The sequence below is a fragment of the Euphorbia lathyris genome, chromosome 3, assembly GCF_963576675.1.
Source record: "Euphorbia lathyris chromosome 3, ddEupLath1.1, whole genome shotgun sequence".
NCBI classification, from domain to species: Eukaryota; Viridiplantae; Streptophyta; class Magnoliopsida; order Malpighiales; family Euphorbiaceae; genus Euphorbia; species Euphorbia lathyris.
In genome coordinates this window covers 7,516,622-7,588,710 of record NC_088912.1, presented here as the reverse complement: position 1 = coordinate 7,588,710, position 72,089 = coordinate 7,516,622, and the positions used below count along the sequence as shown (strand labels likewise).

At 35.0% G+C, this 72,089-nt stretch overlaps 1 protein-coding gene across 5 annotated transcripts; it reads right to left on the bottom strand.

The window, feature by feature from the left end:
* Positions 1 to 27,740: 27,740 nt before the first annotated feature.
* Positions 27,741 to 39,815, bottom strand: LOC136223424 (serine/threonine-protein kinase Nek5). Of its 5 annotated transcripts, none has more exons than XR_010685963.1 (16): positions 39,193 to 39,815; positions 39,033 to 39,099; positions 38,867 to 38,932; positions 38,725 to 38,771; positions 38,589 to 38,634; positions 38,403 to 38,483; positions 38,260 to 38,302; positions 38,124 to 38,173; positions 37,248 to 37,329; positions 37,121 to 37,170; positions 36,431 to 36,504; positions 35,353 to 35,404; positions 34,624 to 35,268; positions 33,055 to 34,543; positions 31,372 to 31,425; positions 27,741 to 28,098 (listed from the first exon to the last, which is right to left on the bottom strand). XR_010685963.1 is itself a non-coding variant. In XM_066011390.1 (15 exons), the coding sequence occupies exons 1-14, from the start codon at positions 39,288 to 39,290 to the stop codon at positions 33,071 to 33,073; spliced, it is 2,874 nt and encodes a 957-aa protein (XP_065867462.1). In that variant the 5' UTR covers positions 39,291 to 39,815; the 3' UTR covers positions 30,210 to 31,425; positions 33,055 to 33,070. The 5 variants fall into 5 exon arrangements, 3 of the variants coding, with proteins under 3 accessions (XP_065867462.1, XP_065867461.1, XP_065867464.1); XR_010685964.1 differs by having other exon boundaries at positions 27,741 to 28,095; XM_066011390.1 differs by lacking the exon at positions 27,741 to 28,098 and having other exon boundaries at positions 30,210 to 31,425.
* Between the last annotated feature and the right edge of the window lie 32,274 nt (positions 39,816 to 72,089).

Here is a 72,089-nt window from a genome sequence, read left to right as displayed (position 1 = left end):
GTTCACGAACTCTTTGTGATCTACGAATGGGTGGCACTTGAGTCTCATCTAATGGGACTGCTTCGGGTTCCTCAACCGCCTCTGTTGTTTCAGTCGGTGTTTCTTGTTCTTGAACTTCATCAAGTTCAATCATGCTTCCTTTTTCTGTTTCTTTGAGAAACTCTTTCTCCAAGAAGGTTGCGTGCTTGGATACTATTACTTTCTGATCATCTGGGTGATAGAAGTAATACCCCACAGTTTCCTTAGGGTATCCAATGAAGAAACACTTATCAGATTTAGAATCTAGTTTGTCTGACGCTATGCGTTTGACAAATTCTGAACAACCCCATACTCTCATGAATGAGAATGTGGGTTTCCTACCAACGAATAATTCATATGGAGTGGAACTAGCGGATTTAATTGGTACTCGATTTAGGGTGAAGAGGGCAGTTTCTAAGGCATAGCCCCAGAATGTCTTTGGAAGTAATGCTATGCTCATCATGGATCGTACCATATCTAGTAAGGTACGGTTCCTCCTCTCGGATACACCATTGTGTTGTGGTGTATAGGGAGGTGTCCATTGTGAGCATATCCCACATTTAGTTAGATAATTCAGAAAATCATCTGAAAGATATTCGCCACCTCGATCGGATCGAAGTATCTTTATTTTCTTTCCTAATTGATTTTCTACTTCATTCTTGAAGCATTTGAATTTCTCAAAGGCTTCGGACTTGTGCTTCATCAAGTAGATATAACCATATCGGGTATGGTCGTCTATGAAGCTTATGAAGTATTTGAATCCTCCTCTTGCTTGGACTAACATAGGACCGCATACATCGGAATGTATTAATTCTAGAGTGTCTGATACACGCTCACCTTTATTGCTAAAGGGTGTCTTTGTCATTTTACCTTTTAAACATGCTTCGTATGTTTCCAATGATTCAGGATCAATTGAATTTATAAGCCCATCTTGATGTAGCTTAAGCATGCGTCTTTTGTTTATATGGCCTAAACGACAATGCCACAAGTAAGTTGAATTATCTAGCTTATGTCTTTTGGTATCAATTGCGAAAACAGAAATTTTGTCATCTAACACATAAATCCCATTTTGTGATATTCCTGAAAAATAGAAAATCCCATCTCTATAAAAATCGCAATGTTTGTCTTTTATTGAAATATGAAAACCGTCGTCAACAAGACGGCTAATAGAAATAATGTTACGAGACATTTCTGGAACATACAAACAGTTCCCTAATTCTATTACAAGTCCAGATGGCAAACTTAAAGCATAATCTCTAATGGCGAGGGCGGCAACTCTTGCTCCATTTCCTACTCGCAAGTTTATGCTTCCTTTCTTCAATTCCTTAGTCCGATTTAGTTCCTGCATATTTGTACAAATATGAGATCCACATTCGGTATCAAGTACCCAAGATTCAGACTGCGAAACTGTATTTATTTCAATATAAAACATACCAGATGTTGAAGCACCGCCCTTTCCCTTCTTGAGGGAGGCTAGGTACTCCTTGCAGTTCCTTCTCCAATGCCCGTCTTTACCACAGAAGTGGCACTCTCCTTTAGGCTTCTTCACTTCCTTTCACTTAGCTCTAGTGGGCATGGCTCCTTTGCCTTTCTTGGGATATTTAGGATTGGGAAAATTCCCCTTCCTCTTCTTTGATCCCTCTATGACAAGAGCCGGTATTGCCTTGTCTTTCTTCATATAGGGCTCAACTAACTTGAGCATATTTGCAAGCTCTTCAATAGAGGTTTGCAAGTCATTCATCTGGTAGTTCATGATGAACTGTGAATAACTCTTTGGGAGGGATTGAAGAATTAAGTCTATGCTTAGTTCGTTATCCATCGTGAATCCAATACTAGAAAGCTTGGTAATATAGCCAATCATCTTGACACAATGTGTCATCACAGATGTGCCCTCTTGCATCCTGCAACGATATAGCAACTTGGATATCTCGTAGCGTTCGCACCTAGTCTGTTTCCCAAACAGCTCCTTTAGGTGCATGATGATTGAATAGGCATCCATTTCCTCATGTTGCCTTTGCAATTCCGGTGTCATCGATGCAAGTATGATGCATCCCGCATGATCGTCATCAGCTTTGTGCTCCTAGTAAGCATCAATTTCTTCGATGGGAGCATCATCAGCTGGGATAGGGGGTATCATTGTATCAAGTACATACCCTATCTTATCGAACTTCAAAACGATTTTGAGGTTACGAAACCAGTCGGTGAAGTTTGAACCATTCAACTTGTTATCGGTAAGAATGTTTTGCAGATTGGTTTTAGTCATGATTTTAAGAGTGTTATAATATAACCTGAGAGTAAGAAAGAGTAAACGTACGTTATTCATTTTCTTTAAAGTACATCAATCTAAAATTATAGGCCTTTTATTTATTTTAGATTGCTCCCACTATTTTGCCAAATTAATAGCCCTCCATATTAATTCGAAGAATTTCACAAATCCTTTAGTGAGCTAGGATCCTAACTCTTGAGATTTCACCTTGAGTTTACTCAACAAGCTAGTCTCATTTGTTAGGTAGATTCATGTAATCAATCACATCTTTGATGTGATTCCTAGGTTATTGGGTTACTAACCACATTAGTAACTAATATGCTATTCATATTAATCCCAACCATATTGCCCATTAGTTTATGACAACATGAGTTTGCTTATCCAATTATCATAATCTAATTTAAGTATTACCCCATATTCATGAAAAATGATTTTCGATAATTCAGGTGTTACCATAAGACCCCGAGCCTGAGTTTGCTCAACAACCCAAACGCCCCCAGTACTGCCGGCTGAATTATAATATTAGAGAGGGGCAACCGATTTAATAACTTGCTTATTTACTTAACTTTTAATTAGTGAGGGATTTTTATTTTAAGTCCCATAATCTAACTTAGTCTTGATTTGCTTTAGCATACATCAGACACATACATTGGCGTTATGGACATATCATCTAAATTATTCCGTCGAGCCAGAGACAGAATAAAAGGCCAAACCTAGGGAAATACTAACTATTACATATTTCTCTTTAGGTCCTCCGTCTTCTCCATGGCGCCTTGAAATTACATATTAATTTCTATTCTACTAAAGAAAACTTCAATTAAATTGAAGGGAATTAGATGAGAGGAGAAATTACAATAGATAGTAGAAAGACAGGACTCGCAGGCCCTATTTTAAAAATACCAAAAGACTAAAAGAGGGTCCAAATATGTCCATAACTCCAAACATGCATAGACTCAATTAAATAAATTTAATTGGTTGATTACATAAACACTTTATGTAATATTTAGGTTAATCACATTAACACATCAAATTAACTTTCATCCAATTTTACTTCTAACAGTTTCGTATCTTCTATATTAACCTTTTAGATTAATACCTATACAAAACTTTAATTATGCATGTCCCAATTATTTTGATTTCAATTCATTTAATACTTTTGATTTACAAATAAAATTTTCATTCGATAATCAAAACATAAAACTATTAATTTCTGAAACATATATATATATATATATATATATATATATATATATATATATGTTGGAAATTAGGCTAAGGTATAGCAGCGGAAATATAAACATTTTAACCTATTTCCATTTAACCACAAGATCCGTTAACCGTTATTTCATATAAAGAAGGATAAGAAGAAATACCTTTTAGAAGTTCTATCTACCGTTGCAAACGAAGTGCCCACAACTTCAAAAGAGATAGAAACTGTCTACCAATCTGCCCCTATCCGAAACAGACCTTCTAGACCTCCGAACGACAATCCCTTTGGTGGAAACGTGTATGAATATGTCTAGAAGCTCCTGTCCAAAAATCACGACGATCCGACGGTTCAATCTCCGGGAATCCGTGAAATCGTGAACTGGCCTGATGTAGGAGTAGTAAAACGAATTTCTCCCTTTTGTTTGTTTTTCTTCTTCGAGTTCCCAAACACGAAATAAAACACGGGAAGATTAATTTAGTATCAACCGTTGAATAGCAACCAAAGTAGATTGCCTCTAATTAATCAACATAAGATCAAGGATAAAAGAAATAGATGAAATCAATTGATCAAACGAAGCCGTAGAGGAATCTCGTCCTCGAACTAGGGGTGTCGAATTTTCTCTCTCTTGGACTAGGTGAATTTCGAAAATCACAAGTAGGGTATGGCTTCATTGGATTTCGAAAATCTTAAGGGAAGGGGTATTTATAATCTCTTGTATCTAATCCCTAGTTAGATAGAATTAGGTTACTGAATAGGAATTCCATTCGGAATAGAATTTCTAATTATTATCTCACTATATATCTAATATATTAAGGATAATAATAATAACCTTATTGTATAATAATAGGAGTATATTAATCTAATTAAAACTCCTAACTTAATTATCTCTTAATTAATTTAATTCATATTCCTAATCTAATTAGGATTAACAAAATCAAATTAATTATTCATGTATCTCACTACATGAATTTCGACCCTCTTATGTCCATGGGGCTTATTGGGCTCAATTGGGCTTCTATCAATTATTAACATCTATCTCTCTTTTAGGTTCCAAGTCTTATGTGTGATCCATTAGGTTCTTATTGCTTCTAGCCGTATGCAACGTTATTAAATTAATTTTCAAAGAATTATATTTAATCTTTGCATAACGGAATGATGTACAGAGTATGTGATTAACAAGTCCGTAATCATTCCCCCAGAGCTATAAGAAGACAGGTTGATTCTGTCGTTAACCTTTCCGTATTAGTTACAGTATAATTCGATCCTTTATCAACTACATCCTTGAACTGAATCTTATGACTATGGGTGATGTCAAGTCACATATAGCGAGACGTTCGTTTTACTTGTACAGGCCGAGTCAACTCAAAAAGATAAGTTAAGTGAAATCTGTATTTCTTACTCTTAAGCTATCACCTTGCAAGGATTTAGAGTCGAGTCTTCAACAAGCGATCCATGGATGTATCTCCCATTTATCGGGAGTGATAAATGCTCAATCCAATATATAACGACTCCGCAATTACTTCCTGTGATACCCAACATCTACTGTTCACACCCCAGAGTCATCTCTGTTAAGGATCGTGTTACACCAGAGTCAAAGCATCACATTCCGTAATCCAGAATACCAATTAATATTCCTTTGAGTCTGAGGATTAGTTATACCTATTAATACCAATGAGATGAACAGGTGACAAGGATGAATCTACCCATCCTGTTATCTCAAATCGGATCCCCAATCCTAATGAACAACGTTTCATCGGATCTATGTAACTGTCCAGATATCTGTATATATGAAGCTTGTGAGATCAGCTTTCTGTCGGACAGAAGACATTGTTACATACAAGTCTCAACAGTGATATGTCAATCCCAAACATATCACTTGACTTGGGGTGGTTTTAAGTTTATTAGTTTACTATAAAGTTTTGTCTCACTTCATGCTTGTATGAACACTTTATAATCACTTTAAATAAACTTACGGATTTCCTTTTATTAGACTTTATTTAGTGCTTAAAAGGGATTGCCTTTATATAGTTATAAAACATATATCTCATTAAACAAATGATATAAAGAACAATTCATTTACATTAAGTTTGTATCCTAGAACAATTTTCTATAGGACACTAAACCCCAACATACTCCCACTTGGACTAAAGCCAATTGTTTCTAAAACTTATCCCAGTAGAAATTAAATGACGATCATGTATTCTCTGGGTTAAAGGCTTTGTCAACGGATCTGCAACGTTGTCCTCTGTAGGTACTCTTTCTATTCTCACATCTCCTCTAGCCACAATCTCTCTAATGATGTGGTATCGCTTAAGGTAATGCTTGGATGCATTATGAGACCGTGGTTCCTTTGCTTGCGCAATGGCTCCATTGTTATCACAGTACAGTGTAATGGGATTGACAATGTCAGGCACCACACCTAGTTCTGTAATGAACTTTCTAATCCAAACCACTTCCTTTGCTGCTTCCGCAGCTGCGATATACTCTGACTCGGTCGTAGAGAAAGCTACGCTTCCCTGCTTAGAACTCTTCCAACTGACCGCGCCCCCATTCAAGATAAACAGGTATCCTGATTGGGATTTATAATCATTCTCATCTGTGAGATGACTTGCGTCTGAAAATCCTTCTATTTTCAGATCACCTTCTCCGTACACTAGGAACATATCTTTAGTTCTTCTCAAGTACTTAAGAATGTTCTTGACGGAAATCTAATGCTCGTCTCCCGGATTCCCTTGGTAACGACTCATTATAAATAACACGAACGCTACGTCAGGTCTAGTGCATAGCATAGCATACATAATCGAACCGATTGCACTGGCGTACGGGACTACAGCCATGCGTCGTTTATCATCATCGGTTTTAGGACATTGATGATTGTTTAACTTTACTCCATGTAACATGGGTAAGTTACCTCGTTTCGATTCAAGCATGCTAAACCGATTTAGCACCTTTTCAATGTATGTAGCCTGTGAAAGACCAAGCAGTCTTCTCGATCTATCTCTATAGATCTTTATACCAAGTATATAAGCTGCTTCACCAAGGTCTTTCATTGAGAAGTTACTAGATAACCATACTTTCACTGACTGTAAGAGAGCAACGTCATTTCCCATTAATAATATATCGTCCACATATAGTATGAGAAATGCTATAGAGCTCCCACTTGCTTTCTTGTAAATGCAAGCTTCTTCGCAATTTTGTTCAAAACCAAATTGTTTTATGGTTTCGTCAAAACGCTTATTCCAGCTTCTTGATGCTTGGTTGAGTCCATAAATGGATCTCTGAAGTTTGCAAACTTTATTTGCATCCTTTGATATGAAACCTTCAGGCTGCATCATATATACATCCTCAAGCAGGTTTCCGTTTAGGAAAGCTGTTTTCACATCCATTTGCCAAATCTCATAATCGATATGAGCGGCAATTGCAAGCATGATTCTGATTGATTTGGACATAGCCACAGGAGAGAAAGTTTCGTCATAATCAATTCCTTGCTTCTGACGATATCCTTTTGCTACTAACCTAGCTTTGTAGGTGCTAACCTTTCCATCCATGTCTGTCTTCTTTTTGAAGATCCACCTGCACCCAATGGGTATTATCCCTTCGGGTGGATCAACCAAAGTCCACACTTGGTTAGTATACATGGAATCCATTTCAGAATCCATAGCCTCAAGCCATGCTTTAGAATCTGGACTAGTAAGAGCCTCTTCATAGTTTTCAGGTTCGTCGTCTAACACGGGAACCTCATTATCATCTCCCACTAGAAAACCATATCTAACTGGGAGTTCACGAACTCTTTGTGATCTACGAATAGGTAGCACTGGAGTCTCATCTAATGGGACTCCTTTGGGTACCTCAACCGCCTCTGTTGTTTCAGTCGGTGTTTCTTCTTCTTGAACTTCGTCAAGTTCAATCATGCTTCCCTTTTGTGTTTCTTCGAGAAACTCTTTCTCTAAGAAGGTTGTGTGCTTGGATACGATTACTTTCTGATCATCTTGATGATAGAAGTAATATCCCATAGTTTCCTTAGGGTATCCAATGAAGAAACATTTATCAGATTTCGAATCTAGTTTGTCGGACGCAATGCGTTTGACAAAGGCTGAACAACCCCATATTCTCATAAATGAAAACACGGGTTTCCTACCAACGAACAATTCATATGGTGTGGAACTAGCGGATTTAGTTGGTACTCGATTTAGGGTAAAGAGGGCAGTTTCTAAGGCATAGCCCTAGAACGTCTTTGGAAGTAAGGCCATGCTCATCATGGATCGTACCATATCTAATAGGGTACGGTTTCTCCTCTCGGACACACCATTGTGTTGTGGTGTATAGGGAGGTGTCCATTGTGAGCATATCCCACATTCAGTTAGATAATTCAGAAAATCAGCTGAAAGATATTCGCCACCTCGATCAGATCGAAGCGTCTTTATTTTCTTTCCTAATTGATTTTCTACTTCATTCTTGAAGCATTTGAATTTCTCAAAAGCTTCTGACTTGTGCTTCATAAAGTAGATGTAACCATATCGGGTATGGTCATCTATGAAGCTTATGAAGAATCTGAATCCTCCTCTTGCTTGGACTGATATAGGACCACATACATCTGAATGAATGAGTCCTAGAGTGTATGATACACGCTCACCTTTATTGCTAAAGGGTGTCTTTATCATTTTACCTTTTAAACATGATTCGCATGTTTCCAATGATTCGGGATCGATTGGATCTATAAGCCCATCTGAATGTAGCTTTAGCATGCGTCTCTTGTTTATGTGGCCTAAACGACAATGCCATAAGTAAGTTGAATTATCTAGCTTATGTCTTTTGGTATCAATTGCAAAAGCAGGAATTTTGTTATCTAACACATAAATCCCATTTTGTGAAATTCCTGAAAAATAAAAGATCGAATCTTTATAAAAATTGCAACTCTTGTCTTTTATTGAAATATGAAAACCGTCGTCCACAAGACAGCTAATAGAAATAATGTTGCGAGACATTTGAGGAACGTATAAACAATTCCTTAATTCTATTACAAGCCCAGAGGGGAAATTTAAAACATAATCTCCAATTGCGAGGGCGGCAACTCTTGCTCCATTTCCTACTCGCAAGTTTATGCTTTCTTTCTTTAGTTCCCTAGTCTAGCTCCTGCATATTTGTACAAATATGAGATCCACATCCGGTATCTAATACCCAAGATTCAGACAGTGAAACTGTATTTATTTCAATATAAAACATACCAGATGTTGAAGTACCGTCATTTTCCTTCTTGTGGAAGGTCAGGTACTCCACGCAGTTTCTCTTCCAATGCCCCAAGTCACCACAATAGTAGCACTTTCCTTTGGGCCTCTTTAATTCCTTTCCCTTCGTTTCGGTGAGCTCAGCCCCCTTGCCTTTATCAAGATGGTTTGGATTGGGAGAGATCCCTTTCCTTTTTCCCGATCCTTCAATAGCAAGGGCCAGTATCTCCTCGTTTTCTTTTATAATGGGCTCGACTGACTCGAGCATATGAGCAAGCTCTACAAGAGAGGTTTGCAAGCCACTCATTTGGTAGTTCATGATGAACTGTGAGTAACTCTCGAGGAGGGACTGAAGAAGTAAGTTTTCACTTAGTTCATGGTCCATCGCATCTCCAATACTAGAAAACTTGGTGATAAGGTTGATCATCTTTGCACAATGTGCCATTACAGATGTGCCCACCTGCATCTTGCTTTTATATAACCCCTTGGTTATTTCGAAGCGCTCGCATTGAGTTTCATTCACAAATAACTCTTTTAGGTGCTTGACCATGGAATAGGCATCCATATCTGAATGTAGTTGCCTTTTTACTTCCGGTGTCAAAGATGCAAATATGATGTCTCCCGTTTGATCGTCATCAGATTTATGTTTCAAGTAAGCATAAAATTCTTAATAGGGAGCATCATCCGTTGGGTAAGGGGGTATCGGTGTATCAAGTACATACCCTTTCCTCTCGAACTTCAAAACAATTTTGAGGTTGCGATACCAGTCGGTGAAGTTTGAACCATTCAATTTGTTATCGGTAATAATGTTTCGCAGATCGGTGTTAGTCATGATTATAAGAGTGGGTTTAATTTAAACCTGAGAGTGAGAAAGAGTAAACGTATATCATTCATTTGCTTAAAGTATATCAATCTAAAATTATAGGCCTTTTAGTTTATTTTAGATTGCTCCCACTATTTTGCCAAATTAATAGCCCTCCATATTAATTCGAAGAATTTCACAAATCCTTTAGTGAGCTAGGATCCTAACTCCTGAGATTTCGCTTTGAGTTTACTCAACAAGCTAGTCTCATTCATTAGGTAGATTCATGTAATCAATCACATCTTTAATGTGATTCCTAGGTTATTGGGTTACTAACCACATTAGTAACTAATATGCTATTCATATTAATCCCAACCGTCTTGCCCATTAGTTTATGACAACATGAGTTTACTCATCTAATTATCATAATCTAATTTAAGTATTACCCCGTATTCATGAAAAATGATTTTCGATAATTCAGGTGTTACCGAAAGGACCCCGAGCTTGAGTTTACTCAACAACCCAAAGGCCCTCAGCACTGCCGGCTGAATTATAATATTAGGGAGGGGCAACCGATTTTAATAACTTGTTTATTTACTTAACTTTTTAATGAGGGATTTTATTTTAGGTCTCATAATCTAACTTAGTCTTGATTTGCTTTAGCATACATCAGACACATATATTCACATACATTGGCGTTATGGACATATCATCTAAATTATTCCGTCGAGCCAGAGACGGAATAAAAGGGCAAACCTAAGGAAATACTAACTATTACATATTTCTCTTTAGGTCCTCCGTCTTCTCCATGGCGCCTTGAAATTACATATTAATTTCTATACTACTAAAGAAAACTTCAATTGAATTGAAGGGAATCAGATGAGAGGAGAAATTACAATAGATAATAGAAAGGCAGGACTCGCAGGCCCTATTTCAAAAATACCAAAAGACTAAAGAGGGTCCAAATATGTCCATAACTCCAAACATGCATAGACACAATTAAATAAATTTAATTGGTTAATTACATAACTATCTTATGTAATATTTATGTTAATCACATTAACATATCAAATTAACTTTCATCCAATTTTACTTCTAATAGTTTCGTATCTTTTATATTAATCTTTAAATTAATATAACTATACAAAACTTTAATTATGCACGTCCCAAGTATTTTGATTTTAATTCATTTAACATTTTGATTTACAAATTGGTAAAACAAACTTTTTAAACAAATTTTCATTCGATAATCAAAACAGAAAACTATCAATTTCTGAAACATATATATTTAAATATAAAAACGATTATATATATATATATATCAGTTCTAAAATGGTTTTAAAACGATTTTCAAAAAATAGGAAAAACTACTATAGATTTCCGTTTTATCTTTAGAATTAATAAAACTGATTTTATCAATCTAACTATAAAACTAATAGATTTTGTTATAATGATTATCAACCAAAATAATTAGGAACATACGTATAATCTGTTTTAATTAACAATTAATTAAAACTTATTTATCTTTAGAATCAATTAATCAAAACAAGTTGTTAATTAATCCTAACTATAAATATTTATTCAATCCTATTGAAAAACTTCTAAATTTTCATATATGAAATAACAGATTTAACGATGGCTCTGATACCACTGTTGGAAATTAGGCTAAGGTATAGCAGCGAAAATATAAAAATTTTAATCTATTTCCATTTAACCACAAGATCCGTTAACCGTTATTTCATATAAAAAAGGATAAGAAGAAATACCTTTTAGAAGTTCTATCTACCGTTGCAAACGAAGTGCCCACAACTTCAAAAGAGATAGAAACTGTCTACCAATCTGCCCCTATCCGAAACAGACCTTCTAGACCTCCGAACGACAATCCCTTCGGTGGAAACGTGTATGAATATGTCTAGAAGCTCTTGTCCAAAAATCACGACGATCCGACGGTTCAATCTCCGGGAATCCGCGAAATCGTGAACTGACCTGATGTAGGAGTAGTAAAACGAATTTCTCCCTTTTGTTTGTTTTTCTTCTTCGAGTTCCCAAACACGAAATAAAACACGAGAAGATTAATTTAGTATCAACCGTTGAATAGCAACCAAAGTAGATTGCATCTAATTAATCAACATAAGATCAAGGATAAAAGAAATAGATGAAATCAATTGATCAAACGAAGCCGTAGAGAAATCTCGTCCTCGAACTAGGGGTGTCGAATTTTCTCTCTCTTGGACTAGGTGAATTTCAAAAATCACAAGTAGGGTATGGCTTCCTTGGATTTCGAAAATCTCAAGGGAAGGGGTATTTATAATCTCTTGTATCTAATCCCTAGTTAGATAGAATTAGGTTACTGAATAGGAATTTCATTCGGAATAGAATTTCTAATTATTATCTCACTATATATCTAATATATTAAGGATAATAATAATAACCTTATTGGATAATAATAGGAGTATATTAATCTAATTAAAACTCCGAACTTAATTATCTCTTAATTAATTTAATTCATATTCCTAATCTAATTAGGATTAACAAAATCAAATTAATTATTCATGTATATCACTACATGAATTTCGACCCCCTTATGTCCATGGGCCTTATTGGACTCAATTGGGCTTCTATCAATTATTAACATCTATCTCTCTTTTAGGTTCCAAGTCTTATGTGTGATCCATTCGGTTCTTATTGCTTCTAGCCGTATGCAACGTTATTAAATTAATTTTCAAAGAATTATATTTAATCTTTGCATAACGGAATGATGTACAGAGTATGTGATTAGCAAGTCCGTAATCATTCCCCAGAGCTATAAGAAGACAGGTTGATTCTGTCGTTAACCTTTCCGTATTAGTTACGGTATAATTCGATCCTTTATCAACTACATCCTTGAACTGAATCTTATGACTATGGGTGATGTCAAGTCACATATAGCGAGACGTTCGTTTTACTTGTACAGGCCGAGTCAACTCAAAAAGATAAGTTAAGTGAAATCTGTATTTCTTACTCTTAAGCTATCACCTTGCAAGGATTTAGAGTTGAGTCTTCCACAAGCGATCCATGGATGTATCTCCCATTTATCGGGAGTGATAAATGCTCAATCCAATATATAACGACTCCGCAATTACTTCCTATGATACCCAACGTCTACTGTTCACACCCCAGAGTCATCTCTGTTAAGGATCGTGTTACACCAGAGTCAAAGCATCACATTCCGTAATCCAGAATACCAATTAATATTCCTTTGAGTCTGAGGATTAGTTATACCTATTAATACCAATGAGATGAACAGGTGACAAGGATGAATCTACCCATCCTGTTATCTCAAATCGGATCCCCAATCCTAATGAACAACGTTTCATCGGATCTATGTAACTGTCCAGATATCTGTATATATGAAGCTTGTGAGATCAGCTTTCTGTCAGACAGAAGACATTGTTACATACAAGTCTCAACAGTGATATGTCAATCCCAAACATATCACTTGACTTGGGGTAGTTTTAAGTTTATCAGTTTACTATAAAGTTTTGTCTCACTTCATGCTTGTATGAACACTTTATCATCACTTTAAATAAACTTACGGATTTCCTTTTATTAGACTTTATTTAGTGCTTAAAAGGGATTGCCTTTATATAGTTATAAAACATATATCTCATTAAACAAATGATATAAAGAACAATTCATTTACATTAAGTTTGTATCCTAGAACAATTGTCTATAGGACACTAAACCCCAACAATATATACAAATATATTTAAAAACTGATTTTAAAATGATTTAAAAATAAGTGGGTCTCGGACCGGGCCCGAGGACGCGGCTGCTGCCGTATGGCAGCAGCCCTAATGCGTCTGGCCTACCGCTGCCTTGCGGCAGCGGCGGCCAGCCGCCGCGAGGCAGCAACTGTGCGACAGCAGCTGGGTTGCGCCGTGAGGCGCGACCCGAGCTGCTGTCCAAATTTTTTTTTTTAAATTATATATATATATATATATATCAGTTTTAAAACGATTTTCAGAAAATAAGAAAACCTATTATAGATTTTCCGTTTTATCTTTAGAATCAATAAAATTGACTTTTATCAATCTAACTATAAAACTAATAGATTTTGTTATAATGATTATCAACCGAAATAATTAGGAACATATGCATAAACTATTTTAATTAACAATTAATTAAAACTTATTTATCTTTAGAACTAATTAATCAAAACAGTTTTGTTAATTAACCTAACTATAAATATTTATTCAACCTGATTGAAAAACTTCTAAATTTTCATATATGAAATAACGGATTTAACACAGGCTCGGATACCATTGAAGGGAAAATAGGCTAACGTTTGGCAGCGGAAATATAAAAATTTTAACCTATTTCCATTAACCCAAGATCCGTTAATAGTTATTTCATATAAAGAGTGATAGAAATAAATACCTTTTAGAAGTTCTATCTACCGTTGCAAACGAAGTACCCACAACTCTTACTTCGAGTTCCCAAGCACACAACAAAACAATTGAAGATCAAGTTAGAATCAACCGTATATAATAACCAAAGTAGATTGTATCTAATTAATCAACAAAAGATCAAGGATAAAGAGAAAAAGATGTAATCAATTGAACGGAAGGAAACAGTGGATAATCTCGTCCTTATGGTGTGGGTCGAAAATTCTCTCTCCCGGTTTGCTCTGTCAATTTCGAAAATTCACATATAGGGGGTATTTATATTCTCTTGTATCTAAACCCTAGTTAGATAGATTTAGGTTACTGAATAAGAATTTAATTCGGAATATAATTCTTATTTATTATCTATAATTATATCTTAAATATAAAGATAATAATAGTAACCTTATAGGATAATAATAGGAGCAATTTAATCTAATTAAAACTCCTAACTTATTTATCCTTTAATTAATTTAATTCACAATTATAATCTAATTAGAATTATTTAAAATCAAATTAAATGTTTATGTATTTTATATACATAAAATCGCCCCACCCTATATACTGGGCCTTAGTGGACTCAGTTGGGCTTCCATCAATTAATTAACATCCGTTTCTCTTTTGGGTTCCAAGTCTTATGTGTGACCCATTAGGTTCTTATTGCTTCTAGCCGTATGCAACTATTAAATTAATTTTCACAGAATTATATTTAATCTTTGCATAACGGAATGAGTACGCAAAATGTGATTGGCAAATCCGAAACATTTCCCCGGAGCTATAAGAAGACAGGTTGATTCTGTCGTTTACCTTTCCGTATTAGTTACAGTATAACTCGATCCTTTATCAACTACATCCTTGAACTGAATCTTATGACTATGGATAATGTCAAGTCACATATAGCGAGACGTTCGTTTTACTTGTACAGGCCGAGTCAACTCCAATTAGATAGGTTAAGTGAAATCTGTATTTCAAGTCTTAAGCTATCACCTTGCAAGGATTTAGAGTCGAGTCTTCCACAAGCGATCCATGGACGTATCTCCCATTCATCGGGAGTGATAAATGCTCAATCCAATGTATAACTATCCTGTAATTACTTCCTGTGATACCCAAAGTCTACCGTTCACACCCTAGAGTCATCTCTGTTATGGATCGTGTTACAACAGGATCAAAGCGTCACATTCCGTAATCCAGAATTACTAATTAACATTCCTTTGAGTCTGAGGATTACTTATACCTATTAATACCAATGAGATGAACAGGTGACAAGGATGAATCTACCCATCCTGTTATCTCAAGTCGGGTCCCCAATCCTAATGAACTCCTTTTCATTGGATCCACGTAACTGTCCAGATATCTGTATATATGAAGCTTGTGAGATCAGCTTTCTGTCTTGACAGAAGACATTGTTACATGCAAGTCTCAGCAGTGATATGTCAATCCTAAACATATTACTTGACTTGGGGTGGTTTTAAGTTTATTAGTTTATTATAAAGTTTCGTCTCACTTCATGCTTGTATGAACACTTTATAATCACTTTAAACAAACTTATGGATTTCCTTTTATTAGACTTTATTTAGTTCTTAAAAAGGGATTACCTTTATACATTTATGAAAACATATCTCATTAAAACAAATGATATAAAGAACACTTCATTTACATTAAGTTTGTATCCTAGAACAATTATCTATAGGACACTAAACCCCAACAAGTAGAATCACACATGCAACTTTTTTTATTTTGACGAAAAGAATAATCAATAAATGGAATCAATCAATTGTTTACATCCGATTCAGCTAAAGGTCTCACAAATAGAGGAGTTGAATCCCAATATGTTGGGCTTTGCCAAGAAAAAGAAGAACTAGCTAGGAGATCCGCAACACGGTTTGCTTGCCGGGGGATATAGGCTACTGAAACATCAATACAATCCAACGCAAATGCCCGACAATGCCGGATAATATCCCCAAACTCGGATATGTCCTCAACTTGCCTGTTAAACGCATCAGTGAGAACCATTATTAACCTTTACATTAAATGACTATCACATGATCATCTACTCATATTTAGGACAAACAATCTAGATCTTCTATAAATACAAGATGTATATTACTAAAAAGGTATTCATTCATCCTTATTTACTCACTTAAGTTTACATACTACTCAGTATCTATTCATTTACTGATATAGACATCGGAATGGGGCTACCGATTCCTGACCCATTTTCTACCACTTTTCTGTCTTATCCCAAGCACTATAATAACCTAATAAGCTTAGTTCAAATTTTCCTACATTAAATATGACGTGGTTGAACCCTGAAAATCCATGTGTCAACCTCCAACTACACAAAAGCAAGGTCAAATTGGGGTCGTTTGTATGGTTAACCTGCTTTGATACCTAAGTCAGTTTGTAGAAAGGACTAGAGGATGATGAGAATCAGTAAATAAAGCTATAATGTAAGTTTAATGAAAAAATGAACAAATATGTTTTATCGAGTTGAGCTTACTCTATTTATTATACTGACATTGAGTTGTAGAAGACAGCTACAAATTGTGGAACGAGGTGGGCCACATGCCTCCTTTTGATAGGAGGGAGTGAGCCCAAATATCAGGGCCTGATATCCCTCAAGTCCACTTGGCCCGTGATTCCGGGGATTGAGTGCGATTATAGCAACAGTTGGATCATTAACTAGGTCTCTGATGCTTCTTGAGCCAAACTTTTAGTATCCGGTCGTTTTGTTGTATTTAGTTGAGAAGACAATGCATAGTCTATCTTTTGAAAGTAGGTTCAAGCTCCTGCAGTACCACGTGGTAAAGTTATATTTGTCTGATATCAATATATATATTAGTAGTGTTCACATAGTCACTGAATAACCAAATTCATCATTAGATCTAGGCTTATTAGAATCATGTGGTAGAAATTTAAAGCATTCTAAGACTTAAATTCTAATAAGCATAGACCTAACAGCAAATGACCAAATTCATTTAGTCATTTAAGGTCTATATGAACACTAATATATACATATAGTCTAGCCCCAATATGTATAAGTTGAATGAAAGGATTGAAGGATTCATTATTATGGATTATGTATGTCGTAAACCACTTTTGAGAACATGAAGGACTGCTTCACTGGAGATCAATTTTACATTAATGTATATTATTTTTTTTCACGATATAAAATCTAACTATATTTCTCTTGACAATTTTTTTTATTCAATCCCATTTTGTACGTTTTTTAGCCAAAATTTTCTAAGCAGATATATTTGGGATCCATCTTGCATTTCCAACCCGCAATCTGCTAAAGACAAAAGGTCGAAACCACTTTTAATACGAAAGATTCCCAAGAAATCAAGCCCTCCTGACTCCCCTTACTATCACCCTATAATTCCATCATGCAATTTGCACCCCCAACAAATGAAGAAACAAATGCTCGATCTTTATGAAATCGACAATTTTTTTTTTCCAATTCAAACTAAAATGACATATTTTTCAACTGAGATGGCACCGCTAAGGATCTCAAGATCGATAAAGATTGGGTCTGCCACTAGAATTTAGATGTGTTTACAATTAAAATCTATTGAACGTATGAAAATCTAGAGTCTGTTTGTTTTACCTATTGTTTGTCGTTGTTGTTTGGAAAATGCTGTTTTTTCAAAAAAGCAGAGATTCCCTGTTTTTTTAAAATTCTACTTTTCATATATAAAAGGCAAACAGTAGCACCGTAACCAAACACCTAAAACTCTCTCTTTTGAAGTAAAGAGGCAAACAAGAGTATGAAAAGTAGCAACCAAACACCCTATTAATCTAATAAATTTAAAATTCGTTTAGTTTACTTACTGTTTGATGTTGCAATTTGTTGTTACGGTTTACTGTTGGAAAATACTTCTTTTCCAAAAAAAATATCCGCTTTTAAAAAGCAGGCAAACCTAATGTGTTTAGTCAAACATATAAAACTCTTCATTTTAAAATGGAAAAATTAGGTAACCAAACACTCTTTAACTTCAGCTACGAAAATTTTCCAAGTACTCCGAAAGTAATACACCCGGCGAATGAATTTATATATATTAAGGAAACAAATTTAAAAGGAAAGAACCAAAATGCCTAAAAAGATGACCAAAACATAAAGGTAATCCCAAAACAATGAAGTCCATTCCGTTACTAATCTCTTCCACCTCCCACTCACATCGCAACTGCTCCGGCCAAATTCCACCGATCTATTCTCCACCTTCACATCTTTACACACTACTTTTACAGAATCTCTCTTCACCGGCCATGTCCATCCTCTATATTCCGCCATAGCTCTCACCTCCATCCTCAACCCACACGACGACGCATTACTACAATTATTCACAGACTGAATCGTAATGTTACCGAAAACTAAATTTAACCTTCGTTTCTCTCTTCCTTTCTGCTCCAGCGGTTGAATCGTAGAATTAGAGCCAATAATCACAGGTGAATTCGTTGATCGGAGATGAGAAGATGCTCGGATTTGATCGTAGTAGAAGCCGCTCCGATCGAGATTGTTGATAATCAAATTCACATTCCAATCGGCTTTGATTGTGTCATTGTCGAGATTTCGGATGGTTAGAGAGGATGAGTCGATGTTGAAATCAGGGAGTTGAGGCTGAATTAGGATTAGTAATCTGGTTATGGCGGGGGTAATGCAGATTACTGAGGCTAATACTGTCATGAATAGAATTCCGATGAGGCAATCGCAAGCTTTTTCTCTTGCTGAGTAAGGTTTTCCGGCGGCGGCGGTGGTGGGGAGAGACATGGTGAAAATGGATATTTAGTGGAGTAAATGGGGTTGTTGAAGGGAGATAATTAATTTGTGTATTCTCACGTTTCTCATACGTATACAATACGTGTAGATGAAAGAGTGATTTCAGTTTTTTTTACGTTTTGGAATTTTTTTTTTTTTTGTTTTTCTATTAATTCTAGGCTTAGTACATCATTTATTCCGAACTTGTTCAAAAAGCTTAATTGGTCTCCTAAACTTTCAAAATGTCGTGATAGTCTCTTTAACTTGCATAAAATGTTTAATTAGCTCCATGAACTTGTGTAAAATATAATCAATTGATCGTTGCAAAAAAAAGTAAGTTAAATGCAAAAGATGTATTGCACGTGTCTTAAGAAAAGTAAAACGACAGAGATCGGGATATACGGTTCTAATATTAAAGAAGATAAATTTTATAATTGAGCAAGTAATAACTTCATTTTTAATCTATTTTTGAATTATGTAATAAAATTCTAAGATGAGTGGAATACATCTTCCGCATTTAACTTACTTTTTTTTTTTGGCAACCGAGTGATCAATTGATTATATTTTGCGCAAGTTCAGGGAGCTAACTGAACATTTAATGCAAGTTGAGGGGACTATCGAAATACTTTAAAAGTTCAGGGACCAATCAAGCTCCCTGGACACGTTCAGATGGCAAATGATATATTAAGCCTTAATTCTATATAGTTGAAATATTTTATAATTAATATCTATAAACTAATATATTTTCCTTATTAAATCCTTAAAGTTTTTTTTTTATATAGTTTGTTCGATTTCTTGGTTCAAGCCTCGTAAGGTACTCTTTAGATGGATCATCTCCCAATTAAAGTTTTATATGTACACTATGACTCGAACATGAAAGTTGAAAATCGTAGTATTATATTTAAGTTATAAAATTTACATCATAGTTTGGGTTTCAAAAAGATTAGAAAATATCTCGTGGGTGCTGGTTGCAGAATGATTGTTTGAATCTTTCGTTCAAGTGTTGGATATGAATAACCACACATTTGAGAAGACCTTTAGCCTTAAGTATAACTGTTGGCCGGAATTGCGAAAGCAATAACTCCTACAATTTTTTTATTAAAAAAATGTAAGAAAATGTTAGAGATAATGATTAAATTTGATCCTAATGTTTTTTCAGTAAATGAAAATTTGGTTCCAATGTACGAAACGTTTTTTAGCAAGATCAATTGTACCATTATCTAATAGAAAATTTGAACAAATTGGTTTGACTGTTGTGTCGGATCTTCCAAACAAGTTTTTCAATAAAATGAAACAGTTTCGCGAATTATTTTTTTTTTATTATTTGTAACTATATCAATAACACATGCCTCATTTCGAATACTTTGATAAAAATAATGTGATTAATTCATACCTGACAGACTTAGTTATTAACATTTTAACATATTTTTTTATAATCGTGTATAATAAAATTTTCAGACATAATTAATATTTGAACGGTCGGACAGTTAAATAAAAATCAACTAATTGAAAATATTATAAATATATTTATATTTGTAAAACTTTTATTTATAGAAAAAGCTTTATATTCTCTCAACATAGAAAAACAAATTTAGAATTCAATCATATATATCAACATCATGATTTGATGCTTCTGGTTACCATTCTAAAGATGGATTTTGAGTCATTCCATAATAGTCAAGCTAATTTCTTGGTCTTAATTTTCTATGGAAACATGATGTTATAAACTTTTGGTAAATTACATCCATAGCCATTAAATTTTACTTATTTTCACAGTACGATCACTAAATTTGAAAATGTAACACAAAAGCTGTTCAACTTTACATTTTTCTAACATTATGACCACTATACTTCAATCAATATCTCAAAATGACTATTGACAATCTCAAAATAAAAAATTTCAAGAATTAGTGGTATTTGTAGCAACTTTAATTCTTCAAAATTTTCGTTTTGAGGTCATTTAAGTGTTGTTTTGTTAAGGGAGGGAAAGTGAATTTTTAGTGGGAGAAAACTCCAGAAATTGTGATTTTGGAAAATAAAAATTGTGGTTTCATGATAAACGTCGTTCTAAACAACTTTAATTCTTAAACATGAGGTCGTTAATGGTTAATTTGAGACGTTAGGTAAAATTTAGTGGCCATAATGTTAGGAATTGTGAAGTTCAGTATTTTTTATTTTACATTTTAAAGGTTAGTGGTCATACCGTGAAAATGAGTAAAATTTAGTGATTATGATTGTAATTTTCCCTATAAACTCATGGTAGTGGTGATGAGTTATTATATTAAGCATGCGGTCTTCCATGTCACCTGGAAGACCCTCAGTTCATATTTGGACATGTATTGTGACTCCACTGAATAAATTAAATAGTGGGGTCTCTTATAATATGTGTGAGTTCATATTATAAATGATAAAATATGTATGGAATGTCCTCCATTTGATATGTAGAACCGTGTGCTTCTAATAATTTTCTAGTATTGAGATGAAAAACTATACTTTTATCTCTATTAGGATACAAATATATGCTTAACGTTGACCATTGTTAAAGACAATCAAAAATAATTTTATATTTAACGTCTAAAATAATGTAATTTTACTCATGTTGGCAGCTTAAAATAATTTTACCTCTAACATTGATATATCAAGTCAATTTCAGTCATCTTTAAATGACAACGATATTTTATTCTCGTATTTTACATCAGTTGCATATTAGTGGTTCTGTTTTTATTTTATTTTTGCATTTTTTCTAATTTTATAATAGAATTGGAGATTAAATTTTTAACTTGATGAAATATTTGAATTTTTATTTTTTATTCAACTCGTATAGAAAACAATATAATTATTAAAAAAAAAATCTACTTATATACATATGTTTTGTGATCTTAAAATGGTGCACATATGCAATGTAAATGATAAAATTCATGACTAGAAAGACAATTTAATGAATTATTTTTCAAATTTACGTAACTTGTCAACGTTAAGGATAAGTTTGTTAGCTGTCAACATTAAGAGTAAAATTACATCATTTTAGATGTTAGAAGTAAAATTATTATGACTGTCGTTAGAGAGATTTTTGTACCTTATTCATTTTTATTTATAGATTCTTATCCAAAACCCAGAATGAGTTTTTTTAGTACAAGCAGCTTGTCTCATCTAGAAATTCCAATCTCTTTTGAGTATTTAAGTGGATATATATTAGTTAATTTTTCTACATTTTTAAATCTGATCAAAGACATTATATTTACTGTTTGGAGTAAAATAATAAAAATGAACTACTAAAAGAACCAAACATACATTAGAGTTGTTACAATGTATGATTATACTAATCAGACTACTTTTATTAATTGGAAATTTAAAAAACTAGCCGAAGGAGAGGTTCATTTATATTTATGGACTCATTTAGATATATGCTACCAAACTAAATTGTTGGCCTTCCGGAATACCCATAACACCCCAATTTCTGTCAAAACCCTTTTCTAACTCATTCATATTTCACCTTTAGCGAAGTGTGCAGACCTTTTCTGGCGAGGTGTTTATGTTTGATTAGAGTTAGTGTCAATGGGTATAATGATGATTTTTGAACTCATTTGGATTGTATATGTGTAATTTATTGGTTTAGAACTTCACATATTGGCTACAACGTTGTTATGCGATAGTTCACATTTTATAATTTTACTTCGCAATTGCAAAAGTGTGAAGCGGTAAACCCATTTGTAATTTGGTAAATGAGAAGTCCTCTGATGATATGCGAACCACTTTTTCAGCAAAATGGGATTCGCATATATCCAAATGTAGAGACTATGATGATATGTGAAGCACTTTTCAGCAAAATGGGATTCACATATAACCAAATACGGAACCCAAAACATGGATTACGATTCACATTTAGTTTTTGATTCGCATATTAAGGTAAAACATGAATATTTTTCCTTCGCAATTAGCTAAATGTGATGCTATAAGGTGAAATGTGAATATGTTATGTTTTGTAAAAAATGCAAATACATCGTTAGAAATGCAAAGTGTTTTCATTTTTATAGAGTCTAGTTGCCAAGGTAAAATAGGATAATAGTATAAAATTCAAGTATCCGCGGAGTTTGGGTTCAAAATGCACAATAACAGTAAGAGGTAATATTGAAATAATGATTAACCTGCAAAGTAAATTGACGTCCTCACAGATAAAGGCTTTCAAAAGAAGATGTTTTCGACATCTTATGGATTTGGATAATATCTCCTTCTTCGGTGTCATTGTTCATATGTTGTTAACTATGGAGATTGAGCATGTTAGATCTTTTTTTAGAGAGATATGGTTTTATATTGGAAAGTTTGAATTGAGATTTGGTGATTGGGAGTTCAGACTTATATCTGGCTTACGATTTGGTGGTTTAGAAGAGATGACGAAGAGGATCAAAAAGCTAAATAGAAGGGAAATAATCAAGAAGTAGTTCATGTTGGTCTCTTGTGAGATAAAATCTAGTTCCAAATTGGAGGGTGAATGGAACTATTAATAATTTTACTTAAGGCTTTATAAAATGGTCTCACAATTAATTTAATAGCACAAGGCTACTCAGAATCAGAGGCAAACTCTGTTTGCTGTATTTAACATAAACAAGGCTTACTTTTACTTCTGAACCTTAAACACTAGGACACGCAACTAGGGTATGCCTCTATGTGACTTGATTAAATATACTATGAGTACAATAGTCAGAAACGCAAGTTATATAATTTTAAGTACGGAAGCAAGCAATATAAATATATCAAAAGGAAAGGGTTAGAGAAATTGTTACGCAGTGATTTATACTGGTTCAGGCTCCTGCCTACATCCAGTCCCCAGAGTACCTTCATATGAGTTTTAATCCACTAGTGAACTCTTTCCAACAGGTAAAGCACAAACCCTTACAATAGATACAGAGGCTCTGTAAAGTACCTTCATTTACACTGAACACTCAGCTATCTATCTTCCTCTCTTACTGTCTACTTATGACCGAAGCAAACAGAAGAGCTTCTGAACTTTTCTAAGCTATTGATAGTTTTTGTTCCAACTCAAAACACAATGAATGAACTTAGAACAATTACACAAATGAATACAATGAGTGTGTATAGAATTTTGTTTTGCTTTTGGAACTTCAATAATGATTCCCTCTTGAATTCAGCATTGATGATCAAGTCCAAATGAAGTAATTGATAGGGCTTTTATAATGACACTTTGAGTCTGATTATTTTGAATTTCAAAATAACCGTTGGAGGGAAACGGCTCTTCTATCCCTTTCATCCTCAGTAGCCAGTGTCCTTAGCCAATGGTTGTTCTTCTCTTTTTCATCCTGTCTTCGGAATGCCAGGCTTTTGAATCTTGACAGAGGCAGACTGTTGTCTAACCAAATGAGGCAAAGATTCCAAGTTGACCAGGGGACAAGCCGTCTGGAGCTTCTACTTCTTTCCTTATTTGGTGATGCATTGTCAGTTGAACAGAGTCAACATTTGATCTTGTCTCTTGTGCTTTGATATTTTGTCTTTCGGAATGATTCTTTACTTAGGCATGGCTTTGTGGATCCTTCTTGTTGTTGGGCTGAAGCTGATCCTTGGACCTTTGATCCATTCTTAAGGCCTTTGCTTATTTCTTTCATACTTACATTTTAATTAAACATACACTTAAACAAACACAATAGTCCAAATAAATCAACATTTCATTTTAATGTGTTATTAATTATAGGAATATTAATCTCATTAACTATTTTTGTCATAATAAAAATTAGTGTGGAAATTGTGTTTCTACAGTGCAAAGGGGTAGATCCCATAACTTACCGTGACCTATTTGAAGTGTTCAGAGATATTGATTGGAGCATGAAGAATGACAGTGAAACCATTAGTATTGCAATATGTTTTTTCATACATCGTTGTTTCATCACCATCGAGAAATCTCGGTTGGTGAATATAGCTTTGCTAGTCCTTGTTGATTATCCAACATTGTTTGATGTGTTCCTATGGGGATAGGTGGCTTGGTATGAGATGCACAAGGCCATGCCGAGAGCTATCTCCAAAAGATGTAAAGTCATTGAGTCTAAAGAAAAGAACGCTCTTGATAAATATCAACTAAGAGGGTTAGCACATGTAGTCGATATATGAATTGTATATATTATTTACGTAGGAATTGTAAAAATATAGTTTACTTGTGTGTATCCCTTGTACATGTTTGTCTATTTTAGCTTTGGAAGGGGACAGAGAGATACTACGTGAAGAAACTAAATTGTATTTCGCCACACGTGCTTAGATGGAAAACGGCTAAAGTCTTGACATTTCCTCAAGTGAATGATATGATTAAGGTGAGCAAGTTTAAATAGTCATAATAAATTTTGAAATCATACTAATTATCATCTATCGATTTGTGATTTATAGGATGCTACTCCTCCACAACCTAAACTTGTTGGTGGAAGATGTCGAGACGAATACAACTTGGTATAAGTTTCTCCTTAACCACATCGAGGGTCATGAGTTTGATTATGACAAATTATTTGAGGCATTTTTTGTTGTTCGGTATAAGGCTAATGAGCAAGATATTGTGGACTATAAGAGAAAAGAGCAAGATGGTAGGAATGATGATGCTAAAAATCAAAAGAGCGGGTATGATGTAATAAGGAGCACGTTGGTGGGGATAATGTATCCCATGACTATGATGATACTCCTCGGGCATCTCCTGATGCGATTTCTGAGATCCAAAGGTTGTTACTTGAGCACGAAAGGTGCAAAGGGAAATTTGTGGTGATGCATACCAAAGTGTCGGAGTTGGATACCAAATTGTCTACTCGGTTTGATGAATTAGGCGCTCGAGTTTCCAAATTAGAGAGAGATGCGTGCACCTTACAAGATTCCAATCTAGGTTATAATGTGTAGAAATTGTCTAATGAATGTGGAGTCTTTGAATGTATTTTTGCACATTATTTGTCTGAATGCCGTGAGTTTGACTTCCCCGGAGCTGACGGTATTTATTTTAGAAATCCTATAGCTATAGAGTTGTTTCATAGAACCCTTTTGGATTATTAATATTATATATACATTTTTAGTTATTATGATGTATATAATGTTATGACTTTATATTGTGTTTTATACATTAAATCCATATTTTACATTGTGAAATTGGAGTGATTGATGTTCTGAAATTGTGACAAATTATAGTGGTTTATGTTGCGAAACTTGATTGAAATTGACAGAAATTGCATGAAATTTCACATTATTCGCATTTTGGCAGAGACAATTCGCATATGATCAAAATGTGAGTCGCGATTTTATATACTACTTAGCAACTTACATGAAGTGCGAAGTAATTTTCGTATTTTGGCACATAGATTCACATTTGATATTACCATCTTTGCAAACCACAATATACAAAGTAGCCAAATATATACCTTTTAAGAAAGCTCTGTCAACACATATAACATGTCGAATATGTTCTTTAAAATCTTTAAGTGAAGGACTCAAAGCCATGAAGAAATACTTAAAGTGATCATCATCATCGATTTCAATATGAGTAACTGTACCTTAATTAGTACTCTTCAATGTCTCGCAGTAGTCTGGTAACAACATGTATGACTCTTCCGGTCTACCATATTGAGCTTATAATGCCCAACTTCTTGCTCTCCATGCTTGCACATAAGAGAGGTTAATTGTGTGTTCTTTCCCAAAATCGAAAATAATTTCATTAGACCGATAAACTCTATCATCCTGATCAAACTTATTTGCTGGAAGTGTGCTTGCAACATGTTTTCCCGCTTGTCTGTGATGTGGTAGAATTTGATCTCTATGACAAATGTGTTGGTACATCCTATCCATTCTTCGAAGCCTGAACATCTCGGAATTCTGTATCACAATGGTTCTAGCCCGCCACTTACATACATCATCATTTCTACATTTAACTTTAAGCAAAGACTTGTTGGATTTGTAGATCTTCCATTCATATTTCTTGAATTGTATGTCTCCCAAGTACATCTTGCAATTCTCGTTTGTTTAAGAATATATCATGAATATTTGAACCGGTTACCCATGTTAATGCTTTAGATACAATAGGAATCACATGTGCATCATGGATCTCTGGAAGCCACTCAAATGGATCAGTCCTCCTTCTTTTTCTGTCTTCATCATCTGCCTTATATATACTTGATGGGACATGTTAGCTCGTGCCTTTGTTTCGGGAACAACTTTATTAATTGGTTGTGTTTCAGGTACAAATCCATCATCATCATGTTTGGCGTTATAAATACCCAATATATCTTCATGTTCATTTGATCAACAATTGGATCACTACTTGATTGATCCGACACATGGTTTGGACGTGTATTGTCTTGCGAGGGGGTTGCTCGTCTCAACATTCTTGATAACACCCGCCATGAAACATGGAGGACTAAACTGAAGATATTCCCTCGCGAAGAGGGCCTGAAGGAAAAAGGCAAGATCAAAGCCCGCCTCCAAGGCGTATATGGCGTACAGATGGAGATACAGTGTCATTTCATAAAGTCCTTCTTACGATCATCCATACAGCACATAAGGGGAAATACAGTGTCGTCTCATGAGTCTCACTTATGATCCGCCTCACAGCTCATAGTTGGAAATACGGTGTCGTGCCATGGATTCCTACAAAGATCCGTCCTCTGAGAAAATGAGGGGATCCGCCTCATATGGCGATCCGCCTTTGTAAAGAGACAAGTGACTATACGGCGTAACTCACTAGCATTAAACCAATATTAATGATATCTCAAAACCTGTAAGAGTTCGGAGGTTAGAGGATGGAGTTAGACTACATTAAAAGAGTATTACTCTTCATTAAAAGGGCATTAAGAGAAGGTTATTACGGTTATCACTTAAACTTATATAAATACCCTTGTAACATGACAACGAAGGTACACTTACACACTCTTCTTAACCTTGCTTTGTCATTACCGTTTATTCTCTTAAGAAGTTTACTGACTTAGGCATCGGAGTGCCCCCGGTCGATCCCAACGGTGCCTCACAGGGACGCTTTACGGTGTTGTTAAATCTACTGAATATCAATTCTCATCCTTACAACCTCATGGAATTTGTGCATCTATTGTTCATGGTATCAGTTCAACATATAATGACATCACATAGGTCGGATTCTTCAAGCAATATTCTAGGAAGCACCATACATCATTACGATCTATAATAGATACTTTGTTTGGATCGTCTTTTGCTTGCATGGACATTCGTAGGTCAAATGAGGTTGAATCAACACCTATATAAGTGTAAATTCTTTCTTTTAACTTATCCAACTTGATTTTTTAATACCCAGAGCAACTTTGATTCACTATCAACGTATGTCATGGTACTTGCAACTTTTTTCCATTGGCCATTCCACGAAATCAAACAAATAACAATCTCTGTGGACATACTTCTACTGAAATAAGCAAAATTCATTGTCAAATTCTTATAAGAATCATATCATATTAAACACAGACATAGAAAAGGTAGTTCGAAATTGAGTGAAATTGTTTTAAAAATCAGCTTCGCATTTTGGTTTGTCAGTTCGCATTCACACTTTTATATACTGGATTGCATTTTGGCAGATTTAGTTCGCATTTTGTAAATTATGAAGGACTATATAGATAATTTATTCATAATTGGATCGCATTTTATACTAAATGCGAATGATAAAAGATATTCGCAGTTTAGCAATTTGGTTTTGAAATAGCAATTTGTGAACATTCGAACCCTAGATTAAGTGTATCTAACCGCGTATAACACTTACGTATAACTAACCTAACATTACAATTTATTACACTGTATTTAAAAAAACTTATATTATGTTGGAAATCAATGAGAGCTTGATTTTATTCTTGAAAGTGGTTTGAAGATGAAAACTTGAAAGTGATGTGGAGATTAGGATTGTATGTTGTGCTGTATTGTTTGTGATATATATACTAAGGGTATTTTTAAAAAATATATAATGAAAGAGTCTAATTTAGTAGCATATAGCTAAATAGGTCTATAAATATAAATAGACATGTTTATCGTCTCAGTAAATTTCCTTTATTAATATCACATTTACATTACGAGGTAAAACATGCAACTTCTTCCCCAATTTAAAAGGGTAAATTACATAGGTACTGAACTTTACCTATTCTAATATTGTGGCTATTGAATTTTAATTCTTAACAGTATAGCCATTGAACTTTACATTTTTTAACACCGGTGGCCACTCAACGCCTCAAAACGACCGTTGGCGGCCTCAAAATAAAAAAAAAATCAAAAATTTAATGATATTCTAAGGAATTTCATTCTTGAAAATTTTCGTTTTGAGATCATTTAGGTGTTGTTTGGTTAGAAGAGAGAGTGATTTTTTAAATAGAGAAAGCTCCAAAGAGATGATTTTGAAAAATAAAAAAGGTTTAATACATCATTTGCCCCCTAAACTTGTCCAAAAAGCTTGATTGGCCCCCTGAACTTTCAAAGTGTCTCGATAGCCCCCTGAACTTGCATAAAATGTTCAGTTAGCCATCTGAACTTGCGTAAAATGTAATCAATTGATCATTTGATCGTAAAAAAGCAAGTTAAGTGCGAAAGATGTATTCCATGCATCTTAAAAAAAGTAAAACGACCAAAATCAGGGTATGCGGATCTAATATTAGAGAAGACAAGTTTTATAATTGAACAAGTAATAACTTCATTTTTAATTTATTTTTTAATTATGTAATAACATTATAAGATGCGTGGAATACATCTTCCGCATTTAATTTACTTTTTTGCGATCGAGTGATCAATTAATTACATTTTACGCAAATTTAGGATGCTAACTGAACATTTTGTGCAAGTTCAGAGAGCTATGGAAACATTTTGAAAGTTTAGGGGCCAATCAAGCTTTTTGAACAAGTTCAGGGAGCAAATAATGTATTAAGCCAATAAAAAAATATAGTTTTATGATAATTCAGGGAGCAAATAATGTATTAAGTCAATAAAAAAAATATAGTTTTATGATAAATAAGCAATGTTCTAAAATTTTTTATTTGAGATTAAAAAGTTGCTAAAATCTGGGTTTTTCGATGAAAATAGAGAATTTTAGAAAATAAGTCCTGCTAAGAAAGGACGCAACAAACTGAGTAAGTAAAAAAAAGTGAAACTTCCCGAGTGGATCCTACCCTGTTTTTACCATAAAAATGGGAGCTCGGCCAACAGGTTCGGAAGATGCTCGACCAAATCAAACCACCCGGGAGAGGTACGAAGTTACTCGACCAACGCAACGGGAGAGGTACGAAGTTACTCGACTGTTAAGGAGATGGGGACGGAACGGACTTGCTCTAAGGGGGTATTGTTACCGGGGTTCTGAACAAGTTTTTTTTTTCTTAAATATTTTTGTTTTGAGACCATTACCAGTCATTTTGAGGAATTAGTTAAAATTAAATATTGACTTGATATTAAAAATGTAAATTTTAATAGTCATAATATTAAAATATTAAAATGGATAAAATGCTTGAATTTTAATTATATTCAATGACTGAATATAATTTACCCCAATTTAAAAGGAACAAAACCTCATTTAACTTTGGTGTATCTAAAATATTGTCATTTGACCATGTGTTATCATTTGGTAATCTACTTTCAAATATTTTTGTAAATGATATTTAATCTAATACTTGGAAATGATATTTAATTCATTTTGATGGAAAAGTTAACTTGCAACAGAACAAAACTTTATAGGTGTCAATTGTGAAAACCTACATTTCTGACATACACCCCTTTAATCACATTATTTTTTAGGGTATTGCTATATACCACGTTCAAATTTCTTATCACCGCATCCATTGGACCATTTTACTCTTGGTATAAAATTTTTATCAAAATTGGAGAAAAAAAATTTTGAGAAAAAATTCAAAATTTTGCCTAAACTGATGCGGCATATCATTCCCACCGATGCGGCATCCGTTCCAACCATGGTGAGAACGGATGCGGCATATCATTCCCACCGACGCGGCATCCGTTCCAACCATGGTGAGAACGGATGCGGCATACCATTGTGGGAATGGTATGCCACATCCGTTTAGGCTAAATTTTGAAATATGTAAAATCGTAAAAATTTTAGTGACGAAAAATACTAAATCATTCAATTTTTTGTGATGAAAAATTAAAAATTCTCCTATTTTTTGTGACGAAAAATGCAAAATCATCATGAAAAATATATATTATTTTCATGAGTACTTTGATAAAAAAAATGTAAATCTTAATGTTTCCGACTCATAATCATCCATTTTCGGAGTTCGGATTGTCACACATCAATTATTTTCATAATTTCAATTATTGTTGTTCGGGTTTATGATTTTGGAGAGAGAATTTTCAGTTTTTGATCAAAATTATGAAAAGAGCCAAAAAGTCCAAAAGTGGCGGTGAAAAGGAATTTGATGGCGGTATTTAGCAGCTCACATATTTTATCATTGTTAATCTAAACTAATTTGGGGAAAAAATCTTCTGTCCCGAATTCCCTGTCCCCTTCCCTATCTCCCATTCAACTTTTGACACGTCCCTTTAACTACACTTTAACCAAAGTTAAGTATATCTAACCATAGTTAGTAGCAATAAAGTAAGATAAAAGGGACACGTGTCAAAAATTGAATGGGGGACAGAGAAGGGAAACAGAGAATTCGGGACAGAGGATTTTTTTCCACTAATTTGCACTTACAATTGCCACGTGTTAAAATTGTAGGTTCTCACAATTGCCACATATAGATGCCACCTGTCAAAATTATGTCACGCAGTGATTTACTATTCAAAATGGGTTAAATGCTAAATATGAGAATATCACGGGGACTAAATAGGGATTTATTCCATTAAAAACTAAAAAGGTCAAAGGCAGATGAAAATTACAAGAAAAGAAACCACCAATTACTTGGGGTGAAGCTTCCTACAATTTTGACAAAAGGCCAAACTTAATGCATCAGCGTAATGAACTGTCTTAATTGCCTACGTATGAAACCATCTTCCAGGCAAATAATGAGTAAATTTCATTAATGATCACTGAAATTTGAAACTTCGTTTTAAAAGGCCATTGGCGAAATGACTTTAATGAAATAAAAGAAAAAATTCACTGACTTTATTAAAATAAAATTCAATGATCTTTTTGAAACTAATTCTAAGGGGGCGTTTGGATGCTCCTTTTCGTGCTTATGTTTGCCGTTTCAGTTCGAAATAGAGAGTTTTGGTGTTTGGTTTGTGACATTCTTGTTTGCCTTTTATGAAAAGCAGCATTAGGTGTTTGATTAGTGACCTCCTGTTTGCTTTTTACACTTGAAAAGCAGCCTTTTACAAAAGCAGAGAATCTCTGCTTTTTGGAAAAGCAGTTTTTTCCAACAGCAAACAGCAACAGCAAACAACAACTAGCAACAGCAAGCAGGAACAGCAAACAGTAGGTAAAACAAACGGGCCCTAAACTTCATTGGTGCAATTAACCCGGCAAATAATAGGAGAATTGGGAACCTAAAGCCGTTTGTGTGGCTGCAATCGAGTCAAGCCGAGCCGAACCGTAGCCTACTCATGCTCACCTCATTAGAAAAATTGACGAGCTTGAACTCAACATTTTGCTTCCTAGAAGCTCGTTAATTTTGTTCACTCACGAACAACTCATTAGCTATTTTTACTAACTGTGTTCATTTGAAATTTGAAATTTGAAATTTCTTTGATTTAAAACCTACAAAACTAAACTTTACACAAATTATTTTACATTTCCCCTTTATAGAAATACTATTATTAAAAAAACTAATCGAACCAAGTTTGCCCATGAGCATGTTGATGAACATTATAATCGAGCCTATTCATGAACTTGTTCATGAACCTATAATCGAATATGCTGCTCACCAGCTTTCGTGCCAAGTTTCACTATGCTCAAGCTTAGTTGGTTTATAAATCGAACCAAACACGGTCAGACTTTTTTTTTGAGCCGAACGCCAAACCGCTCATGAACGGCTCAAGCTCATTTACATCCCTAGCCGTTTCAGAACAAGCTTCCATGTTCTTTTTTGTTGTAAACTCAAGCAAACATCATAAATTCGAACATATATTGTTTGTTTTTCAGAACTCGCCTAATTAAAGATGCTTGTACCGAAATTTCATTTCGTATTTATCAAGGACAACGTATCAAAACATTTGGCTCGGAGACATTATTCCTATGGTCAATATGTACAATAAAAACGTGGAGGGAGCGCAAAAGAATTACAAATTGAGAGGCAAAACAGAAAGAAGAAAAGAAAACAAGGGTTGTTTTTTCTCTTCAATGAAAACTTGAATTGAAAACAAAAAGAAAATCATAAGAAAAGAAACTGAAATTACTAGACAGATATTCATGCACATATAAGGCTAGCTTGCTTACCATTGATATCGTTGATTCACGAACTTCGTGGACTGTCGTCGATCATCATTCCTTTAAGACTCTTTGCTAACCAGATAGCTGTCTCCCTTGGGGAGACCTTATCTTTCCCAAAAGGTTTCAGAACAACTCCAAGCTCTTCTAGTCTGTTCTGCTCCAGCAAGTCGGCGGACAACTCGAGAAGCCCTTCAAGTGCTTCTGCTCTCTGCCTGAATGACTTAACATCTAATATTTCCTTTGCTGGTGCTTCCTCTTCTGTAATTTGAGGTTTCGTAGGCTCGGTAGAATCTGATTTTGGAACTGTATTTGTCATATCTGTGCCTTTATTACCAGAATGATCTGAAATATTTGATTTCAAACTCGTATCTTCGGAGCAATTTGATGATTTAAGAGTCGCGGGCGTACTCATGTTCCTCAATTCCAATTCGTCTCTTACTACATTTAGTAGCCTTCCGACATCCATGTTTTGAACCCCCATTTCCATAGTTTCCATAACAGGCTGCTCACTCCCAACACGAAAGCTACTGTGTCGTATCACATGTATGACCTCGTCAAAAGCAGGAGGAAGATGGGCAGCAGTAGACTTGTCAACTGTTGGATTTTGCAAATTGGTTCCACTCTCAAGCTGGTGAAACTTTTCGCTTGCTGAGGTAATGGAAGAAGTAGTTTCTGGCACTGATGATAAAAGTTCTCTTACAGTGAACTTGTCATCACCACTAGATGTAAATGTAAAATTTGATTGAAGCACCGCATCGGGCCTGCTAGTTTGCCTACTTACAAGCGTGTCATCTTTACAAATTCGTATTTCTTCAGAGCTCGAAGCTAATAAATCCAGAGCTGCATCAGAACTTACTTTCACATCAACAGCAGTGGTATTAGTCTGAGGATCAAGGACGACATCAGAGGTTTCAACTGACCGAACTATTGGTTTGTAATGGTTCTCTACTGACAAATTTTCAGATGAGTCAGAATGCAAAAGGGAGGCAAGTGAACGGCTAGGTGGGCGTGATTCGGTATCTTCGGTGCAGGTTATTATATGACCATTAGGAACTGTTTCTTCTTTCTTGGCAGGAAATGGAGTTGTTGCATCATCAGAAAGCTCAAATGCTTGAGCTGACATTGAAGATGAGACAGAATTACTACTATTTGTTTGAATCCCTCTAGAAGTTCCAACTGCGGCCGAATGAGACTCTTCTCTGACCTCCTTCGTATAATGAATAGTTGACAAATCGGGAATTCTGCAATGAATATTTTCAGGAGCTTGGGTTGTTTCAGTCGGACTTAGCTTCACAGTGCTGGTGATACCGTTAGGAACATCATTTCCAGCTTGCCTCGTCCGTCCAGGAAGTGAACTCCGCCTAACCACATTGGAAGGAGGAGTTCTTAGTCTTGACTTTAGAGCAAATCCTTCATCAACATTCTTTACAGGAACAGATGGAGGCACGCCATCATGTCTGGGTCTAGTCTTAGGCATAGAGTCGATTATGGGCAGCTGCAAAGTCAAATTTTTGCAACAAGTAAGAATTTTGATGACTATCACACTGACAGGTCAGTAATTGATGCAGATTATACCTGGTGCTTTAGAGGATGTGATCCCTGAATCCGTTTTGCTGAATCAAAAGCTACCTTTGTTGGAGTAACAGTTGGTGTATCTGCATTAGACTTCACACCAGGAGAAAAGGCATTGGGTTTGAGAACTTTTGGAGATGCTTCAGTGTAATTTCTGTGAGAACCTCCAGCCTTTATACGGTTGCCTCTCAATGGGGAGCCATTTTCTCTAGCTTTCCCTTCCTTTAAAGCCATCATAATGTTTCTGATGGTCTTTGGTTGCTTTGAGTCAATGTTGGATCCTTGTTCATCTTGATCAGGTTTCGTAACTCTATGGTCATCCATTTTAACTGTGAATTGAGCAGGGCTACTTTCTTCTACATTTGACATCCGCTGTTCATTGCAATCTTCATCGTCAACAGAAGCTAAATCTGTTTCAGTGGCTTTATGGTCACAATTTGAGATCATTGCTGGGACGTTTCTATCACTGGAAAGCAAACTATCTTTATCACTACTAGAACTATTGCTGTTCTGGCTTTCAGCCATAGTTCTCCGAGAATGACGACCCACAGAAACAGGCTTCTCAGGGGAACATGTTGAGGGAATGAAGGAAGGACGATATTGATCTACAAATGGCTGCAAGTAAGGATGCTTCAAAATCTCGGATGCCTGATGAAAGTATATACATATTGTTAATACGAGGTCAAGGCAGAGATCTCAAACTTGAGACAGATATTTAGGAGAGATACATACATTAGGCCGATGCTCCGGGCTCTTTCTCAGCATTCCTTTGATCAACATTTTCCTACAAAAAATGAAAAATTAACTATCAGCAATATGCACTGATTTCAGCGTAGATCATCATCAATATCTGCATAAAGACCACCAATTTCCTTGAGATACACAAATAAGTCAACAGACTTGAATGAGATGCTTTATCATGAAGGCATCACTTTGATTTACCAAACAGCGAGCCTTAGTTTGAACATCAATACTTGAAAATAGCCAAGGAATAATATAAGAACGAAAAAATGAATAAATAGATTGAGCTACATTACTATGCAAAATGGCTTAGAAGGCAATTTAATAGGAAAGAGGAATATGCATCTTGCCCACTAATCCTCACCCAAGCCTTGAACCTTATCTAAATTGACATTTTTTGTTGCATATTTCCCTTATTAGGAATCCAGCTAGTCTAGTGTACTTTAGATAACTATTACAAGAAAGAGAAAGACATCTTCTCTTACAAAGCACTTATGCCTTCAGACATGGCCAGCTTGATGAAGGCACAAAAGCAAACATTAGAAGAAGGGGAGGCTATCATCAGCTTTCCTAGTCAATGACTCCTTTTTCTTTGAACCAACTGGATATAATATAACTGAAATTAATGCCCAAAAGAATGGATTGAATTGAACTACGTATGAACAGTACATCCATACAAGAAATTCAGGTACTAAAGATATCTAATATATTATATTATACAGCGGAAGAATGTATGAACTGAAATCCGTCTTTAATACTTGCACTAATAAAAGTATATGTTCAAGCTGAGACATCTTGAATCCGTTTCAAGCTTTTACGTCAACCATGTTTGTATCAGAACAACTTAATTCTAGAATTGTTCCAGCTTGTCATATATCTAAACATGGAATAGGCACTACTGCTGCAACAGCATTTGACCGAGTGGAATTTCATGAAAAGCATTAACAAGCTAACTTCATCTCAGATGTATATATTAAAATACATGACAACAATAAGTTGCATAAAAGTGCAGCAATGCTTACAAAATACATGAGAACAATAAGTTACATAAAAGTGCAGCAATGCTTACAAGGATGGAGAGTAACAGGCTGGCAAAGGGCCAATTGAAGAACGATTTATCTTGCTGATCAATCCTGCCATGTCCTGCAAGACATATATAGGCAACCAGCAAGTGAAAAAAGTGATATATGTTATATGAGATGTTACCAAAAAGTTATCAGAAGCTTATTCAAGACTATATGCTATCAAAAAAGTTATCCCTGAGTTTTTGAGACCACAGCTTAAAGGTAAAAGTATATGGATACAGAAAGAGCAGACTTGTACAGAATGTCTGTTTCAGTCAGTATGACTCAACAAAATCATGGCAAACAAGTGCTACTAGTAGGTAATCACGATGATCAAGAATGCTCTGAAATTTGAACCAAAGAATAAAGTCCATTAGCAGCTAGCACATTTTCCTACTAGACACAAAAAGGCTTGTATAGATACATATTATGTCTGTTATGTCATAATCTTGTTGCAATACAGAAAAGAAATAACTCAAATTGACCTATATTAGCATTAATTATGCATATTTATATCCCAATTAACATTTACTGCATCAAAGTATCTGTTAAAACCAACTAGAATTGGTGGATGACTTGAGTGATAAATTATACAATCTGTTCTAGCAGACATATAACGAAATGGTTGTGACCAACAGTTAGAGGCAAAATTTATTAGAGAAATAGTATAACAAAAATGAACATGGGAGACTTACAAAAGCTTTGAAAGCAGGGCGATGAGCTGCAATCTCATACATACAACATCCTGAAAAAAAGAAACCAGTTTAGCCAAAAGCAAAAGGGAGACATGAACCTTAAGAACACAATCTACGTATTTCATACCCAAAGACCAAATGTCTGATTTGAAACCATAAGGAATGTCTGCAAGGAGTTCAGGGCACATATAATTGGGTGTTCCTACAACCTGCACATAATAATGGTTTAACATTCCATCTTCTTCGGGTGGTGATACAAATACTTGCTTTCATGAAATTATTATATCTAAGGTAAATAACTACACAAGGCACTAACTTATATGCTTCGGAATTTGCCGAATCAGGTAACCTTTATGAAAAAGTTTTACATATGATGGAAGAATGAATAATTGAGAAGTAACAAAGTACTAATACACTACACTTTCTTGGTGGTTTTGAAGCCTTCTTTTGTTAATGTGCAAATGAGTATAAACGGTTCAGAAAAGCAATATGATTTCAGACCATGAATTTCCATGAAACATATGATGGTGACCTCGATGGCCATCAATGAAGTCTTCAAAGAGAGTCTTATTAAGTGATTACCCTATAAAAAAAACTATTGAAAATAATAGAATTCAACTGCAGCCACATGAAAATCAAGTGTGCTTAGCAAGTAGATCAGAATACACACGCTACATCTCCAAAGAATTGTTTTACACGTGCATTTCATAATAATGTTACTCATACATTTATACATGCACAAAACTGTAAGAATCTCCTTTCCATGGCATGGCTCTTGGATGTGAAAATAGATAGTTTTACAAATTCTTGCTTCTCAGGGATGTAACAAAAAATTCACCAAAAACAGGAGAGGTGGATAGACATATATTGAAGTAGGAAAAAGGAAACTTAGCATGAGGACTTTTCATTTATCTGCAAAATATACAGAAGATGATAAAAACTGCCCCTCCCCAGCCCTCAGCCCACCTCCCCACCCCAAAAAGGACAAGAAAAAACGACATACCGAGGAGGCCAAGTCATCTGCTTTTAAAGTTTTAGCAAGTCCAAAATCCCCTACATAAAAGAAAAAGGAAAAATAAAAATCAATACAGCAGCATCATCCAATAAACTTACAGGTAATATCAATAGAAGCAACATACCAAGTCGAACATCTTGATCTTTGGTAAGAAATATGTTGGAACACTGCCAGTAAAACATTTAATTTAACTGATTCAGTCCATAATATTTTCCATGCAAAAAGTAGAGTTAAAGTTGAGAAATCCAGATATACTTATTCACATACTTTGAGGTCCCGATGCAGAACGAAATTGCCATGTAGATATTCAACAGCTAACAGTAATTGTGTAAACCATTTACAGAGTTTCTGTGCAGTTTTAACAGAATAATTAGCTAAAGCCCAAAATAAAATCAAATATATGAAAACTGGAACTAGAGCTTGTATGAAAGATAGCAGATTAGTTTGGATTACCTCTTCAGGAAAATAAACTCCATTTGCCTTTTTCATTAATTCAGCCCTATTATCAAAATACAAAAGACCAGTGTGAATTCGTTTTAAACCAAACAAAAACTACAACTTAATTTTCTACTAGATGTTGGAAACATACATGTCTCCACCTTCACAATATCCAGTTACAATGCACACGTAACAACCCTACAGTACAAATAGGAAAACCTATCTCAGTCTCCAAATAATCCCAGGAAAAAAAAAAAAAATCCAAACAGATGTCTACTAATTTTGAGCTGTACCTTCTCTACCCATGCTTCTTTGAATTCTACAATGTAAGGGTGTTGAATTCGGGCAATAAGAGCCATCTACATTACACAAAATCAAAATATTTCCCAATGAATAAACGCTAAAATCATTAGAAAACTCGGATGGCAGATTGGACATAAAACTATCCGTAAGACCTACTTCTTGATGAGCAGATCTCCTGCATCGCTCCGTTTGCCGAGCAAGCCGGATCTTCTTCAAAACATACCTAAGTATTCATAAACGAAATAGAAATCAAACAGAATGAAAAGAATATATATATACCAGATATGAAGAAAGAGAGAGATAGAGAGAGAGGTACTTCTTCTTCTCGGACTTATGGTGAACTAAAATGGCAGCCCCAAAAGCACCGCGACCGATCTGCTCCATGATCTCATACTGATCCATTCGAGACTCCATGACACTTGAATCGATTAACGAAGAACTCTCAATGTCCCGAACAAAATCAAATTGAAAACCAAAAGTGAGAATCAGAAGGCAACATTTGGAATCTCATTTCCAAAAAGTCGAAATCTCCAGGGCTACCTCCTCTCCTGCTCGTAGATCCAGTAAAGCCAATGACAAGGATGGAGTCATTTGAGCAGCAATGCAGTGTACTGCGCCATATTTATGTAGAAAAGCGACAGATTCAGTTGTGAAATAGAATCATTTAATATCTTTCCTTTTTGTACTCCTCCATATTTTCGCCTAAATATTTTCTCGGAATTGCTATTTTACTCATGTACTCACACACAGTCCACACACTCAGTCTCTAGTTTCTGCCATTGGAGGAAAATTTTGAAACAGAAAATCTTATTTCTCGGCTGCGTTACATCGTTTTTAAGGCTTTAGTAACGAATAATAACCAAGAGAAGAAGGTTTTTCTCTGCTCTTCTACGCCGACACAACCAGCTCAACCCCTGCTAGTTGAGCTTTCTTTGTTGTTCATTTTTTAGTTTTTTAATCTTAACAATCATTGTTCATAATTTAATTATTTATCATTATTGCCTTTATTTGATTGTTTTTTTCTTTTTTGGATAAACGTCTATACTTTTTACAATAATAGATTATAAAATGATATTCTTTAATCTCATAAGTGTGGGTAAAAAGAAAAAAAACAGTGTTGTTTCCAGGTAAAAAGAAAAAAACAGTGTTGTTTCGGGGTAAAAAGAAAAAACAGTGTCGATCGGATGGATAAACGCTCTAAAAATTATGATTTTGAAAAATAAAAAATGTGGTTTCATAGTATGATAAACAAGTTTAATTTTTAAAAACTTCTATTTTGATATCGCTAACGGCCAAATTTAATAAACTCAATCTAAAAGTGATTGAAATTGTTAACAGTACCAACTATATAATTATTTTTGCTCCAAAGAATAGCACAAGTACTAAGTTGATAAAACATGAAACTATTGGATTTTTTTTCTACTTATTTTTTTTTTCATTAAAGAGCCTCTATTTCGTATTTGCTTAGGACTAATAAAATATCAAGATCTACTCTAAAAAAACTCAATGAAACCGTTCCCGAAATGAAAACTAAAAAATGGAGTAAACGGATCTTGGCCTATTTATGGTTCGTCTGTAACCTAATCTGATTAGAATTAGGGTTAGGATTTAACCTAACTATAAATAGATAGCTAGGGAAACTAAAACTCTAGCACAATATAATAGAAAAATAGTTTCTCTCTCTCCCTTTGTCTTCGAGTTTCGTTCTTAGTTCGTGAATCAATAATGATTACTCATTGGGTGTGGTAACCTCCTAGATCAGTGATACGGAACCAATGTCAATTACTTTCGCTGCTATTCAACGGATATGCGCTATAAAAGATAAGCGTAAATTTGTTGATTTACTTATTATTAGATCCGGGTTCATTATCCATCCCTTAGAGGTTAGAGAAATCCATTAGACTTCTCCAATGAAATCTACATATATTTATTTAATTATGTTATATATGAATATAAACTTTTAATTATATTGCATATTACTGAAGCGATATTATCCCGACGCCCATGTGGTCTTTCTTCTCATATCCCTGCTAGGGTTTCTAACCAGGTGATAGGTTCTGCCCCTGTGGTCACTCACCATTCTACATCTTTTCCTCTCTGCACCTTCGATCAACAAACTACACACCTCTGTAGACCCTCTTTCAGAATGAATCCCAACATCGTAGAACTCATGTCAAAAGTCAGCCTAACAGATAAAGAAGAAGAGGTATTAGATCTTTGCCCCTCAAATTTAGATCTTACTGAAACTACACCGAAACACAGGCTTGTTGGCAAGGTCCTTTCCAACAAACCGCTGAACTTACGTGGGATGGCTCACGCTTTTCTGGGAGCTTGGAGGGTGAAAGAATTCCAGCTGAAAGAACTGGGAAATGGGCTCTTTCTGTGTGAATTCGATTCTAAACGGAACAAAGAGAAAGTCTTGAAAGATGGCCCATGGCACTTTGAGAGACAGCTGGTCATCTTCCGCGATGCAGTAGGGAATGAGCAACTTTCTGAGATTATGCTAGATGAATGCGAATTCTGGGTCCGTATCTTCAATCTTCCTCTCAATAGGAGGGACAAGGACTCCATAACAACTGTGGCATCCAGGCTTGGGGTAATCATGGAGTTAGACAAAGACGGTATCGACTCTTGGTCCAGTTACGTACGGGTCCGGGTGAAGATTAACATCTCCCAACCACTGATCCGAGGAGTCAAGATCCGTAACGAACGAGGCAATATAGTTTGGGTATCCTTCAAGTATGAGCGACTTGCTAATTTCTGTTACTGGTGCGGCTATTTAGGTCATATTGTGGATGATTGCTCAAAGGTTGTTAAGCCCAAAATATACCTAAAATTTACATTGAAATCGTGCTAATTATATTCATTTGGAATACTTTTACGTCTTTATTTACTTCTTTGATACAATGTACTTAATTATTTGGTTAAATCCAAATAGGAGCTAAAACGGAGCTAAAACGGAGCTAAAATGGAGGAAAAACCTAAAAAACGTACCGAGAATGCATATCAGTCAGAAGGACGCTCAAGGAGGACGAAAAGCAGTCGAGAGACAGGGAAACATCTCTCTGTCGCGACTGAAATTTTGAGAATCTCAGTCGCGACTTGCGGAGGCCAGCTCGGGAGAAAAACGAAGTTTTCACTCGTCCCTATACCCCCTGTCGCGACTGAGATTTTCAGAATCTCAGTCGCGACAGCGAACCCTTCTGCACACAAAACACATGTTTAAATCGGAAAAACGCGTCTGTTCGTTCGGATAAAAGCAACCCTTCACCAGCGGATACGAACCGTCATTTACAACCCTTCCACAACTATAAATAAGTGATCCATTTCAGAAATCAGTGTTGGTTAGGTTGGAAAAAGTTAGAGAAATTAGAGAAGAAAGTTATTATGTTGAGTTTCTGACTCAGAAATGAGTCAGAAAGTTAGATTTCATTTATGTATAAACAAACTTGCTATACACAAGTTGTTATTAGATTAGTTATACACAGTATTAGTTTAGTTTTCATTCTGGTAGTGGACGAGATCAGTCTCTATTCCGAAGATCCAGCGAGAAGAAGTGACGGTTGAAGCGCATGAGGTTTGACGAACCTACGGAGTTTGAGAGAAAGATTGACAACCCGGATCTCAAAGTTTTCGTTACAATGCTATCCAAGTTTCTACTTCTTTGTTAACTTGTGAAAATTCACATTTCATTAATGATATACTTATTTATTCAATACATTCTTACTGTTGTTATTTCGATATTGTTCTGACAAAATGATTTTCAAAATGATAAATTGGTGTTTTTATTAAAACGTTCTATTCCATCTTATTCATATAAGAACTTTGTTGAACACTTGACAGATTTAGTTTTTATGGATGACATGATCGCTGATCGCGGCTTATCAGACATAAAATACTAGTTTGATTAAGGTAGGAATCACCTCAACATCAGGGGGATTTCTACGGTTCAAAGCCATTTAATTGAATAAATCGCTATATTGTTACATGTCCATAATCTTACAAAGTTAAAGTTGTTTTCTTTGCTTTATGAAAATAAGTTTTATACCTATTATTTATTCCAATTACGGAAGTATCTATTTTGTAATCAAAATTCCAAAACAGAACTGTTCTCTAAACTCGATATAATCCTTCTATCTAATCCTAATTTACCAAAACCAATACAATCAATTAAACGTATTTCTTTTATTAAACCTAAACACGTGATTAAACCGAATAAAATAAAGTTTTAGTTAAAAAGCGTTCCCTGTGGGTTCGATATCGTTTATTACTAGAAGCGTATACCGTGCACTTGCGGAAATCGCTCAACAAGTTTTTGGCGCCGTTGCCGGGGAACGCCAAATTTTTAACAAAAATTTATATTTTTCGTGTTTTATTCCGAACCTTGGTTTATAGTATATGTATTTATTTAATTTATAGTTTTTATTTATTTATTTGAGGATGGTCACTAGGACTAAATCCTTGTTATTATTTAACGTTTGCATTTAGATGTTTGCAGATTAACAGAAAAAAAAAATCCAAGTTTCTCAAAAGATAAACTGGAGATTTGATTATCAATAAAATTCGCAGAAAGAGTCTACAGAAAAGAAATTTGGCTAGCAGATACATCAGAAGGGAAAGAAAATTTTATGAAACGGGTTGTCAGACGTGACAGATGATTTTTCTAGAAAATTTACCTCTTTTCTATACACTAACCCTTCACCCAAAATATCACATCTCTTTGTAAAAAAATTATTCAAATCCTACATTACATCCAAATAATTTCTTCTTTTATCATACCATTTCCTTAAACACCTACATTTATCTCTCTAAGAAATCACCATGGAAATTTTTCTCAGACAGATACATCAGAACGTGGAGTGAGGAATACAGTCCTTGAAATTATCTTATCCTCCATGAAGGAATTGTTGATTTTTACAATAGTTTTGAAAGTTTCAGTTAATGTGTGTAGTTCTTGTTCGTGCACAAAACCAGAAGTTCGGGCATTCAACCGGAATCAGTAGATCCTTAAATTGAGAAAACGTAAAAAAAAAAAAAAACACATCTATTCCCAGGTAAGTTAAATGGACAAGACCATTATTTAAACCCGGTTTAGGTAATTGATTCTGTCCATGATTTTTGATTCTCCTTGAGAATTCTTAAGGATTATCACATTTTTTTTTAGTTTTTAATATTTCATATTTTCATTTTTACATTTTATTTTAGTTTAATTTTTATATTCATCTTTAGTTAGCAATAATGATTAGATTAGAAATAAAAAAAAATTCATTGAAAGATATTGAAAATATGCTTTGTATCTTCAATATTTGTAATTTATGAGGAAAGTGTTTTTAGGTTTCAAGAAATCTCAATTGAATTAAAATCACACATAATTTAAGTTTCTGATTGTATAGAGATTTTTAAACAAATCTCTACAGTGATTTTTTATTTGACGTTTTTTAATTTACTGATAATTTTTAATTCCCAATTAAGATTTTAAAATTCTTTATAAAACTAGGGAGGACCAATGCAAAGCATTCCTTGCCAATTGGCAAGACGTGTCGCGATCGATATTCCAATTTCTCGACCATGACACGCATAATTTTCAATAAGATGTCTTTTATTCTATGAAAATCAATTTGTTTAGTTTTCATATTTTTAATTTTTAGTTTTTCTTATCTTATGTTCATAATTTTTATTTTTCTTTTTAATTTATATATTTTTATTTTTGTTTTTATTTTCATTTTCATTTTTATTTTGTGTACAAATAAGTTTGTCAACATTAAAATTTTAATCTAGTCATGTTTTGAAAATGATTTCATTAAGTGTTAAGTGATCTTGAGGAATTACAAAATGCAAAAATCTCAGTTGAGATTTTCCATGTTTCAGGATTTGGAAATCTCAGTTGAGATTCCGAAAATCTCGGTTGAGATTTTCTGTCTTTTCCAATTTGAAATAACTGTAAGGGATTACAGCCATCTGATTTTTAAAATTTCTGTCAGTTGATTCGAAGAGGTATCACTTTTTGCATCTTTTCTTTTTAACAGACACAACCTTTCACTTAAATGTCTTATATATTCCTGTAGGATCAGACTTATTCCATTTCATTTCATCTTCCTGAATTTCTTTCTCAAATTCTCAATCCTACAGACATCATTTTCTTCTCTCTCACAGACATGACTAAGTCTTTGAAAAATGTTCGAAAACACACTTCTGCTCATAGCAAGCGTGTTGACATTTCTTCACGCTATGGAGCATGGTTTCCAATCTACAATCATGATGAGGGGAAACGCTATTTATAGTTTAGATACGCACAGTTTTGTGGCATGTTGTATCTGGACGAGTTCCTGAATAAAGAACTCGGGATAAGCGATGACATGAATCGCTATCTGACAAATTTGGGATGGACCAAGTTTGCTTCCATGAAGTTTCCTATAATTGGGAACTGGGTATTAGAGTTTTTGTCTACTTTTCAGTTCGTCAATAAGAGGCGTGTTCGTCTCAATTTTCGTTGTGAAGGGAAGATATTCACTTTTGGATATCCTGAACTTCATACTTGGTTTGGTTTTCCACCACGGGACACCACTCCACATCATCCTGGCAGAGATATGACTTATACTGATATCTGGAGAATGTTGACAGGATTTTGGAGACTCAATCCAAGTCTTGCCTACAACAAATCAATAAATTCTAAACTCCATGCTGTATCTGCATAAATTCCTCTGTCATAGTCTTTTTGGTCGAGTCGAGTCAGTAGCAATGTTGTGAAAGATACTGATCTTTATGTGTTGGGCGACATTTTCCAAGGCAACTCAGTGAACTCCTCGAAGATTTTAATGGAGGGGTTAGTTGCTGCTTCCCGTTCGAAGAACCGGAAGATTGGGTTCGCCAACATCATTTGTGGAATAATTTTAGGAGCCAAGAGAACCATTTCTGTCCCTTGGACTGATACGGAACCATTCCCTATTCTAGACTACGAGTTCTTGGAGAATGAGGGGCTTGTAAAATGCGTTTTTTGTTCTGGTCCAACATTCCTTTCTGCACCAGAAAGGCAAGTCTTTATTCAAACAAAGATTAACAGGGCCAATGCACGTCGTTTGTCAACTACTTAGGGATATAATTTGAGTTTCTGTTTTGTTTTATTATATATATGAGTGTTTATATTTTTTGTGTTTATATGAGTAAGATGTTTTTTATGTAATATATATAATAAGGTATTGTTTATATTTTTGATACTAATAAATAAAAGTGCATTAATTCCTTAGTTTAATTCTTTTATTTAAGGAACAACCTTTGGTTTTCCTTCTATTTAATGTTTCAGTTTTGTTTTTGTAGTTTCAGGAATTAAAACTTAGCATTAATGTCACTTAATTACAAGAGGAATTGAATTAGTCATGTTCAAATTGTAAAAAATAGTCCAATTTTTACCCAGAAATTCCAGAATCTCAGTTGAGATTCTGAAATCTCAGTTGAGACAGCAAAGGAGCAATTTTTCAGCACAAATCCGCCCCCCTGCGTACTTGCTGTCGCGACTGAGATTTTGAAAATCTCAATCGCGACTTGCGATCTGCAGGGACGGGATTTGAGCGAAATTTCACTCTCTTTTCCTATTCCTACTCTATTTACTACCTATTCAACTATCCTAATCACTACCTATTACTTACACCTATTTTAAATCACTTATTTTTACACCAATCCATCATCTTTTCTCTTCCCAATACCAAGATTCAATCATCTTCCCCATAAATCTTTACCTTATTCATCTTCTTCTTCCCTAATTCACCACCATTATCTTTTACTCTTCCTTCCATCCTTTCATATTTTCATCTCATTCACCCAAATTTCACAAACAAAAAAAAATATGCCTAGACAAAAGACTGTTGCAAACAAAGCTAAGGCCACCGAAGTCAATCGATTACGGGTTCAATATGGAGCACCGTTCGATATTGCGACGGAAGCCGAAGGACGCAAATATCACCGATTTTCTAATAGCCAAATAGAGTTCGTCGACATCTTTTTTTCTTGACACCGACACGGTAAACACATTTTCTTTTACCGATCGTATTGATGAATTTCTTTCCGTTCTTGGTTAGAAATGATTTTCTAGTATGCGTTTTCCTAGTCTTAAATCGCATATTATTGAGTTTTTGGTTACTCTAACCTATGACAAGAAGAAATAAGTTATCTATTTTCGTAGTGATGGAGTTCGTTATGATGTTGGGTATGCGGCCATGAACCGTTGGTTTGGTTTTCCTACTCGGAATTTTTATTCAAAGCCAAAGCCTTTTGATTCACACACGGTTTGGCAATCTTTAACCGGTTTAGATGTTTTTAGTCCAAAGAATACATCTAGTAAGCTAATTAGGGATGATTGTATCTTCTTCTTTCACAAGTTTTTATCATTTTCCTTATTTGGTCGGGTTGAAAGTTCAAAAGTGCAAGTTCGTGATTTGGTTGTGTTTGATGTTATTTTTAAGGGTTTGACCATTGATAGTATCGAGATGATATTTACTAATTTAGTTCGAGCTTCCAAGTCCCGCAATAAGCAAGTGCCTATGGGTAATTTAATTACCGACATTGTTTTGGGCGCTCGAGGTGAATTAGTAGATTATCAAAATATGCCTCATGTTGGTTTACCTTCATTGGATCTCACGGCACTTCAAAGAGCCAATTTATTGAAGAAAATGGGACCCCCGCCTTTATCTCTTATGCGGATCGCACAAGACGTGTTTTTGCTACCATGGGTAGTGAAGCCTCGAGTTCTCAGGGTTTGGGTGCCCAAGATGATGAAGAGGATGATGAAGAGGAATTTGATGACGAAGAGGAGGAGGAGGAGAATGTTGATGTTAATGCCACCGAGCAAGCTAATGTGGAACCAAATGAAGAAGAACAAGTTGGATGGCAACGTGTTTTGACACAAATGAACGAGCATAACCGTCACATGAATTTGCGGTTAGATGAAGTCGTTGCCAACAATACCGAAATGAATTCGAGGATAAACACTGTGGATGCCAATATCACTACATTGAGACGTGAGCACACATCTACTCGTCGCCGGTTGCTATCTTTCTTCCGACGCCAAGGAGTTGAGACTACGCCTTCTTCACCGAGTTCACCTTGATAGGTTTTATCCTTTCCTTCTTTAACTCATTTTCGTTATTATTATTATGTCTTGTTCAATTTGGTACAATATTTAAAATTATGTTTGGTACAATTTTCTTTATTATTATGATTGACTGTTATGGTACTGTATTTTTCAAATTCTAATTCGAATGGTTTATTTCGTACTATTTTTCGTGTTTTATCGCTTTTTGCACCAATGAGGACATGGTCCAAATTAAGTGTGGGAGGAGTTATTTCATATTCATTTTATTTTTAAGTACGAATGAATGCAACGAATGAGAATGAATGCAACGAATGAGAATGAATGCAACGAATGAGAATGAATGCAACGAATGAGAATGAATGCTATTGTTATTCAATTTTAAGTAACATATAATATGCAACATTTTCAAACAAGAAATGCAACATTTTCATATAATGTGCAACACTTTTCAAAAATAATAGCTATTTTTTTTGTTAAGTATATATTTCATATGTTCCAAACACTTTAACTCTCAAAATAATGTTAAGCATATTTTAAGGTTATCATTATTGATAGAAATAATATTTCTATACGGGCAATATTTTTACAAATATTTTTACAAATCTCCGATACGATTTTCTCAAAAAACGTCTCGAGTAAATGTATATAAGTAAAATTTCTTTAGTTTCAAATCTCTACTTTATATCATGAATTCATGATAAATATAAATCTTATTTTCAATTTTCAATTAGGTTTATAGGCATAAATCAAACTAACAACTTTAGCTTTTTTAGCTCGATATTATTTTTCGTCTTACATTTACAATCAATTGAAGTTTTTAAGGAAACTTTAGCCATAATACATGTTGAATTTCAAGTCAATATAGGATGAATGTGCTATTTTTTCTTTCCCAATTTTATTTTCATGTTAATTAAATCAAGTAGTCGAATTCTTAACTTTTGGCCACGATTGAGACCAACCTTATCACAATCGAGGTATGAAAGGGAAGAACATTAAGTATCGTTTACTTTTGGCCACGATTGCGACCACCCTTATCACGGTCGAGGTATGAAAGGAACGTTAGAAATTAAAGCAAAATTAAACGTGTTTAAAGTTTTAAGTAACGATTGCGTCCACCCATGGCATGGTCGGTACCTCTTAAACGAACACAAAAGCAAATAAAATGCGTATAAAGTTACGATCGAGACCACCCTTATCTTGGGCGTAACTAAGCAATTATATTAAACCTAAGTCCTTAATAAATCTACAATTGTAATAGTTTAGGTTTGGGAAATGAAATTTTGTGCTTAGAAATGCCTTGAGACGAAAGATTCGGAAACATGCGTGCTTACACCGTCCCGAATACTTCAATATAAAAATTGAAATATAAGACGAGTAATATATCTCTTTTACACAAGCTAGTTTGATACTTTGCGTATAAATTTACCATGAAAAGTTTATCTTTTGGTTTAACTAATTCAAAAAGGAATATATGGATATATATTCTATTTTATAAAGAGATTGATTAAAGAATAAATTCAGTGAAATTTTGCTCGGGACTAGCAAAAGCTTAAGTGTGGGAGTTTGTTAAGCCCAAAATATACCTAAAATATCATACATAAATACGTTAAATTTACATTGAAATCGTGCTAATTATATTCATTTGGAATACTTTTTACGTCTTTATTTACTTCTTTGATACAAGGTACTTAATTATTTGGTTAAATCCAAATAGGAGCTAAAACGGAGCTAAAATTGAGGAAAAACCTAAAAAACGTACCGAGAATGCATATCAGTCAGAAGGACGCTCAAGGAGGACGAAAAGCAGTCGAGAGACAGGGAAACATCTCTCTGTCGCGACTGAGATTTTGAGAATCTCAGTCGCGACTTGTGGAGGCCAGCTCGGGAGAAAAATGAAGTTTTCACTCGTCCCTATACCCCCTGTCGCGACTGAGATTTTCAGAATCTCAGTCGCGACAGCGAACCCTTCTGCACACAAAACACATGTTTAAATCGGAAAAACGCGTCTGTTCGTTCGGATAAAAGCAACCCTTCACCAGCGGATACGAACCGTCATTTACAACCCTTCCACAACTATAAATAAGTGATCCATTTCAGAAATCAGTGTTGGTTAGGTTGGAAAAAGTTAGAGAAATTAGAGAAGAAAGTTATTATGTTGAGTTTCTGACTCAGAAATGAGTCAGAAAGTTAGATTTCATTTATGTATAAACAAACTTGCTATACACAAGTTGTTATTAGATTAGTTATACACAGTATTAGTTTAGTTTTCATTCTGGTAGTGGACGAGATCAGTCTCTATTCCGAAGATCCAGCGAGAAGAAGTGACGGCTGAAGCGCATGAGGTTTGACGAACCTACGGAGTTTGAGAGAAAGATTGACAACCCGGATCTCAAAGTTTTCGTTACAATGCTATCCAAGTTTCTACTTCTTTGTTAACTTGTGAAAATTCACATTTTATTAATGATATACTTATTTATTCAATACATTCTTACTGTTGTTATTTTGATATTGTTCTGACAAAATGATTTTCAAAATGATAAATTGGTGTTTTTATTAAAACGTTCTATTCCATCTTATTCATATAAGAACTTTGTTGAACACTTGACAGATTTAGTTTTTATGGATGACATGATCGCTGATCGCGGCTTATCAGACATAAAATACTAGTTTGATTAAGGTAGGAATCACCTCAACATCAGGGGGATTTCTACGGTTCAAAGCCATTTAATTGAATAAATCGCTATATTGTTACATGTCCATAATCTTACAAAGTTAAAGTTGTTTTCTTTGCTTTATGAAAATAAGTTTTATACCTATTATTTATTCCAATTACGGAAGTATCTGTTTTGTAATCAAAATTCCAAAACAGAACTGTTCTCTAAACTCGATATAATCCTTCTATCTAATCCTAATTTACCAAAACCAATACAATCAATTAAACGTATTTCTTTTATTAAACTTAAACACGTGATTAAACCGAATAAAATAAAGTTTTAGTTAAAAAGCGTTCCCTGTGGGTTCGATATCTTTTATTACTACAAGCGTATACCGTGCACTTGCGGAAATCGCTCAACAAAGGTTCCAGAAGAAATGGAGGAGAAGGACTGGCCATATAGTCAACAACTTAGAGCCACCCCAATGAAGCTCAGGTCAGTTAGGGCTGATTCTTCCTCCTCAAAACCAGTGACTGATATCCTCGATGAAAATGCTGGACCAAGAAGACAACTGTTCCCTACCTCCCTCGAAGCTGATAAAGGTGTAGGAAAAATGTCTATTGAAGTTGGTAGTCACGGGCAAAAATCGGACCAAACATCTTCTGAGGACATCATTGAAAAAATGAATATCAACAGCAGCTTGCGGAACCGAGGAGAGCTGATTAATCTGAACTCCAATATGGAGGTGGTGGATTCTGGAGAGGTGAGGAAGGGTGCATTAATTGCATATTCAGAAGCTCACATGGAACTTGGTGCTCAAGGTAATGTTTTTAATTCAGAAAATATTCCTACAGCTAATAAAAAGGAATCACCCCATGCAACTCTCCCAATTTGTGATGGAATGATGATGGAAATTGAAAAAACTAATTCAAGTGGGTCCAATGAGATTGCGAGGTTCCAAGCAAATAGTCAAGTGGTGGATTCTTGTCATTTTGTTGAAGAATTGCACCCAGCTTTGTTTTCAAGTGCAATAAAAAATGAGCTTATTCCCAGAGGCAGAATTAAAAATCAGGCTAGAGGGGCTCGCAACTCGAATATTGGTAACAAGAGTACTGCTGATCCAAATGAGGAAATTGACAAGAAACTGAAAAGGAAGAATGAAGAGACCTGGGACTTGATCCTCACAGATGATGGAGAAGCAACGCAAGCTAAAAGAATCTGCACGAATGAAGGTGGAGTTGCTCTTTATAGATTGGCGGAGGCTGACTCTCAGCCCCGCCCTGAGCCATGAAGATATTAAGCTGGAATGTTCAAGGGCTAGGCAACCCTCGAACAATCCAAACATTGGCTCGCCTAGTGAGCAGACACTGTCCGATTTTAGTCTTCATCATGGAATCGAGACTAAACAAACATGAAGTTACTGGGATCCAAAGAAGGTTTAGTCATTATAATTTCTTTACAGTTTCATCAGTTGGAAGGTCTGGAGGTCTCATTTTGATGTGGGATAAGGCAATCAAACTGTGTATTCGGGGATTTTCAGATCACTGTGTTCACTTCGGGGTTCAAGATGAAAATGGTTCGCTCATTTGGAGAGGGATGGGAATTTACGGCTGGCCTGAAGCGTGTAATAAATTTCGCACCTAGAGTTTGGTTCGTGAACTGTGTCAGAGAGAGAGACTTCCTTGGATATGCTTCGGTGATTTCAACGAAGTACTATATTCTTTTGAGAAGTATGGAGGTAGGGTACCTAACTATAATATGATTCAAGCTTTTTGAGATTGCCTAAATGACTATGAGCTGTTTGACGCGGGGTTCAAAGGTGCGGCATTTACTTGGACTAACGGAAGAAAAGGCGCTGATCTTATTCGTGAAAGACTGGACCGAGCAATCAGAACTGTGGATTGGGACATCCTCTTCCTGGATACAGTTGTATTTCATCTAGCACAACTTAGCTCTGATCATGCCCCTATTCTGGTCGATACTAACGGTGTCCGGAAGTTGGGTCCTCGCCCTTTTCGTTTCGAAGCGTTTTGGCTCAAGGAAGACGGCTGTAAACAAGTAATTGAGAAAGCGTGGGAAACAGGCTCCAGTAGAGAAAGGCAGTCAGTTGTCTCTAAACTAAAAATCTGTGCCAAACAACTTAAAAGTTGGAACCGGGATATTGTTGGACACATTGGTAACAGGATCAGAGCTAATACTGAAAGGCTTTCAACATTAAAAGCCCTCACATCGAGTCCTGCGGTAGATGCTGAAATCCAAGAGGTGTCTAGAAGGATACTCTCTCTTCGGGATAAGGAGGAAACCATGTGGCGTCAGCGTGCACGTGCTATATGGATGATTGAAGGTGACCGCAATACCAAATTTTTCCATGGCAAGGCAAGTGCTAGAAGGAAAATCCACAGCCTCGCCAAACTAAAAGATGAGCATGGGGTTTGGTGTGAAAAGGATGAGGAGATTGAGAATATTGTGGTATCTTACTATAAGAATCTATCTACCACCTCCTCTCCTATATGCTCTTACAGCATTTTGCAATCTATTGACAGCCAGCTTTCACCAAAGCATATTGAAGCTTTATCAGCCCCTTTCACCAAAGAGGAGATAAAGGCTGCCCTAGATCAGATGCACCCCCTTAAGGCCCCAGGTCCGGACGGTATGCCTGTACTGTTCTACTCCACTTACTGGGGCATTGTTGGCCATGATACTGTTGAGCTGATTCTACACATCTTTCAAGGTAACCAAATCCCTCATGAATTTAACCATACGTTTATTGCCCTTATCCCTAAGACGAATTCCCCAAGCTCCATGAAAGATCTTCGACCTATCAGCCTGTGTAATGTCATCTATAAGCTAGCCTCTAAAGTATTGTCCAATCTCCTAAAACCTACCCTCAATGCAATTATTTCCCAAACATAGTGTGCTTTTGTCCCCGGATGACTCATCACGGACAATGCTCTTATAGCTTTTGAGATGTTCCACTCAATGAAACATCGGTTCAAGGGCCGAACTGGGTACTGCGCTCTAAAGTTGGATATGAGTAAGGCCTATGATCGGGTTGAATGGTCTTTTATTGTTCGGATTATGAAACAAATGGGGTTCCCTGATCACTTTGTCCAGATAATCTTTAATTGTATCTCCTCAGCTACCTTTTCATTTCTTATAAATGGGGTTCCTAAAGGTTTTATCAAACCCAGTCGTGGTCTCCGGCAAGGCGACCCAATCTCTCCCTATTTGTTTCTTATTTGTGCGGAAGGGTTATCATCAATGATTAGGAAAGTCGAGGTAGGTCAATCACTTTATGGGATTAGAGTTGGTACAAGGTGTCCTAGGGTGTCTCACTTATTCTTTGCGGATGATTGCCTAATCTTTTTCAGGGCCAAGATGGAGGAATGTCAGGTAATTAAATCAATTTTGCAGGAATACGAAAGGGCATCAGGGCAATGTGTTAACTTAGACAAATCTGAAGCCAGTTTTAGCTCCAATGTCAAGGGTGAAATCCGTACACAGCTCTTAAACTTCCTCAGGGTAAAAGAAGTTCAGGCGTTGCCGAAATATCTAGGTATGCCAACTATCCTGGGCCGATCTAAGAAAGCTATTTTCAGCTTTCTCAGGGACAGATTACTGAAGAGAGTTGGGGGTTGGAATGAGCAGTGTTTATCCAGAGCGGGTAGACAAGTCCTCATAAAAGCAGTGACCCAATCTATCCCTCAATATATCATGAGTTGCTTTCTCCTTCCGAAAACGTTCTGTGATGAATTTCAATCTTTGATTGCAAAGTTTTGGTGGGGATGCAGGAATGATAAAAATTGTATTCACTGGCTCACTTGGAGTAAGTTATGTGTTCCTAAATTTGAGGGTGCCTAGGGTTCAGGCACTTGTATTCAGTCAATCAAGCATTACTAGCCAAACAAGTATGGAGATTGATTGATCAACCAAACTCTCTATGTTCCACGATTTTCATATCCAAGTACATGAGGCAGATGTCCATTTTTGAAGTTTCTGGGCGTGCTACTGACAACTATATCTGGCGTTTCCTGCTCAGTGTGAGGCATATCCTTACTCAGAGTGGTCTGTGGCGTATTGGGAATGGGGCTAGTACGAAGATCCTATCATCACGATGGGTTCCGGGACTTCTGTGCAACCGTCCACTATACTTCACCAGGATCCCCCAAATGAATATGTTTCCTCTTTCATTACCACTCAGGTGTGGTCCTGGAATGAGCCTTTGATACGGCAATGTTGTCTCCCCTCTGATGCTGAGCACTCTCTCTAAATGGTACCATTGCAAACCATTGCAAACCATTGCAGGATCTTCAAAGGGACCCCAAGCATTCTGGAAACTGCTATGGAAACTTAACCTGCAGCCTAAAATTATCCATTTTATATGGACAGCAAGCAAAAACTCTCTCCCAAGCCTTGATAATCTTGAAAAAAGGCGTATTATTGCTAACAGTAAGTGTCCTCTTTGTGGATTGCAGGGAAGCTCACTTTTGCATGTGTTCAAATTCTGTAGAAAATCTATTGGCCTGTGGAAGCGTTCCAGATTAAACTTGAAAGTCTACAAACTTGGGGGCAATACCACTTTAGATTGGTTTGTTGAAGTTATACAATCCCTCCCTTGTGCTGATGTTGCTTTGTTCTGTGCCTCTGTGTGGATGCTTTGGTTTAACCATAACCGTGTGTGGCATGGGGAGAAAGGGCTTACTGCTGCTGCTTTTTTACAAGGGGTCAGGAATGCTCTGTATGTATCATTGGCCTCCACATCCCGTCTCGATGGGAAGAAGCTCGGTTCAGAAATTTGGGTGCCTCCTCCTCAGGGGTTCATCAAACTTAATTGTGACGCCTCCTTCACGGGGAATGAAGGCCATAGTTCTGCTGGTTTCATTGCTCGAAACGAACATGGCTCAGTCCTCATGAGTGGTGCGTGTCTGCTGGGCCTATGCTGGTCGGCAACACATGTTGAACTTCTAGCCATCCTCAATGGTGTCTCCTTCGCTAAAGAGTGCGGGTTCGTTCGTATACTGATCATATCGGATTGTAAGACAGCAATTGCAGCTATCAAAGGGGTGCAGGATGTCAGTTATTTTGATACAATTGCTCAGGCTATTCTGCAACAAGCATCTCTTTTTGATGAGGCTGTCTTCATTCACGAAGGAAGATCCACAAATTCTACTGCACACAGCCTTGCCAAATGGGGTGCTAATTTATCTTCTCCTCAAATTCTAATGAATTTTGTCCCTGCTTCTTGTTCACCTTGTATTCTCAGAGATGTTTCTTAAATTTAATACAAGGTTTTATCATAAAAAAAATTATATTGCATGAATTAATTCTATTTGGATATTTAAACGAATGTATATTGAGAAGTTAATTTTATTTAAATAATAGACTTGAATAAAAAAAAGGGATAATTACTAATTTGACCCAATCAATGATCCCAATTTACATATCTAACCCACATTGCCTCAAAGTTACCAAATTAGATATTTTCACCCATTTTGGACAAAACTAACCTTAGTTCTATTTGATGAATCGATCTTCTTCTTCTTCTTCTTCTTCCTCCTCCTCCTTCTCCTCCGCTTCATCCGCTTCTTCTTCTTCTTTTTCTTCTTCTTCTTCTCTGTTTCAACTTCTTCTTCAGTTCATCTTCTTCAATTTCTGATACTAATCGTTAGTGATTTTTGAGATTTTTGACATATTATATTCAATTTCCCGTACAAATGGTATATTTTTTGCTTATACGCTTGCTTTTCTCGTTGGTTTTCCCTCTTTCATCATCTGTAATGGTATTGTTTCAATTTCCTCTATTTTTCCATAATTTTTTCCATTTTCCTCCATTGCTGTCGCATTTGTGACGAAATTGTCGCATTTCGTCACAAATGCGACAAGAACTGTCGCATTTCGTCGCAAATGCGACAAGAACTGTCGCATTTCGTCGCAAATGCGACAAGAGTTGTCGCATTAACAAATGCGACAGTTCTTGTCGCATTTGCGACGAAATGCGACAGTTCTTGTCGCATTTGCGACGAAATGCGACAATTTCGTCACAAATGCGACAACAATGGACGAAAATGAAAATAAAATTATGGAAAATAGAGGAAATTGAAACGATACAATTAAAGATGAAGAAAGAGGCAAAACCAACGAGAAAAGCAAGCGTATAAGCAAAAAATATACCATTTGTACGGGAAATTGAACATAATATGTCAAAAATCTCAAAAATCGTTAACGATTGGTATAAGAAATTGAAGAAGATGAAGAAGTTGAAACGAAGAAGAAGAACAACAAGAAGAAGAAGAACAAGAAGCGGATGAAGCGGAGGAAGAAGAAGAAGATCGATCGATTCATCAAATAGAACTAAGGTTAGTTTTGTCCAAAATGGGTGAAAGTGTCTAATTTGGTAACTTTGAGGTAAGGTGGGTTAGATATGTAAATTGGGGTCCTTGATTGGGTCAGATTAGTAATTATCCCATAAAAAATAGGTTAATTGTTGTTTTTGAGGTTTGTATAAAAATTATCAACTTTGTTAACTATATAGATAATGGTTAAAAACTATTAATCGAAAAATCTAATCGAACATTTTAGTTAGCTGTATCAACATTAATCAATATATATGGATCGGTTTCGATTCTAATATCTTAAAAATCAATAAATTCAATTAGGTTAAAAGGTTAAAAGGGTTAAAAACATTCTTAATGAACCGGTTAATTTGAACTCCATCCACTCAATTTATAATGAATTAAATTTATGAAAACTATGTAATTTTGGAAGATATGTGACATTTTCAGAAATGTCTGATTTATAGTCTATCGTATAGAAATAATTACTAATTAGGGCTCGTTTGGTTTACCTGTTATTACGATTTGCTGTCTGTTGTTTACCATTTGTTGTTTGACTATTAGTGTTTGGTAAAATTATAATTGTCTGTTGCTATTAATATATAAAATGATTAATATGGACATGATTTAAATAAACATATAAAATTAATTCTAGAAATAATAAAAAAAATAACCTAAATAACTAAATTAAAATCACAAAAATAATAATTTATAAATAACTTAATTTTTCATAAAGAACTATATATTAAAATTTAAATTTCTATAAAATAGAATATAGTATTTATTCATTTTAAAGATCAATTTTTATCTCTAAATATGATGGAAGCAATCTAATATCTCAAAGCATTCATTTGAGTTGCTCTAGTTTCTTTATGATTTTTTGTATCAATATCATTTGAACTACTTAATAAGTCATATGGCACAAAATCAAGATATGCATCTAAACGGTTAAAGCTCGAATCTGCTAATGTTTCTTCGAATATAATTGTGTAGTGTCATTGAGGCAATCACGATATCCCTTTATGTAGTAAATTCATAAGCAGACATCCTCATAATATTCTTCATCTAGATTTCCAAATATCAAAATTGCATTCAATACAACATCAAAGAGATGAGTGCCAACGATTAAAAGTCTTTTAATGCCCCTTTGATCAACCACCACATTGAAAATCACGCAAATGATATATTATTCCCTTATATGTTGCAAGATATCCTTCAATTTGTGGATATCCAACATCAACCACATAATATTTTCTTGTATATATTCTTAAGTAAATAAATAAAACAATATATGATATATATTCCAAAATATAAAATTGAAAGTGTAATATGATTGCGTGGAGGTGGTTTAGGAAAATTTACTTCTACTTTATTGATAGCATATATAAAAAGTCGTGAATCAAGAGCAATACCTTTCCAACCAGTCAGTACAAATGTGAATAACATGTCTGTTGTATGGAATTAATGAAAGATAAATAAACAAGCAATCGAAAAACACAGATTTACATGGTTCACCAATGTTGTGTTGGCTAGTCCACGGGCAAAAGGAGAATAGTATTTATTAGGAGGCAGAAAAATCAGATTACATGATTAGATTTGCATATGGAGTATTATAATACCCAATCTAACCTAATCCTACTTGCAACCCATGACCTAATCCAACTAGGAACCCATGATCCTAATCCAATTAGGAACTCATGATCCCATAATATCCCCACGATTCTGAATCCAAGTAGAAATCCGAAACACAATACTACTCTGAATAGGAAACAAGATATACTGATTCAAGGCATTACGACAAATCTCCACCTTGACTTGAATCCTACTAAAAACATAATAGATGCACCCATGAAAGTGCCAGATGAACAGACTTCTCCCTCTGCCTCAGAGTTGCCCACATGCAACTAGTAATCTCTGATGTTTAGCAAGTCCAAACAGTGTTGAAACTTGCTCTGTGGAACGGTCTTGGTAAACATATCAGCAGGATTTTCGGCAGTGCCAACCTTTTTCATCTTTACCCTCTCCTCATTTCTCAGAAAATGATACCTCACATCTATATGCTTTGTCCTCTCATGATGAACCTGATCCTTGGCTAAACAGATTGCACTCAAACTGTCACAATACACTGTAGCCTGATCATGATGTAGACCAAGATCATTAACTAGTCCTTTAAGCCAAATCCCCTCCTTAACAGCTTCAGTTAGTGCCATATACTCTGCTTCCGTAGTAGACAAAGTCACTATAGGTTGCAAAGTAGCTTTCCAACTGAACCGCCAATAGTGAAAACATAACCAGTTATAGATCTTCTACTGTCAACATCTCCAGCATAATCAGAGTCTGAAAAACCCATCACCAAACACTCTGTATCACCTCCATAAATAAGACCAATGTCAGATGTACCTTTTATGTACCTAAAAATCCTCTTCACAGCTTGCCAATGCTCCTTGCCAGGTTCACCCATAAACCTGCTAATAACACTAACAGACTGTGCAAGATCAGGTCTAGTGCAGACCATTGCATACATCAAACTTCCTACTGCACTAGCATAGGGAACTCGAGACATGTACTCCTTCTCTTCAGCAGACTTAGGTACAAAAGCAATAGACATACGTGCACTTGCAGTACTAGGAGTATTTATGGGTTTTGCGGTAGACATGCCAAATCTTGACAAAATCTTCTGAATATAGCCCTTCTGTGACATACGTGCACTTGCGGTACCTAAGTCTGCTGAATATAGCCCTTCTATGACAGAAAAAGCTTCTTTTTGCTTCTGTTCCTGTAAATCTCTATTCCCATAATTTTCTGAGCTGCACCCAAATCCTTCATCTCAAACTCTGCGCTGAGAAGACCCTCCAACTTTTGAATGTCGTGCTTCTTCTTTGCAGCTATCAACATGCCATCTACATACAACACCAAATAGATAAAAGACTCATCTTCCAGTTTATTATAATAGACACAACAATCATACGGGCTCATGGTGTAGCTCAGCTGCATCATGTAGCTGTCAAACCTCTTATACCACTGCCTAGGAGACTGCTTAAGTCCATACAAGGACATCTTCAACTTGCAAACATAATTCTCCTTTCTAGGAATCTGAAAACCATCTGGTTGGGTCATGTATATCTCTTCCTCCAAATCTCCATACAGAAAGGGTGTCTTTACATCAAGTTTCTCAAGCTCTAAATCTTGATGTGTAACTATAGCTAGCAACACTTTAATAGAGGTGTGTATGACTACTGGTGAGAATATCTCATTATAATCCATTCCCTCTCTCTGATTGAAACCTCTAGCAACAACTCTAGCCTTATACTTGACTCCCTCTGCATGTGATATCCCTTCCTTCATCTTGAGAACCCACTTGCAAGTAATAATCTTTCTTCCTAGAGGTGGTATGACTAAATCCCATGTTTGATTTTTATGAAGGGACTCCAACTCATCTCCCATAGCAGCAAGCCATTTCTCAAAATCAATGCCTGAAATAGCTTCTTTATAAGTTGATGGTTCACGAGTGTCCACCTCTTCAGCAACCTGTAGTGCATAGCCTACTATGTCCTCAAAACCATACCTCTTAGGTGGCTCAACTCCAACCCTCCTTGGTCGATCTTGAGCTAAGCTACGATGTGTAACTTTAGGTGGTTGAGAAACTGATGGTGTAGATTCTGGTAGCTCGATTTCTGCTTCTGACTCTTGTTCCTTCAAACCACTCTCACTCTATATAAACTAAAGCTCCACCTATTTATCAATGCTATCAATTTCTGTTGTAGTCGTAGGCTTCACAATGGGTCTAAGCACAGATTTTTCATTAAAGACTACATTTCTGCTCAGAATGACCCTTTTTCTCTGATGGAGACCAGATCCTGAAGCCTTTAACTCCATCTCCATAGCCTACGAACATTCCCTTCTTGGCTCTTGGCTCTAGCTTACCCTTATTAACATGATAGTAAACTGTGCACCCAAAAGCTTTCAAATTTGAGTAATCAGCAACCTTTCCTGGCCATATTTCTGTAGGCATCTTGAACTGTATGCCAGTGTGCGGTTCGTGGTTAATCAGATAACATACTGTTTTCACCGCTTCAGCCCAGAATCTTCAATCTAACCCAGCGTTAGAGAGCATGCACCTCACTCTCTAGTAATGTCTGGTTCATTCATTCAGCTACACCATTCTGTTGTGGTGTATTCCTGACTGTGTGATTCCGAGCAATCCCTTCATTACAAAACTGATCAAACTCAGACGAGCAAAATTCCAGACCATTATCAGTCTACAGCCTCTTTATCTTCTTTCCTATTTGGTTTTCCACTAATGCTTTCCACTGCTTGAAACTTTTGAAAGCTTCACCTTTATGCTTTATCATGATGACCCAAGTCATCCTTGAATAATCATCAATCAGAGACACAAAATATTTGTGACCTCCCAAAGACTCAACTCGAGATGGATCCCAACAAGCAGAGTGGATGTAGTCAAGTGTGCCTTTTGTTATGTGAATAGCCTTGGGAAACTTGCTGCGATGTAGTTTCCTAAAGACACAGTATTCACAAAACTCCAGACTCTTAACCTTATGACCACCAAGAAGATCATCCTTTGATGGAATCTGCATCCCTCTTTCGCCCATATGACCAAGTCTCATATGCTATAGCTTTTTCATATCTTCCTGGTCAATCTCTAATGATGCAGCATTAGCTGAACCTGTAACAGTGGAACCTTGAAAGAAATACAAAGTACCATGCTTCACACCTTTTAGAATCACATCAGAACCTTTACAGACATGCAAAACTCCATCTTTTCCTGACCAGCTGAGACCCCTACTGTCTAGCAGACTCAGAGATATCAGATTCTTCATCATCAACGGAACATGCCTGACTTCGTTCAACGTGCAGAACTTACCATCATGTGTCCTCAACTTGATTGAGCCTATTCCAACTGCCTTGCAGACATGACTATTATCCATTGAAATGCTACCTCCATCTACATGCTTATAAGTTGAAAACCACTCTCTCATTGGACAAATATGATAAGATGCTCCTGAATCAAAAACCCACACATCAGAGTGATGAGTGTGTCCATCAGCAACTAGAGCAATATTGTTTTTAGAGCTGGTGTCGTCATCTGCTACAACAGCAAAACCTGGTTGATTTTCTGATTTCTTCTTCTTCTTTGGACAGTCAGTTTTCCAATGTCCTTTCTCCTTACAATAATTACAGGTGTCGTCTGGTTTGGGACCCTTTGAGAATGGCTTCTTAGACTTTTTCTTTCCACCATTTCCCTTTCTCTTACTGCCGTTGGCAAATAGTCCAGAGGCCTGATTATCTGTGCATATATTGTTCGCCTTATGGTGCAACTCCCTACTATGAAGAGATGACCTAACTTCTTCCAGAGTCACAGTATCTTTACCAACAATAAATGATTGAACAAAATTCTCATATGAAAGCGGTAAAGACACCAACAGAATCAAAGCAGCTTCTTCATCTTCAATTTTCACATCAATATTACGTAATTCTAGTAATAATGTGTTCAATTGATCTAAATGATCCCTGAGTTGCGTACCTTCCTGCATTTGCAGGCCAAACAGACGTTGTTTCAGAAGAAGTTTATTTGTTAGAGATTTCGTCATGTATAAGCTCTCTAACTTTATCCACGGACCAACAACAGTCTCTTCATCTGAGACCTCAGTGATGACGTCATCTGCAAGGCACAACATAATTGTCGAATGTGTTTTCTTCCAAAATCACCATCTTAGCAGTGACCTCTCATGTTACCTTCTTCAACGGCGTCCACCGACCTTGTTGTTTTAATAAAGCCCGCATTTTAATTTGTCATAGACTGAAACTATTTCTCCTAGTAAACTTTTCGTTCTTCACGTTCATAGCAGACATCTTTCTCTCTAGAAAACAAAATCCCGATTGGAAATTGAAAGCCCTGATACTAGTTTATTGTGCGGAATTAATGAAAGATAAATAAACAAGCAATCGAAAAACATAGATTTACGTGGTTCACCAATGTTGTGTTGGCTAGCACGAGCAGAAGGAGAATAGTATTTATTAGGAGGCAGAAAAATCAGATTACATGATTAGGTTTACATAATGGGGTATTCCAATCTAACCTAATCCTACTTGGAACCCATGACCTAATCCAACTAGGAACCCATGATGCTAATCCAACTAGGAACCCATTATCCCACAATGTCCTCACGATTCCGAATCCAAATAGAAATCCGAAACACAATACTACTCCGAATGGTCTCTTTTTCTTTTACATAAGCTAGTACATGGGTTCCATCAATTGCTTCAATACAATCCTAAAATTTCATTATAAAATATGATGATAAGAAAATTAAGAATATAAACGCAATAATAATTACCTTAAAATGTTACATGTATCTCTTATCGTTAGATTTTTCAGACGGGGCTGTAGAAAATGTTTGGTCTTTAGGTTTTATCAAGTCCATTGAGAATTGTATCATTACCTTTATCACTTCATGAAAAATCCTACTAATTGTCTTACCCAAACGTTGAAAACATTCTTGAACAACTCAATTTGAAGCTCCTTGAACGAGTACATATAAAAATATACAAACTTTCTCTAAAATAGAAATTCTATTTGATTTAACTAGTCCAAAATCCATTTTAAGATCGTGACAAAGATTTATCAATATCTTCTTGTCGATTCTAAACACATTAATACATCTTGTTTCATTGTCTCTCATTATTTTCCGCAATCCTATAATACATGTTTGGAATGAATCAATGCATGGTTCTTTTTTAATATATTTCGAGTAATATTGAGCTAGAACCTCAACATTGTATATCACCGCTCTCCACATATCATCGTCTTTATTGTTATCATCAAAAATGATTTCACGAACAATATCTATAGGGGTGAGTATGGTCCGGTTCGGTTATTTTTAATATCCAAATAATACTCTAATTCGGTTTTTTTCGATTTATATCCGAACCAAATCGAACCAAACCAAAAATCAAAATTGCACAAAAATGAAAATCGAACCGAATTGCAATTTGATTCGGATTGGTTCGGTTTTTCTAGTTCGGTTTTTTAGTTTTTGGTTCGGTTTTGCTCACCCCTAATCTATATCCATATAAAGAAAAAACAAAATAATTTAACAAACAACCTTATTATATAAATATAAAAATTTAGACAAATTCAAATTAATTATAATGTAAATAATTATAAAAATAATAATAACAAATCCCTCTTAAGAAAAAATGTAAAAAACATTAATGTAAACAATTAGAAAAATAATAATAACAAATCGGTTCTTTAACCACTCATTTTTGCAAACTTTTTCGAATTATATTTAGGGTTAATTGTATATAGATGCTATGTGGTTTCCCCGATTTGCAAATGGATATCTGTGGTATTTTTTTTTAAAAACGTAACCCTGTGATTTGCAAAATTTTGCATTTGGGTTCACTTTGTCAGAATTTGCTCGATAACGACATCAAAATAAAAAATTTCAAGAGTTAAATGATATTTTAAGCAACTTTAATTTTTCGAATTTTTAGGTTTGAGGTCATTTAGGTGTTGTTTTTTTTATGAGAGAGAAATTTAATATTTAAAGAGAGAAAACTCCAAAAATGATGATTTTGAAAAATAAAAAATATGGTTTCATAATAAATATGATAGTAAACAACTTTAATTCTTAAAAAATTTCATAGATTGAGGCCCTGTTTGTTTGGGGAAAATATTGTGTTCTGGAAAATTTTATGCAGAAAAAATATTGTGCAGGAAAATAAAATATTTTTCTGTGTTTGGCAACTGGAAAATATTTTCCGGTGTTTGGCTACAGCACTGGAAAATATTTTCCAACCACTAAATATAGATTTTCTATATTTTTTATTTTTAATTTATATATAAAACACAAAAAAGAGATTCACGTGTATCAAGCACAAATTAAGCACCAAAAATACACATAAACTGTAAGATGTCTTTTAGTTCGCGGAATGAAATGGAATAGAATTGTTATTCGAAAGGAATAGAATAGCAAAGAATGAAATATAAATTCTTTAGGAATAACTATTCATATGTTTGGTTTGTGGAATAAGATAGAATAGAATATATAATTTTCATTCAAAAAACAACATTACCCTCAAATCTATTACTATAAATTGTACGTTTTCTCGTGTTATTAATGTTATTGTGTTTTTTTGCATTTTTTCTTTATTTTTTGTGTTTTCACGTTTAATTTTTCGGCTTTTCCCTTTATCTTTTTTTCCCATTTTTTATTTTTCGCATTTTGTTACTTTTTCGTGTTATTCACGTTTTTTCATGTTTGTCGTATTTTTCACGTTTTCGTGTTTTTTTTACGTTTTCGTGTTTTGTTTGCATTTTTTGCTTTTCATGTTTATCGCGTTTTTCACGTATTGTTACGTTTTTGTGTTTTAGCCTTTTTCGCGTTTTCGTGTTTTTCATTTTTTTCACGTTTTTGTGTTTTTTGTATTTTTCACGTTTTTGTATATTTCGTGTTTTGTCACTTTTTCGCGTTGTTCATGTTTTGTGTTTTTTCAAATGTTTGCTTTTTTTTTTGCTTCTTTGTGTTTTTCGCGTTTGGTCACCTTTTCATGTTTTTGCGGGTTTTTTTTTTTCATATTCTCGTGTTTTGTAATGTTTTCACATTATTCATGTTTTTCGTGTTTCATATTTTTCGTATTTTTATATTTTTTAACGTTTTTCCTGTTTTTCTCTATACGCGTATGTTTTGGAGAAAATGTTTTACCTTTTGAAAATGGTAAAACATTTTCCCTTATTTATTTCTTCATTTTCCATTGACTTACCACTTATTTTCTTTTGACTTATTTTCATGCCCAAACAAACACTGGAAAATTGAAAAAATATTTTCCTGCAGAATATTTTCCCCCAAACAAACAGGCCCAAGTCTTTCACTAATAGTTTTCTAAACTTTTAGTGAAGCACTTAATGCGTGTGAAAATTAAACTTAGAGGGTTTAATTTGAAAAAAAAAATGATTAAAGACTCAATCTTTAAAACCATAAATAGTTGACAAGCTTTATTGTATGTTTAGCCTTATTTTCAAGGAGTAATTTACAAAATTAGATTTTAGAAAAAGTTCATTTACATGTTTAGACTTGTTTCAACATATACTATTAAAATAGACAATTTCAACCCTTATACCCAAAATATCCTTAGACTCTTCAATTTTTTATCTCCCAAACTTCCCAAATCGTTGAATTTTGCTAAAATTTCTCCAACTTTCAACCTATATACCCACATGTTAAGCTAATTCTCGTATGCGGTAACTTCAACTTTAGTCATCTGTAACTCAAATAATAAATTTGAAGTAGAGAAAGTAAGGATTTTTTTTATTGTTCGCAAATTATTATTTTAGTCTGCATTTTATAAAATAAGAACCCATTGGGTTCGCATTTTATGAAATAAAAACTTTTTAGAGTTCTAATTTTATGATATGAGTTAACATTTTATGAAATGAGAACCACTTGGGGTTCTTTTTTATGACATGGGTTCATATTTTATGAACCAAATCATAAAGTGCGAACCCATATTATAAAAGAGAACACCAAATGGATTCTCAATTCATAAAATGAGAACCCACATCATATCTACGAACTATTAAATTTACGTAGAAGATGGATCGAAGAAGAAAATAGGGTTGGAAGAAATTTACTTTATACATTCAAGAATTTATTTCTATTCATCTTTCATCCAAAATATATTTAAAGACTTTAATAATAATAATAATAATGTTTTTTTTTTTTGAAGAATATAATAATTATGTTAAACACATCAAGTTGGTTATTTTTATAATCATTTAAGAAATTCACTAGTCAACAAATTTGATAGATAATTTTTGTATTTCCTTTCACAAACATATAAGATAAAATATGTCATTTTTGTTCTTTGCAAACTGGCAAAAATAACATAATATTTATTTTCGTACTTTATAATAAAAATAATAATAATGTTTGATACTGAAAGATATAGACAGTAGACATTACATGTGTGATAAAAGCCTAGGCATAGACTTATTTCTTTTATCTGGAACATGTAGTAAATGTACAAATTTATTAATCTGGCATGTACTTCAAGTCTTCAACCTACTAAATATTAATTATCTACCACTATACTGTATTTTCTTCTTTGGTTTTTTTTCATTGTATTAATTATTTACTCAAAAGTTTATATTGTTTAATAATTCAATTAATTGATGAACCACGACATCAATTATGTAGAACTCGATGCTTGATTCTTAGGAAGAAATGTAAGGTGATATATCGATGGAGAAAGTCAAGTGATTATTATTAGTCGAGTCGCCTTGAGCAAGTTTGGTTTTATTCTGGCAGTGGTGGAGCCAGGACTCATACACCGGAGGGCTCCACTGTAGGTAGAATTTTTTTTTCAAGAATTTGATTTTTATTGAAAATGTATATTTATATACAAAAGCTGTTCTGGAATTTTTTTCCGGTATGTTCACTATTCACTAGCAATTGCTTGATCTAAAATCTAAAAATACCTAAATTAATATGATTTTTTTTATCGCATTTAGATATAATGAGATTCTTAGTTTAATTTTATCACATTTAGTTATAGTACGATTTTATTTAGTTAAATTCAAAACCCCCTAAATATCACAATATCAATTCAGCTAATAATCTCCAACATAATAAATAAATCATAATTTAAATTAAAGTAAATAGAAATATCTAAATTATACCCTAAATTAGAAATCCCTAGATTAAAATTCCCTAAATTAATTATAATTACTACAAAATCTATATGCAAACAACATACTACTAATCTCCTATAAATTAGAAATCTCACAAAAACAAACCCCAATTTAACAATCTCTAATTTAGAAATCATAAAACTAAACCTATAAATAAAAAAAAACAATGAAAAAAAAACTTATTTGAAAGTTGAATGAGAATAAAAAATAGTTGGACAATTGAAATTTCAAAAAAAAAAAAAAAACAATGTGGAGCAAGTTGGGAATTTTTTTCAAATCCATCTCTGATTTGCATAGAAGACAAATGAAAAGGGAGAAAGAAATTAAAGATGGAAAGAGAGGCAAAATTATCTTTTCTATTTTTAATTTAATCTACACAAAACGACGTCGTTTTAAGTAGGTTAACTTAAAAAAATTAAAGTTGGAAAGGGCAAATTTGCCCTTTCCATTCCGCTTACACCGATGGAGAAGAAGAAGAGCTTCTTCTTCTTCTTCCATGGCGGCTGGCGGAGCCAGGGTTGAAACCCCCTCCCAGGGGGTTTTCGGCGGAGCCGGAGGGTCGGCCGACCCTCCCCGCCCCCTTTGGCTCCGTCCCTGCATTCTGGAGGCACATTCTAGACCTTATCACATTGAAGCTTAGACTTACTTACCGGTGCAAAATTTCTTTTACTATTAGAGCTTATCAAGATGAAGTTATGTGTGAAGATGGATGATTGCCACGTGCTCTTATGAAGACCATGTAAATTTGATTATGATGCCTCCCATACAGGAAGAAAAAACAATTACACCATACATAAAGACGGAATCAAGTACATCCTTACACCCTTGAAGAGTTCGTCTATTGAGAAAAATAATGTCACCTTAAGTGCTTGTCCAACTCGGGAGTTGATTTTGATTGAATTCATAGGCAAAATGGTGGATACTAATCCAAGGGGGAGTTGAGATGATATCCAAATATGTCAAGAAATCTACCTTATAAGAGAAGCCTCAAAAGTCTCCGTCTTGTGGCCTCATGATTTTAAAACGCGTTTGCATGTATTGGAAATACACCTTACTAATAACCCCAGTCACCCTCTCTCCATTTTTGATGTGAAATTCAGTTCATTTATTCCCTCTTTATCTTCTTTTAGAACCGTTTTTTGCTCAAACTTTCTACTCTAGTGCCACAATCTAGACTAGTTCGTTACACAACAAACCGGATTGTCCATTTTCTAGCTCGTACTTTCGGCTCAGATTCTTAAGATTGGGTGGACATTTCCACATATATATATTTTTTTTAATATATCTCTCACATAATACCTTTAATAGATTCCTAGGTAGTTATCTTGTTTAAAAAGAGAGAGTAAGGAGCAGGGGCGGATCCAGGGGGGTAGGGGAGGGTCTCCCGACCCTCCGGCCTCCCGGAAACCGCCACCAGGGGTGTTTTTTTCACCCCTGGTAAGCCGAATATCTGCCATGGCCGGAGCCCCTCCGGCCATGGCAGACGAAGAAGAAGAGGGCTGCGCTCCTCTTCTTCTTCGTGTATTAATTTTTTTTTTAAAACCCTAAGTCCAAAACGACGTCGTTTTGGACTTAAATGAAACGTCCAAAACGACGTCGTTTTGGACTTAGGGATTTGAAAAATAAAAATAAAAAACAGATAGCACAAGACTAAGGGATTTCCACCCACCCACCACGCCCTCTTCCTTCTTTATTCATTCGACATCACATCTCCTTTCTTCCTCTGCTTCTTTATTTAGCTTTCTTTTTTTCTCCCCTTTTCTTTTCTTTTCTTTCTTTCCTTTCTCTTTTTCTTTGATTAAGAGACAAAATAGAACAAAGATCAACGGAAATTACGGATATAAAGCTTCAAACAAAATTTAAGGTTAGTTTTGCAATTTAAATCCCTAATTTATAATTAGGGTTTCTTTAATTTAAATTATCTAAATTAGTGATTTTGTGTTTAATTAAGTGATGTTGTGTTTAATTAAATGATTTTGTGTTTAATTAAGTGATTTTGTGTTGATAATTTTACTGATTATACATTAGGGATATAATGCTCAAATTTAGGGTTTAGGGATATAATGCTTTGATGATTTTGTGCATTTTGTGATTTTATTGATTTTGTTTTGATGATTTTGTTGATATATATTAGGGATATAATGCACAAATTTAGGGTTTAGGGATATAATGCACAATTGATTTTGTGATTTTATTGATTTTGTGATTTTGTGTTGATGATTTTGTGTATATATATTAGGAATATAATGCACAAATTTTATAAACCGGTTGATAAGGTTCAAAATGTTGAATCTTCATCAAATGACCCTAATCCTAGTGAAAAGAGACAATCTGTGGAATCCGATGAGGATGTAATTGGTGATCCGGGGGAAAGGAAGCCGATTATTATGTATGATAATGCAATTCAAGATGAATTACGGAGGCGTTATTTGTTAAAAGATCCTTGTCAGCCAAAGGGTCATGAATTTCCTCGAACCCTTATTTCCGGACTTAACAGAAGTTTTCAAGTTAAGTGGTTTGATTTGTATCCATGGTTAGAGTATAGTGTATGCAAAGATGCGGCATTTTGTTTCTATTGTTATCTGTTTGCTAGAGGAAATAGGTCTGGTGATAAAGCTTTTACAGAAATTGGGTTTAGAAATTGGAAAAAGGCTTTAGAAAACTTTAAGGATCATGTAGGAGGTATTAATAGTCCACATCATTATGCTACAGACCGAGTTTTTGGATTTCAAAAGGAAAGGCTAAATGTTGACTACTTGTTATCGAAATCAAAAGACACAAATGAGGTTGCTTATCACACTCGAGTAACAACAGTTGTGAAATGTGTCCGATGGCTTTTAATGGAAGGCTTACCTTTTCGCGGACATGATGAATCAGAAGAGTCATTAGAACGGGGCCACTTTCTTGGACTTTTGACATTTCTTTGCAATGAAAATGAAGAAGCGAATAAGGTTATGAACTTGAATGCTCCGAGAAATAATCAAATGACTTGCCACGGCATTCAAAAACAAGTTATTAAAGCTTGTGCAGATGAAACACGCAAAGTTATTTTAAAAGAACTTGATGGAAAGTTGTTTTCTTTGTTGGTTGATGAGTCTCGTGATTGTTCTGTGAAAGAGCAAATGTCTTTGGTTGCAAGATTTGTGAATGACAGTGGAGAAGTTCTTGAACGATTTCTTGGGCTAGTACATGTTGAAGACACTTGGAAAGTGGAGAACTTACTTCAGGAAAAGGAAAAAATCAAGAAACGAGTTTAGCTCGACCAGGTGATACACGATGGGGTTCTCACTATACTACTGTTTCACGTTTCATTACTGTGTGTGGTTTGCTTAAGAGAATGTATAGTTATGAAATTGCCTTCATTGCTCATATGATGAAAGACATACTCGGAATGACAAATATTTTGTCAAAATGTCTTCAAATGAAGAACCAAAATATTGCTAATGCTTTACGAATGATCCAAATGACAAAGGACAATTTGAAAGACTACTTGATGAATGGGTGGGATCAGTTATGCAAAGAAGTCAGTGATTTTTGTGTAGCCAATGACATTGAAGTGCCAAATATGGATGATATTATAAATGACCGGGCTAGAAGGTTACTTGATGGTGGAACAAGGACTTATTTTCGTCATTTTAACAAGGAGATTTTTATCGAGGTACTATGTTTTTCTTGTTCTTTTTACATATAACGTGATAACTTATAGCTATTATTAAATATTTTGTTGACTTTTCTATTTTTACTCAATGCAAGGTTATTGCTCGACTTATTATTGAATTCGATAGTCGCTTTTCTGAATCGAATATAGAACTACTTGTGTGCATGTCCTGTCTTGATCCTACGAATTCATTTGAGAATTTTGATCTTCAACGAGTGCTTCGGCTTGCTGAGTTATATTCAGCAGATTTTTCCTATTGTGATCTATCTCAGCTCAAAGATGAACTTAAACTGTTCATTTATGAAATGAGATCGAATGAATTATTCTCTGGTATGAACGATGTTGGCGTACTTGCAAAGAAGATGGTTGAGCTAAAGTATCACTCTCTTTTTCCCTTCACATACCGGCTTATCGAGTTGATTTTGATCTTACTAGTTGCAACAGCTTCTGTTGAAAGATCTTTCTCTGCAATGAAACTTATTAAGACGGATTTGCGCAACAAAATGGGTGATGACTTTCTCGAAGATTGTATGATGTGTTATGTTGAAAAAAGGATTTTTGTTGGTATTGAGAATGAAGCGATTGTGCGCAATTTTCAAGCTATGAAATTTCGAAGGAATAAATTGCCATCTTCTCAGCATTACTTATCTTCTTCGAGTCAGTTGAAGGTCAAGAAACGTTAATTTTTTTTACTAGAGGTAACAAGAACTATTTATTAGCAATTTATAAAGAATTTGTTATTTCGATTTTTTTTAATGTATTTGTTTTTT

Excerpts from the sequence above, each read along its gene's own strand:
- LOC136223424 (XM_066011390.1), bottom strand. The coding sequence starts at position 39,290 with ATGGAGTCTCGAATGGATCAGTATGAGATCATGGAGCAGATCGGTCGC. Across the intron at positions 37,171-37,247 it reads ATCAGACATTTGGTCTTTGG|GATGTTGTATGTATGAGATT; the intron begins GTATGAAATACG and ends TCTTTTTTTCAG. Across the intron at positions 36,505-37,120 it reads GCCCTGCTTTCAAAGCTTTT|GACATGGCAGGATTGATCAG; the intron begins GTAAGTCTCCCA and ends TATGTCTTGCAG.